Genomic DNA, 70,045 nt, shown 5'->3' on the forward strand with positions numbered 1-70,045 from the left:
AGATAATATGATAGAATTTGACCTATATGTGCACTTTTATTTGAAGAAATATAACCACTCACACCTGTCTGACTGTAAGCAAAATAAATAAATACTTTGAAACAGAACCTGTTGACTGCTTCTCCTGCTTTGTTGATTTCATCAACTCCAGTCCAGTGTAATCGTAGAATACATGTGTGGGAAATTACATTTTAATTTTTAAGTTTACATGATCATTTGAATAAAATCCACAATAATGACTTCTATATAATGGCTTCTATAATTTTGAATACAAAAATTAGAAGTCAAGTCAAAACTAATCAAATGTCCATCTTGAGGAATAAGGATGAATAGTACTCAGTTCTACTATTCATGCACATAGGATAAAACTAAAGAGAAAGAAAATGTGCTTACCCGCACTGCCACTCCATGTGACGATCAGGAAAAAGAGTGAGTGAAAGGGTGTGCAGGGGTTAGGCTCAAAAGCATAGGTTAAAAGAATGAATTGAATGGAACTAGCACAAAGTTGAGACCCTGAATAAATTGAACTGAATTTTTGTTGTTGCTGGTCCGTGTACGTTCAAGCAGTTAGTTTTTTCTGAACATACAGGGACCCAGGATCTGCCAATGAAGGCGACAGAACCACCTGCCCTCTGATTGGACTCTGCTTTGAGATTGGACTGGATACTACTACTAAATTAACTTTTTTTTTTTTTTTTAAGTATATTTTTTTGGGCTTTTATGCCTTTAATGGACAGCACAGTGGAGAGTGACAGGAAACGGGGAGGCAGAGAGAGGGGGAATGACATGCAGCGAAAGGCCGTCCGATGCGGGATTTGAACCGGGGCCCACTGCAACGAGGACTGTAGCCTCTACACATGGGGCGCCTGCTTAAACCACTACGCTACACGACGCGCCTAAATTAACTATTTTAATGAGGTTGTATTTGCCACTAAATAGTGTCAGCTAGGATTAAGCATTGAGTGAAATAGGCTCTCATTTTCATTGGCACCAGTACTTAAACCACAACCAAGTAATGTAAGTGTAACAGACTCTGCTTTGTTTGCTATGTGTTATGCTATTTGACTGCTATGAAGTGTTGGTTGTTGTTGTGTGCCTTTGTTTTATATTGGCACTGACTGATTGGCACAGTGTCCAGTTGAAAACCAGTTTGTATTGCATTTCTGATCAGCTAATTCCTCATTAAGGTGGGAGAATAGTTGATTTACTGATTTAGTTTTTTTACACTGCACTGTTGGTATTTGTGCTGGTTTTGCATTGCACACTGTGGATTTGTCATTTTTTCTCTTAATGGCAAAACGGGGACGTTTCCATTGGGGGGGGGGGGGGGGGGGGGGGGGGGTCTTATAATACATCCATGGGTGTACCAGCCTTTCCTGTGTTTCCTACTATGTGTTGGAAACTGTTTTGGGGTCACACGTGGAGTACAGAACTAAAGATAAGTGTGGAGATAAGATAAGATAAGACGCTCGGTTACATAAGTTTTAACATAGCCTGTTTCGTGCCATCTGGCAAAAAGATCATATATTTTTTGGATCATTAATCCACGATCTTAATCCCTATCTGCATTCTGTTTCCGCTCGGATTTTATTGTGGCCCTGGCCGAAAGTTGTGATTTGTATCTTTCCGCCGCTTACACGCTATTTTCCGATGCTTGTCTGTTCGCCGCCATTTAGGCCTGAAATAGGCCCTTTTCACGCTGTGCGTCACGAAAGCGGAAGTAGTCAAAAGCCGTGGGTGTTTACATCCGGTTACCTTGAGTGACTGCAACCGGTCGGTAAACCTTGCTAAACGATTCAAAATTATTTTCAACAAGTCACTCCACAACTTGCCGAAGACTACAATGGCTGATGTCAACAGAATCGCGGAAATGTTTTCATTAACCTCAAGTGATAAACTTGAGAAAGGCTACAAGTTCTTTGTCGAAAACGACTTATTCGACTATCACGGCCAGTCCCCTGATGCTAGGCTAAGGTTATACAGTTGGCTGCCTGGACTTACTGTAAGCAAGTTAGTATTAGCAGCTAGCTTGCTGATATTGTTAATTGATGAATGAATTTAACAATTTCATCACAGAACTTTCTAAATGCACTGTATGTCTAACTGACATAGGATGAGGTGTAATTCAGAGTTTGTTTTTTCAGCTGCTTTTACACTTCTGTTGTGTGTGTATTACATTCACACACAGATTTCAACATTAACATTTGAAACCTTTCTCTGCGCCAGCGCCGGCCGCCTGATGGAGACCATTTGGAGCCAGCTCTGCCTTCTTCAGCCAGTGGCCACGTCACGACTCACAACTTGGTGGTCCCTCATCCTCAAGGACTACGTGGCCTTTAGAGAGGCAGTGCTGGCCGGCCCGAGGTTGATGGCTCAGACCGACATCCAGCTCTTTGAATTGAATCAAATTGAGGACTCTGTGGTAAGAGTTTGTCATAAAGCTGTGTTGGTGTGTTGTAATCTGTACTGTGATTTATCTTTTTAATGAAAGCTGAAAATCCTAAAACAGTGTGTCTCTGTGTGTTCCAATGTCCTTTGTTTGATATTGTTTATTCTTTTCAAATTATGTTTACCTTCAATGAATCTTAATTTATGAGTTTAATTGACCTGAAAATTGTTAGCAAGGCAAATTGTTGTGATTTAGAACCACAAGTAGTAAAGTTGTATCCTGAATTTAATTATGTTGTTAGTTAACAGGATAAGCAGAATCCTGGTGAATGTTTGAAAATTAAATGATTTGAATCATATGCTGTGGCCTTCAGTCACAAGTTCTCAACCCAGTTTAACAACCACTGAAGCTGTTTTGGCTCAACACCTTACTAATACACTTTATCTTGGTTTTTTCTTTAATTTGTCAACTGTCTGGTTTATTATACATCACTGAAGTGTTTTACTTGTCTACGTTTATTAGGCTGCCATATATTACAAACCCAACACTGTCATTTTGGTTGGGTTAAGCTGTGCAACAACCAGTAAACCGTTAATGTTTCAACCATATATCGAACCGACCCCTTCACCTCTTCCCACCACCTTTTATAAATGAGAATGAACAGTAACCAGGTGTGTGTGTGTGTGTGTGTGTGTGCGTGTGTGTTCATGCGTGTGTGTGTGTGTGTGTGTGTGTGTGAGAGAGAGAGAGAGAGAGAGAGAGTGTGTGAGTGTGAGACATGTACAGCCTTTAAAGTTCACCATAAGTACAATAATTCCAGTGTTCGTTGAAAATTTGTTCCCAATCAGTTGTGGGCTAAAGAAAAACCTTATAAAAGTTATGAATTATGTTCATTATTTACAGTTTGTTTATCTATTTAGCTTAACAGTGACCCTTCACTTTACAGTTACAGACTGGATTGTACATTTAAATAAATTGGACTCTTACACCTGTGCTTTGACTTTTTTTTAGTGGCCACAGTGATTAATTAATAAAACATAGAAGGCAGTCAGACACAGGCTGAATTAAACTACAGACCACACCTTTCTAATCATGTGCATGAATGCTGCAACAAAGAAACAAATCGATCATGGATACATGTTAATTAAATATTGATATATTTTATTACCATACCATTATACACTTCAATAATTAATCCAGATACAAAAAAAAAGCATAAGAAATAATTTGTTGCCTCGAGTTTACAATGTGCAAGTAGCAGTGAGTCTTCAGTTTCTTTGTCTTTCAAGTAAGTTGATAATTCAAGTCTAGTTGCCAGTCCTGTTAAAACAGTACGTTAAATATGTGCCAGAACTCATTCACAGTACACCAGGAGGATGTAACAGTGTGCAAGAAAGTTATCAGTGTGAGGTTAAATACTGTGTTAAAGTCGGTATAGATAACTTAAGAAGGCATTTAAATGCACTGTGAAAAGGAAATGGTACCAATTTGGGTCCCAGACACACAAGGCAGAACCTTTTAATCATCACCGTTGTCCAAATGCTACAGGATAATGCAGATCTTGCACTGATACTGCAGGTTCCCTTTGATCATATAGCCTCATGCAAAATGTCTGTATATTCAGAGCCTTTGTAGTTACTTTGGTAAAAAAGAAAAGAAAAAAGGAACACAAAAGGAAGAATGACAAGTGTTTTAGTTTTATCACAACCAATCAGAATTGGACTCAAACATGGTCTGACTCTATTTGTTACCAAACACTATGGATAGGGCAAAAAAAACACAGTTAGCTGCAGTTAGCTACACTCTGTCCTTCACTGGTTTATGTACAAACAGTAAACTTGATAAACCATGATGATAATAAGGTCAGTGATAAGGTCACATGATGCTACATGACTTGCATCGCAATAGGTGACATCAGGGCAACATCAACACCTGCCTTGTCTAATCACTCTAGTCTTTGACTCCACTCAGAGAGCTCTCCCTTCCTCTCATATACGCCATCTCCTCTTCTGTCACAGTCTCATCTTCACAGCCTCTCCTTGTTATTTTCTTGTGCTTTCAGTTGTCCAGTAGCATATTTGCCAGGGATTGGAGGACATCTCTCTTCTCATAAAGGTACATTTGGGTTTCCCAGAGCATGTCCACCAGGACTGCGTCACTCACCTCATCCAGCATCACCTCTTGTGACAGCTGGGGGCTCAATCTGCACAAAAGACAATAAACACAGTGATTTGTGAAGAGTTTCAAAGTACAGTGGAAACTGTTTATAGTGATTGTGTCTGTCTGGGTCAAATTTCTCAATATAAGCAGTTTCCACTGCACTTTAAAATGAATAGACAATAATAGGGAATTGCAAATGAGACAGTACAGGTAACAGAAACAAAATTAAATGTATGAAAGCCTGGAGAATTGTGTTTGAATAAAAGAGGTTATGGATAGCTGTATACACACTTCTGAGCTCAATGACACAGAGAAGGAAATGACTAATATGAGTTAATGATCTATGATATGATAAAACTGCAGTCGTGTCTTGTGTCATGTCCCTGTTGCAACACGTCTTAATCATTTTAACCACTGCAAAGTGAGCATGAGGCAAAGTGATATGAGCCAAGGAACATGTGGTGTGAAAAAGATGTTTAGTCAGAAAAACGGATGAGGGCAGGCTGAATCAGATAAAGACTTAAAAACAGAGAGCTGAAGCAGTTGTAAAAAGGAAGTGGTTGATGGTTAGCAGACCTGTGATAGATGGTCTCGATCATTTCACACCAGGCTGTGGCCCTGTCCACTGCACAGCCATCAGAGTCTGTGCACTGTTCAGGCATAGAGACACATTTTTATAATTAGAGAGATTACAAAAAAAGAAAGACATCTGTAACTGCATGAACCGATAAAAAATACTGTTGGTGCAGTAGAAAACTGAAGGTTAAGAGGCCAGCAGTCGTGGAAAAACAAATTGAAGCAGGTGCTATAGCTGAACTCACACAGTCCACCAGCATCTTGCCCAGCTCCTTTGCTCCAACAAAGCTCTTGGCCAGCTCCAGAGGATTGGAGGGCCGGAAAACATCCACAGAGCTCACCACCACCTGCGGGGGTTTACCTGGAGACACGCATGAGCACATATATGATATAAGTATACAAACAGAGAGACAGTGATCTCAGGTTAGTTATTCACAATGTTCTGTAAAAGCTTTCCTGTGCAGCTCTGTAGGTAAAGCAAAGTAACATGGTACGAGTCCTTTAGAGCCGTATAGAGCATCTTGGATGAACAGCATCCATCATTTGACACTCATGGATGTTCCATTAGGCATAAAGTACATTTCCAAAGTCTAAAAACTCTTTGCCAGAACATTTTCCCGTAACAACAACTGAGAGCCTCCTTACAGTTTAATACCTGCTGAAACATGAAGATGTGGTGAGACATAACATGGGGGAGGACTTGGAAATTGTAAAGAAGAGAAGAAAAGAACCTGGAAAGGTGTTTTATTTGTTTGAGTTTTATTAATTTACACTAAGTGTCACAGCATGACTTAAAATACCTCAACCTCTTGGAAAACAAACTGAAAAACAAATTTAGTTTTAGGAGGAGCATTTTGCAATGTCATGCAATACTGAAGCAGAGATTCAAGCAAGTGTCACTTCATCTCAAAGCGCTAGTGTAGATGTATCTTTATTTATTTGATAAACTATAAAATACTAATAATGAAATTCCCTGTCCTCTGATATGTTTACACGTTTATTATATTCATTGATGTAATGAAGTTATTTACCTGTACCAAGGGAGACCACTATACCCAACTTCTTGATTTCCTCCCTGTGGCCCTGAGAGACAGGAGGGTTAAGAGGAGTTGAAAATGGAGGGGAGAGATAAATAAATGATCTGATGAAAAACACTTTACAAATCCATTTGGGTTAGCGATTGAATGTGCATTCAATGGAGGACCAACAGAGAAATAACAATAGCATGCAGCTGTCAATTTGCCTACCTCTGCTTTTAAAGCTTTGTTGTATTGATGGATTTCGGACATTGCATCCAGCGTCGGGTTGTTGGCCAGCAGCCCCCCGTCCAGAAAGCGGCCCATTGGTCGGAAGTAGGTCGGAGCGGCACCGCTGGAGCGGGCAGCTCGCCACACAAGTTGTTCTGATATAAAGACAAGGACATGAGACTTGGAGGAGCTGAAACATATTTCTTTGCTGCTGTGCTATTGAAAATCTTTAAAGTATTTATTCTGTATTCGAGCACATTTAAACGTGAAAACATTTTAATTTGTGAGGTATTAAAACTGTGACTGGATTTTGAAAATTCAATTCTTTGTGAAGCTGTTCCTTTCAAGTGCTTTTAGTCTCTCACTCACATACATCCACACACCTTCATCTGTCACCTTCCTACGCTTTCTGGGCGGCTCCTCTGTGTATCCTACTATCAACACATCCTCATCTTCCCATCCTGTAATAACAACATGGCTGGCACTCAAACAACACAGCACAACTGCACTTGTTCATGGATACAGTGACATATAAACTCAGATGTAGGTTTTGCACTCAACCCAGAACTTTTCTTTTCATGTTTCACTTCCTGAATGAACTGAGACCCGGTTTCACTGAGACAACCTGATCATAGAATTTAAAGTAAGTGTAGGACTTGAATACAGATTGCTTTGACGCCATCCAGTGGTAGTATCACCGCACTCCACTATCCCTCCAGTACATCTGAGGACTAGTGCAGCAGGCCAGCAAACACAACTGGCAATTGTGAATTACCTTGTGGGATGGTGAGGGGCTTGAATGTGGCAGTGGTGGCATATGGGGGCTCTCTGTGGACGGAGGGAGGGTTATAGTTCCTGAAGATGTGCAACTCGCCCGGATGTCTGTCTGCCAGAACACTGGTCACCATCACCCTGAGCAGAAACAAATAAGTAAGAGGAAATGTAGTAAAACGTAGACAGTTGCATAAAGAATTTTTTTCTTTTCTTTTCTTCTTCTTCTTTCAGAGCCCTTGCTGACATTTCTAACCAGCAGAGTAATTTCTCCAGAGCATCATTTGACAAAAACAGTTACCTGGGGTATTGGACGTCTGACATCTTGGTGTTCTCTCCAAACTCTTTTTTTAGGAAGTCCTCCAGCGGTGCAGATTCATAGGGTCGTGATCCTTTGAACACCTGTTCCTTCATCCTAAAGTATAAGCAGCGCAGGTACTCCATGGACTTACCTACGTATAAAAGAGCCGTCATTATTGTTTTGATGCTACGTTATAAAAACGATTTGAAATGTAAAAGGAAACACACAAACCGTGTATTATAGCGAGGGCCAGGATACCCCCTGTGCTCGTGCCAGCTACCCAGTCAAAGAGCTCCCTGGTGGGTCGACCGGCCTCTTTCTCAAGAGCGATCAACATCTGGATCAACACGAGACCTTTAATACCTCCACCATCCAGACACAGCAGTCTGTCCATCCTGCAGGAGAGGAGAGAAAAAATCCAGATCACTTTGTGCTTTGTTGTCTCCAAATCTGCAATATTCATGTGAAAATACAAATGATGAAATGATTAAGGTTTCTCAAGGACTGTTTAAAAATGATTCTGCTAAATCTTATATTTAATCTTATACAAAAAAATGTCCCCAGCTTGACAAATATTTTCTCTAAACCCTCCTCTGCAATACCCTCCAATAAATAAAACGAAATAGAAATAAAATAAATATACCAATAATATAAACAAATAAAACCACCCTCATATTTAAATAAATGATTTCATGTATTTATTTTGTTCTATATATCTTCCTTGTCTTTGACCCCACCCCTGATAATATTTGTACAGTTCCTTACTCACTTCTTTTTCTCCATTTTGGGGCCGTCCACTTCAGATTTGCCTCTATTCATCGCACCGATTGCAGCCCCCACAAACATGATGTCCTCAAACCCTGTCAGCCAATCACAACAGCTATTGATATGATACCAGTACTCAGGGGTCAGTATTGATTGGAAAATGAAAGGGGTCACTGGGTTTTCTACAAGCAACATGGGAGTTTAAATATGAACGTCTGTTTGGAGTTAAGTTATGCCAACTGAGTGAAGTTATAAAGAATGTAAAAAATAATAATATCCAGATCATTTCACCACCAGTCTAACTACTCTCCTCCACAGTATGTTGCTTATAAATAGTGTGAGAGCAGGTCAATGCTGCCTCCTAACATACGTTTCATTTATATGACTCAAATCATAATTTAACTTTTTCCTACAGCCCTTCAGCACGTCAAATAAAAAACTCTATACTCTTTGGAATATGAAAGAGCACTAAACTTTATGTGTTTTTTGGTATTTTAGAGATTAAAATTGATTCTAACACAAAAAACAAGTCGCACTGGATGATAAAAATCTGTTTAACTGCCAAACTGTAAAATATGTAGTATGTTTGTCAAATATGTAGTAAATATAAAAGAATTATGTAGAATATTGAAGAGCTCCCCAGTAGAAAAGAAGACATTTGAATTACGTAAAGTCTGAAACAGAGAACAGTGAAGGGCAGGTAAAGGTGAGGCGTGGAGGTGTTACCTATGCCTTGAGGCTTGGCCTTGTAGGAGATGGGGGGAGGACTGCCAGGGGAGGGAGGGAGGCAATTCTGGACCCCTACACTACACAGCATGTCCAGCAGTATCTTTCTATTAGGACCTTTCATGTTAATACAAACACACACACACACACGCAAGCATATGTCAGACATGCACACACCACATAAATTAGAGAAAGAAGAGAGAGAGAGAGTAGATAGAGAGGGAGGAAGAGAGAGAGAGACAGACAGCAAGAACATGAGCAAGCTGTTAGCGATCATCATGCATTTAAAAAATTATAAAAAACACTAAATTCAATTTACATTTTCAAAGTTACTCAGTACATACCAAACAATTTTCATGCAGAGACTTTGCCATCTACAGCAGAACACATGCTTTTAAATAAGACTACCGACATCAGACTAGATCACACAGGCTTGTTAGATGAGGCACAATAAGTTCTAGACACTTATCGCTGTATTTCACCATCCAAAGTCAGAGTTTCTTACTTTTCCTTATTTTAACCCCCGAACATCCTCCTTTCTCATAGTTTAAAGCTCTCTTTCCCACCCCGGCCCCCTGCCTCATTTACCTTTGCTGGTGCGGGCAGCGATGAGTCCAGGAGTTTCTCCCAGGTCATTGTGGATCTTCACATCAGCACCAAACACGATCAGAGCTTTGATCAACTCTATGTGGTCCATCTAATGAGCACAGTGTCACATGCATGATGTAATAAAAAATAAAAAAAATGCTTTTCTTCTTAAAGATACTATCCATCTGTGACGAGTTTTACAACTTTTAATACAAAAAAAAAACAAAGAACAGTTTCCATTCAAGAATGTCAATAAGAATCTAATTTCCAAAGAGCCTAGTATTTTAAAACTCCTGAAATCTTTCTGTGTTTTATTCCCTGTTGCAAATACTGTGTTGTAACCACTTTCTTTGCTGTTTCACAAACATTTTGATTATGAATAAAAAGTTATTGATTTCCCCTGTAAAACAAAACTATGGATACGTCCTGTACACACACCTTCATAGCTAGGTGAAGGGCTGTGTTTCCATCCTGGCCCTTCAGGTTGGCATTCGCTCCGTGGGTGAGCAACACCATGGCCGCCTCAAAGCGACCCCTCTTGGTCAAAATGTGGAGGGCAGTCTCTCCAGTCTTACTGAGGTAATTCACTGCACAGCCATGCTCCAGCAGAATCCGACACATCTGGCACAGATAGATCAAGATCAAGCAAACATTAATTTTAGTCCTCATAAACTCCCCCTGAGACATTTTATAATTCCAAACACTGAAGTCTTGGTTTGGGAGACCAGAGCACCCGGGGGAGGAACACCGAGTACATACATCCAGCCATCACTGGCAGGGAGCTGTGCCATAAATGTGTGCAGGATTAAAGGTTTCTCTGTGTTCTCCGTGTTTGCTCACAGAGGTCATCAACAGTCAGACATCCATTAACATTTCATCAAAGCTTCAACATGTTCACATCTCTGGCCGTACGCCGCTAGAAGGAAAATATGCTCATTCTTGATTTCTGAAGTAATATTTTTCACCTCAGCTGTTTTGGTCCAGTGGAGAGGCGTCCCTCCATACAGAGAGTCTTCAGCCTGGATCTGGCCCGGGTCCGCTTTGAGGATCTCCTCCACGCAGCTGACAGGCAAACATAAATTGAAAAAGGACTATTACTACTACTATAAATTAACTAAAGTACATAATTCAATATCTCATAATTATACTGCACAGTATTTCATTTTAAACTGATCATTTTAGTAACCCCTTTTGAAACAGTATCAATTTTTGTGTCTTTAGCACAAATTCTTCCATGGCCTCTCTACCCAACATTACTACCCAATGTTACTTATATGAGTTACCTAGATGAGAGTTTCTGAAAGTTCCTCTTATAGATTATTTTTATTGTTATATACTGCCCTTATCCTAAAGTCATCAAACCCAGGTCCTGAAGGCATTTTTCAAAAACTCAAAGGAGAGTACAGGCGTCCATCTACAGTTAGAGGTCTATTTATAAAAGAGGCAGCTCAGCAGGGTAACCGGGGAAACTGTTGCTTCAAAATCAAATGTTCTTTAGTGTCTCTCAGGAAAAAAGAAAAACACTTCCAGCTCCGGAGATGCTGTTCTGCAGCTACAAAAAAGCTTAAGTAATTCAATCTGAACAGCGCATGTGGTTTCAGAAACATTCATCTGAAATGGTGCAACACTAAGACTGGCGTGGACTGGTTTAAATCTACAGAGACCATTTAAAAGTTAATCATTAGTTTCACCACAGACAGCAGAACAGAGAAAATAACTCCATGTTGTGAATCATCATCCTCACCCTTTCCCTTACTCACCCCTTCTCGCTGTACTTCATGGCACTGTGGATGGGGTAGCCACTGCCGCCAATGACATCGCACTTGGCCCCACCATCTAACAGAGCTTTGACGGCCTCCACGCGTCCCAAGCGACAGGCCACGTGGAGTGGCGTCTCCCCGTTTTTGTTCAGCTCATTCACCCCCGAGCACAGCCGTGAGCACAGGACCTGGAAGAGGAGACAACATGGTGGAAGAAGGTGGAAGAAGGGAAAATAATTTTATTATGCAGTTAAGAGGACCTGACTGGTTAATAACGTTTTAAATTTTGACGTAAAACAGTAACACTTGTCAATCAGTTGAATTTTAAAAGCAATGAATTAGATTACATTAGATTAGATTACATTAGATTAGATTAACTTTATTTATCCCACAACTGGGAAATTCATTTACCACAGCAGAAAATATGAATGTTGTAACACAGTTACAGTACAACCTTATGCATGAAGCTGACTTCACTTGTGCTCACCTGGATGATTTGAGGAGAATCCTGCTTGGCAGCGCTGTGCATGGGCGTCTCCCCGTTGCGGTCTTTGATGTCCGTGCGAGCCTGGCTTTCCTCCAACAGCTCCTTCACACACACCGAGTCACCACGCTCACACGCTCGATGCAGCGGCGTCTGACCGGCCGCATCCCGAGCATTGATCTGACTGGAGACAGGGCGATGGTGGGTTGATTTCAGGGTGGCATGTATTACTGATTCTTCACCTTTATTTTGTGAGGATTTTAAGTTCCTGATCTTACTGATCCTACAATGTGCAGAGCTACCAGTAAAATACTTTTCCAAAGTATAAAGCAGGTGTTAATAAGTTTCCTTCCTTCCAGCCAGCCATCAGTTTCTAATCATATCAGTACTGCATGAAGAGCTGGCCTGAATCCTTTGTTTTGTTCTTTTGGCAAAGTTATGTTAACATGATGTGGTAATGCAGGTCAGGCAGGGACAGTTTATTTCTTGTTTGTTATGTGAGTAATTCCAACATCCCAGTGTTAACACTTGCCAGCAAAACTCCCAAGCTTTTTAATCCAAGATAAAAATCAGGTCAAATTTTTTTTTGAATTTGCCTTTAATTATGTTCATGTTCAGATTAAATTTCCCAACAACACTATTGAAAATGCAAGGCATTTAAGACTTTTGCAAAAGTTTGACCATAGATATAACAATTAAATGCTTCCACTGAGAAGGGATGTAGCTTTCAAGTAATTATAAACTGATTATCATGCTGCGCTGATGAGAATGAAAACCAACTGCTGCCCAAAAAAAAACAAAAAAATGAACTCAAAAATGACATGATTTGGAAAATGGAAGGAGTAATGTCAAATAATTTGTAGTTGATGGGCTAAAACTTTCAAAATCACTCTAAAGCAATTATACTCAGTCAATAGTATTTGTTCCATTCTTTTCATGTAGCTGGCACTCGCATACAGACTCAGTATTAATGTCTCTGTAGAAAAAGCTTATGTATTACAGGCTAATCCCTTCTTCATTCCCTCATTCCACTGTTTATTGATGCACTTATCCATGAACAAACCTGCCCTCAGCCAGAACTAGTGCTGAGACAATCCATTATTATAATTCACTGGCTGTCCCGTCTCAAATGTGGACAATATGCTGCTTTTCACTGTTTTATATTATTGTAAACTCTTTTTCAAGAGCTATTTTTCTCTTTTTTATGACAAGATGCAGTCCCCTTCAGAATAAAAGTCAACACATCCTGTCTTACCTCTGCACATAGTTATGTTTGAGACACTCCCTCAGGCCTGTCTCCACGGCAATGTGGGCAGAGCTCCAGTCCGGGTGGTTGCGGATGCAGTCCACAATTGGCTGGGTGGTCTCAGCCTTCAGAGGAAGTGTCTCGTAGAAGGGGCGAAGCTTGAGGGCATACTGCGGAAACCAGTTCATGGCGTCCTCCTCTGACCCCACCTGAAACAGCCTGGCTCAGGCAGCACAGAGGTTACATTGTCAAATTGTAAAAGAACTTTAAGAGGACATCTAACTGTTTGCCTGTGAAGTCACAGAGAAAATAAATAAGAATATGATAGACAACTGCAGTTGTAAGCAAGTTTGGCCTCTCCCTGAAAAACAGCATACTTTGTTGATACTTCATACTGGCATTAAAATGTATTTAAATGTTACTGTTACTTATAATTTAAACAAACTTAAAATAGAAAGAAAATAAACCATATGCATATGGGAAAGTTTTCTAAGTCAGTATAAAGTTCTGCGATATTTTCAGGCTGTTGCACACACACAGCATATTTAAGATCTACCCACAGATATTCAAATGATATTCAAGTCAGGGGACTGTGAGAGTCGCTCCAGCTTGTGTTTCTTGAAGTAGTTCATGGTGGATTTAGAGGTTTTTCTTTTGGATCGTTGTCGTGCTGTAGAAGCCAGCTTCTGTTCAGCTTCAGTTCTTTGACTGACTGCAGGACTTTTGCATCCAGAATTTGCAGTATACTTCTGCATATACCACAATAACTGTTAAGTTGTTTTCCTAATTTTTTTAAGTGTGTGCAATAAAAAGTAACAATGCATTAACATGTCTTGCCTTTTGCACACAACTGTTTTTTTCTTCAGAGGGAATGCTAATTCCAAAGATCCCTTTATTATATTACTGTTTGTATTTGCTGTAAGTTCTCAGAAACCTGTCCCTTTATAACAAATTCACATTACTGGGAACCCCCACCCTTACATCACCCTTACAACAGATTTAACTTTTGGTTTCACTTCTGGCAAACTGTAAAACCGGTTCTTTACTTCATTACTAGCTTCATTAACAGCTTCATTACTTAAGTCTACTTTTCAGATCTATGGCTGAATGACTGATGACACTGACTCATTCACGATAAAGGGTTTTGATTGAGCTAAACTGCTTTGTTAGGTAACAGTGTAGGTCAATAGTGGTCTACACTTAAGCAATGAAACCAAATCTGCAGGTGGTCATAAGATCACAGACAACAAACAAATTAATCTTTAAAACACACTTGTGGTCATTTCAGCTAACATCTGTTCATTTAAACTTTGTTCAGTGTCTGTATTACACAACAAATGGCACATGTGACACCACTCCCCCACCCCATGATGTGATCAATATTGACCTCAGAACAACATTCGGCGTCTCAGGGCACATAAGAAGACAGTCCCATGACTGGCACTGATTGTTTCTATACAGGACCATGCGTCCCTCCTCTTTCAGCAAGACTTTGCCTCCTCCACCATAGTCGGACAGTGGCACATCCCGGACCCGGTAGGGGTTGGTGAAGAGGGTTGACACAGAGGAGACTGTGTCCAACAGCCGGCCAAGGAACTGCATTGTTACCTGAGAGAAAACAATAGTGCTTAAGGAGGACTGACACAATATACAGCACAGTGTCTTACGGACTAAAGAAAACAAGGTTTGCTAGTAAATGTAGAAATGTATAGCTCCCTCGCCCTCTGTGGCAGCTGTTTGCTCCATCACCGCCTGTAGGATTGCTGTCAACAGTAATGAATGATTTATTTTATGCTCAGGTCAGGTTGTAACCACAAGAATAGCAACAGGTGTAATATCCCTGATATGACATATCATAGCTGCTGCCGGACTCTCATTTACGGTTAGATACGTGGGTTAACGGACTAAACTATGAGTAGCAATTTCTTGGGAGGTTAAGCTAATTATACTTCCTTCATTAGTAGCTCGTCTAAGACATAAGTTGATAACTCAGGTTAGCTGTCAGCTCTCCACTTCATGTACACTGCAAGACCTTTAAGTAACAACAAAAGCCGACTATGAATGAGGCTGGTTTTCATTTAAAAGATGAACAAGTGGCTTCATTCATGCTGCTCACGAGTTTCGTGTTGTCCAGAATCAATTTGACATGATACCAGCGCTAAAAGCCACAGCCACGCAGTCAGCGAACCATCCCTGTAGTTCATGTTTTTAAATATTAAAATAAACCTCTAAACCATTCTGAGCATCTATACTACAGTTTTCTACCTGTCAAGTGCAGCTAATCGCATTACGTAGCCTAAAGGCAGCCTGCTGATGTCTCCCCATGCTTACCTGCTAGCTGTCCTCTGCGCTGGCTGACTTCTGACAGCTACATCAACAACCGCGATACTGCAAGCAAACTTGCTACAAATCATGATTGACGTGAGCTCGTCCAATCAGAGCTCGAGGACTAGAGGCGGCTGCTAGGCAAAATGGGGGAGGGGACATGTCACATAGAAGCTGCTGGGGTTTTCTCATAGATGTATGTCACATTAGAAAGACCCACCAGCAAAGGGGAGACCTTTCTAGTTCAAAGCATTATGAATTCTGGTTTTTATTATTTCAGTTGTCATTTTTAAAATGTGTACTTATTAACCTGTACCTTTTATCTTATATGCAATACATTTTTATTTCGTTATATTATTATTATGTGCCTGCAATGCAATAGCATGAAGGCATATATAATTATTCTGCATAATTATTCGAAATCGAAATTTCGGCGCGTAACTTGTCCTGCAGCTTTTGAGAAAACCCAGACAATATATGTCAAAACGTACGTCTAGCGATTCGAGTAACTATGGTGACGTTAATAGCGATAAAAAAAATAAAAAAAGCGAAACTTAGAAAAACGGTTGAAACCTTAAACGAGTCACAGGATATGAAACTGTTTGTGATTAAATCAGTATTTTTGACAACTATTACAGTTTTCACAAAATCGCATTTTACGTTTTGTGTCATTTTTAGTTTCGGGTTTTATAATGGGCGTGTACTGAATGTTCAGCGCTAGAGTTGACAACTGCCATCCCTGAAAGTACCTAAAAAAAAATCAACCTCAAATCAAACTCTTTTAAATTCCACAATTTCTAACCTTCAAATTTCACCAGGAATTTTCTAGTTTATTATTGTGTTTTATCATACCACTATACTGTTTTGTCAGCAACCTAATGTATTTGATGTTTCTTGTAAGTTGATTGCAGCTGTGTGTCGCACTGGTGAGCAAGTTAAATTTCCTCTCAGGGATAATGAAGGATATCTTATCTCATTTTATCTCTAACAAACTAAGCAATGACCCTTATCATCGTGGATTTAATGAAGAGTATCTGATCCCAGCAGTGTAACAGTGAGGGGAATTGTGAAACTAAGTACACAGGGCACCAGCATGAGGAAAGAACTTAAAAAGCCTGGAAATAAAACATTTTATTTATCTGTTTCAAAATTATTCAAATTATTTGTATTATTAGTTCACTACTAAAACTATACTCATCACCATCTTCTTCTTCTCATCTTTCTGAGAATGTTGACAAGATGAGTTCATAAATTGACCACTGTAATTTCATTTTTAAAATACTTGTAATGTAACATTTTAAATATGACCAGTTTTTTATAGGCAATGTATTGATCAGCGTCACAATTCTGTTTACAAATATTGCTGGTGGTAATAAACCTTCAGAAGCATCTGAATTGTTTAATTAATTCAAAGCAGGTTATGATATAACAATTCTTTCTATGTTAAGACCAGTCAATCAGTTTGAGAGTGCAGATTCTAATCTTACGTTTGTGGGGGTTTTTTGTATATTTGTGGATTGTGCCTTCAGGTTCGTAAAGTTTGATTCTGCTTCTTCTGTGCCAAAACAAACTGGGCTACACTTGTTAGAAACTAATACACCGTCATTCTGCAAATAAAAATGATTTCAGTGAAGCTGTGTTTGGTTGCCTTTTACATTTCCATTGTTGTAAACAAATAGCCCATAGCTGCATTAGTTCCTCCATCATAAGATGCTGACTGGTCTGAGCCTCTGTGGTTTGGACACAAGCGAATAAGTTGGAGCCTGGCAAGATGGATTCTCGCTTGCGTGAAATCCATTTGCCTCACAAGGAATGAAATGTAAACACTCAGAATTTTCTATGCCAGTGTTTTGTATGGGTTTTTTATTTATTTATTAGTACATTGTAAATAACATATTCTATTAATGATGATCAGTGAAACATTTATCAAAATTTAAAAGTAATAATCAAAAAAAAAAAAATTCAGTTACAGGCCCTTAGAATCGTCCCAACTTCCCACCCCCCATATGGTGCCCCTGACTCATGCCCCCAGTGTTTTTAAAATCATGGCTACTGCCCTGGACAGGTTAAAGATTTGTTTTGTTAGCTGCTGCTAACACTTGTCTAATAGGATATGATTTTATCGTAAGTTTTCATGTGTTTAGGGAGGAGTTATCATGGCGTCGCTTGTCATCACCCAGCGATGAGCGCTAAAAGCAGCACGCGGTTTTTTGCATCCTCGTGAGTGTCTTCATCGTTGCCAGGACGACCAAAGGGGCTGACCCCAGTCACGTGACAGCACGATAGCCGCGCCGCCGCTGCTTTGGTGGTGTGTGTATGTGTGCACGTGTGTGTGTGTGTGTGTGTGTATGTGTGTGTGTGTGTGTGTGTGTGTGAGTGAGTGTGTATGAGTGAGAGAGTGAGTGATAGAGAGTGTGTGTATCTGCCGCCTCTCTCACAGTTTGGCTGTGGTCGGCCCGAGCAGTCAGCAGAGCTTGTCGTCTGGAGAGAGGCAAACAGAGACAGGTAGCTTAGTTGGGGCATGAAAGATGGAGCTCTCGGCGGCGGGGGATCGTATTTTCGCCGCAGAAGCCATACTGAAACGCCGCGTTCGTAAGGTGAGCCACATCGTCGCCGTCCCGCGTCTTTTGACTGCCAGCAGATGTTGGCCGCGGTCAGCACGGCACGGCACTGCTCTACTCCATAGGCTTGGGGCTGCCTTTCTGCGCCTATGCAATGCTATGGAGGCCTTGTGGATGCCTTTACTTTGCTAGTCACAACTAGCTTTAAGCTAACTAGCAGGGCTACCAGTCATGGCTGGTGTATTCAGGCTTTAGCAGGGCAATAAAAACAGCGACACAAAGAAGGGGCTAGCTACAAAAGAACAAGGCAGCCCAGCGGATGGGATGTGGGTTGTGCTATGAAATGGAGGGGCCTGACTTCTCTGCCAGCTAACGGTAGCTAAAGCTATACGGTCACAATCTTCAGTTTACAGCTTGTGGAAGAGGTGCATGTTGCACCCACGTTGAAGACTGATTGAAACTGTTGCTTTCTTCTGCAGGCTGTGAAAGATGGTCCCTAAAACATTAGTTCTTGCACTTATGTGCTGTTTAAGAGAAAGTCCAGCTGATGCAGGACTACTGATGTCAATGTTTTATCAGTCTGCTATAGCTTGTATACTGGAAAAGACCCTATAAATGATGGTAGGATACCATCTTAAAGTGACTGGTATGCATAGTTAACCAGCAGGCCCACCAGGCCTCCAGTTAATAATGAATTGCCTGCTAGAATTTAACAGCTGTCCCCCTTCTTGATGAGATGCATGCAATCCCAGATCTTGCACAAAACAGGCCTACCATATTTAGGTGTAATATAAGCTCTTCATACAAATTTTTAAGAGTGACTCATCCTTTTTCGAAATGCAGATATGTTTACCATGCAATTTAATTTACCTCTGTCTGAAGTGGGGGGAAAAAAAGTTTGTGAAAATGTGTATGGTTTTATTTAGATTGTATGGGATTATAACTTTTGAGAACAAGGATGAGCTCTCATTCAGAAGAGAGCATTGAAGCATCCCCAATCAAATGTGAAGAAATCACCAACTACCACAAGAGCTTTTTCTTTCTGAAAATATAATTAAGTTTAAATATGATGTTTACCAGACGAATATATAACCTGACAACGACTCACCAGGACTAAAACATGGATAAATGAATGACATGGTGTTGTGCTGCAAGAAAAGCATGCAGGATTTTGTCCTGTGTCATGCGTAAAAGATGCAACGAAAACACAACAACTCCCAAATGTAAGAGTAATTTAAGACTTAAGACTGAACAGGGAAAAGGACAATGCTGCAAATGAATTCCAGATTTAAGGGATTTTTTAAATTCTTTATTTCTCCCTGTTGTCATATATGAGCTGTTTTTGCTAATCCACCATCTGTCATTTTCTTTCAGGGAAGAATTGAGTACCTGGTAAAATGGAAAGGATGGGCAATGAAGTAAGTTTTATTCCCGTCGATGAATTTAATGTAACTATCACAACCCACAATATCTTTTAAAGTGATGTTTGTGTTATGCTTTAAAAAATAAATAAAATGATCACATTTGGTGCAGAATAATTCTTTTGTGCTAAAATGTTTCCTTCGTTGTGTGTTTTCTTCACGTTGCTCCATTCTTGTTCAGACACAGCACTTGGGAGCCAGAGGAGAATATTCTGGATGACAGGCTGATACTGGGCTTTGAGCAAAAGTAAGTAAAGCTGGTACACGGTGAGAGAACATACATCATGTGCAAAGTATAACTCTTATTTTGCACATTGTTGTGTGGACTTACAATTTGTCATTGTCTGCTATGCTCGAATTCAAATAGTACGGACCTGTCTATTGTTAATTTCAGTTCTTAGTCTTCTGTTTGGACATTGTTGTATCTCCCTACTTAAGTTAACTCATATATCTTACTGTAAGTAATGGTGCTTGCTCTCTTAGTGTCTTTACATTCCTTCTCATCTTCTCTCTGATTGTAAAACGTCCATCTGAGCTTAAGTCCTTTATATCTGCTGCCAAGCCACTTGTGCTGCTCTGCTGAGACTAGATGTTTACAGTAAACTAAAATGGACAGGAAGCTAAAATGGACACCATAAAAGAGAAAAGAATGACACACCAAGTTGAAACTAAAATTGACGTGAAGACCCAGAAACGAATGCCCTGTGCCTGACTGCTCTACTTTCACACAACCACGACTTTCATCAGTCTTCTCTTTTGATTTGTTTCATATTTGCTCCTGTCGTCTCATTCTTTTTTTAGCTTGTGTTTATCTACTTTATTGGGAGTTTGTAAACTGCCATTTCCTTTTTTTTAGGGAACGGGAAAGGGAATTACATGGGCCGAAGAAGCGAGGACCAAAACCCAAAAACTTTGTCATCAAGGTATGTTTCGATGTCTGTATAACTGCATGGATATGAGCTTCAGATTCTTACTTTTCGATTACAAAATGACAATGTAATTTAAGCTGTGAAACAATTTAACCTAATTGCCCTCAAATAGGTGCTTTTGTTCAGGTAGCAGCACCTTGTGTGGAAAGTTCTGTTTGTGGTTTCTACTGTTAAAGTAAGAATAAGGTCAACCCACCTGCAGCAGTTTTTCTTGCTTGTTTGAAGTTTATTTTAATGCTTGTACTATGCATCACCGTCAACACTGCTGGGAACACGCATTCGTGTTTCTTGTCTCTAAGAAAATTGCTGCAGGGATGTGTTTATGCCGTGCTACTTTTGTTTTTCACACTATCATTTTCATTTTTACAAATCAGCGTTGAGCAGGAACAACACAGTCGGTTAGTGTTTAAAGCCAAGTCTGAAGTCTGAAGTTTAAAAGAGTTTGGCTATCAGTCATGACATGTCATATTTTTGTGATCAGTTGCAATAAGAGCTGTAGTTTGAGCTGCACGGGAGTGTAGAGTAGCATCAACAGTTACAAACAGTGGAAAGTTATGGTGCATTGGTTGTTGTTACTTTAATCACAAATAGTCAAGCAATAGCTGTGTTGCTGCTTATTACTCTCAGTAAGAATTGATTTTCAGACTAAAAGGCCGATTTAAAATGAAGACTGTTAAATTTTGGCTAAATTTGGTTGGAAAGTGTTTTATATTATTATATTACTATTATTTATATATTATTTTATTATTTATATTTTAGCCATTAAAGTGACATAACACTATTGTCCCAACAGCATTTTGAGGCATCTGGACCTGGACATCTCAAAAACAATGACTTTAGGCCAATTTTAACTGAGAAACTATGTCTTTTGTCCTACAAATCACAAAATGTTTCCTGGGCTAATATTGGAAACAAAGTGGGTATTATGCTATCAAATTGTTAAAACTAGCAGTTCCTTGTTCAATAAAAGTAAAGCTCACTCCCTCACAATGTTTTCTAAAATGTATTGTTTGTTTCAGGCACGTTCTCAGAAAAGAGAGCCCAGCCGCCAAGCCACCAGCACCCGTCAGACCACATCGCGCTCCTCTTTGTCCACTTCCAGCCGAGCAGCGCCCTCCTCTTCTGCCTCACCTCATCATTTACCATCTTCGTCCTCCTCTTCCTCAACTGTGGCCCCCTCCCCTAAACTCAACTCCCTCGCAGCCACCCACAAGCTGAAGAAGGACATTCACCGTTGCCACCGGATGTCCAGGCGTCCACTGCCCCGTTCAGACCCCATGGCACCTACTTTCTCCAACCCTGGTGGTTTCCCTTCCCGCATGCATGTCTCCCCCTTCTCCGAGACCGTCCGTATCCTCAACCGTAGAGTCAAACCCCGAGAGGTCAAGAGAGGTCGGATCATCCTCAACCTAAAGGTCATTGATAAGCCAGGTAGAGGTGGCACAGCTGCAGGCAGTAGGAATATTACAACAGGACGCCAAAACATCCCTTCTCGCAATCGCATCATTGGGAAAAAGGGAGAGGCCCCTTATAGACCTTTCCAACCTCCTCTGAAGATGCTGGGGTTCCCGATGTACGGGAAGCCGTTTGGGTTACAGTGTGGAGGCCCTGTGCCTTTCCACCCCCACACAGGGTCATGCTCCAGCACAGGGGCCAGGGACAGCAACACCACCCCCTCTCAGTACCAGTCACCTCCCTCTCCTGCCTCCTCCAGCGGCTCTGAAGGAAAATCTCCCACCGCCCCGGCTGCAAAGTCCAAGCCTGCCACTGGAGCCTCACCTTCCAGCGAGGGTCCCAAGCCCAGTAAACCTCACGCAGAGACCCAGAAGGGCCAGAGCGCCAAGAATCCTACTCCTGCCCAGTCCTCAGATGCAAACCCGGTGGTTTCAGCATCTCCCTTCCTCCCTTCCTCACCGTCTTCTTCCTTGGAAGACGAGGAGGAGGAGGGTGCCGTGGACCGTTCAGTGCCCTCAGAGGGAGGCAGGAAAAATCTTCGCCAACGCAGGGCTAAACGCCAGCCGCCCACCACTCTCCCCTGTGTCGCCCCCGGGGACCAGAGCTCTGCCCCCACCGAACCCCAAAGGGTGCCTGCTGAAGGAGACCCTGACTGGCACCCTGAAATGGCGCCAAGTTGCAAGGATGTGGTGGTCACTGATGTCACCACCAACCTCGGCACCGTCACCATAAAAGAGTTCCCCTCCCCTGCCTCCTGCCCTGCCTCGCCCTCCTCCAGCCCCGAAAATGCCTCTTCCCCTCCCCCCGCCTCCACCTCCGACGACCCCTCCCCAGCCAAGCCATAGGAGATCAGATATTATGAAGTCGATGGCCATTTAATGATAGAAAAATATCATGCCAGTGTTGCCACTTCAACCCCCTCCCACCTTTTCGTTAAAGGTGTGTCCATATTTGTGTAAGGTTAATGAAATGTAATGTAACTTTACACCACCCAGCCATTGAATAGTAAAAACAAAAAGAGCATATTTTTTTTAAAAAAGAAAATGTATAAATTCTAATATGCCCTTGTTGTCACTTAAATTGCCATATTTTGTCCACTTGCACAGCACTGACTCTTTGAAGCAGACTTGGATTGAAACTGTGTTTGTTTTCTTTCACTCCAGACATGCAGAGTTTAGCTTGTTTGGTGTGAGACGGCTAGAAACCCTTGTCCATCTGGTGTGTAGGGTGGGTATTTTTCAAGCACACTTGGTGCATGTGAAAGAAACACACGCTGTTTTAGATACATGCTCTGCTGCGACGGCTGCTTTGGACAGCCTTCAGGTGTAATGCCAATTTTCTTGCCCCCTTAGTCTCATTGGAAGTCCAGCTTGTTAATGATAAATGAGGTGGTGTGTTTTTGCACTTAACACAGTTGGACTCTCATATATTGCATCAATACAGCGAGGTAAATGCAATGCACTTGACTGCATCGAAAAATGACCTATTCTATGTAGTTCATCAATTTTTCAAGGCCTTTTCCTCTTGCTCTCTTGAACGCACATGCATATACATACAGTATGAGTAAGTATTTATATGCACGCACAACCTTAAAAGCTGCAAAATAATATACAAAAACAATAGTTTTTAAGTTATTGCTGTCCTTGCCATCTTTCCCTGCTTGCCTTGTTTTCTCACAACCCCACCACCTTCTTCGACTCTGTGACGTCCACCAAGACTCTAAACTGGCCTGCAGTTGTGAAATTTTCTCTTAATGCCAGATTTATATAACTTCTCAACTTGTCAAGGTCTAGAAGGTCCATGAGCTGAACACAGTTCAGGCTGAAGCCACCAACCAAATGCAGCTAAAGTAGTAGTTTGTTGAACCGGTGATCTACTTGGTAGGTGTTTGAGGTCTGTGGAACATGTATCCAGGTGGTTTTTGCTTGGAAAAACCAGTAGAGACTGGCAAGTTTGTCTGTTTACCTTCCAAACTGGCAGGTAGAGCAAATAGTTTTCCACCTTGCTTTGTTCCTTTGGATGCTGTGCTAACAGTGCTTTATTTGTATGTTCTCAAGTGCTAGTTTCAATAGAAATGGTTCATGTAGCATGGTTCACAGTGTCCTGCGACTTACAGGGCTGGAGAAGCTGAACCAGGCCGAGACTTTGCCAGTAATTTGAGGACAAAGGTTGTTGTCCTTTTTTTTCTGTCAGCTAATTCAATAACTGTCAGGCGAGGTGCTGGAAATGGGTTACTGTGCCCGTTGATTTTTTGATATATCATAAACACACAAATGCATTTGAGAATTTTGTATTGGTGAAACTAAGTTCAAATTTAGGGAAACATTTTGATAAAAATCTGTCGTCATCCATCTAAAAACTTCCGTGAACGGTAACATTTTCCAAACAAATTAACAAAGGACCTAACACCACTTATATTCAAGAATGTCTGCTCTTTTCTCTAGTTACACTCGAGTACTTTCCACATCAAAAGTATCCAAGGTTTGGTCATGCTTATGTTGCACAGTTGGTGGTTGATGTTTGCCGAAGTTCCCCCGCTGCTCCTGATTTGGTTGATTTTTTTTGTATGAACTCGTGTTGCATGAAGGATGAGAGTAGCAAGACCGTCCCTGAACCAGACAACCTTGTTATGGGCTCCTGTTTTTGTAGCATCTTTTCTGCTGAAGTCTTGAGCACATGTAGTGGAATGATGAGGAATTAAACCTAAGGATGCACTAACATGCATCATCCAACATCCTCTCTTCCTGCTGGTTTCTCTATTAGGAAATTGCCTCAAGACAAATTGTCTTTTTGTCTGTGGCTGATAAATTTATCTTTCATGTATTTTTCCAGCCACTAAACCAGGTTACAATTGATCAGACACGTCATTTATACTTTCCTAGTTATAATTATTTTGTTTCCTGCCTTGCTGCGCTTACTTTTTTACCAAGGCAAGGATCTACTTACGACTTGGGGCCTGAAGTTTTCTGCCCCGAGAAGAAGCAAAGTCGGCACAGTTGTTCACTCCAAATACATCAGGTGTGCTCTCTTTCAGTGGCATCATGTAACAGTCAAAGCGTGTCAGACAGCCTGGTGGTTAGGATAAAAGCTTAATCTCCGAAGGTTTAATCCATCGCCCATGTGTTCTTGACCACGACCCTCTGCTCAGCTCATTCATTGCAGGCTGCTTCAAGCTAAAAGCCTGAAATCATGAAAGCAATCAGAAATTTTGACCATCGAGAGATCTGACGTACTTCGAAAGAAACGTAGCCCTCTATACACAGGCTACAAACTCTCCTCTGGTGCTGCCCACCTTTTCCAGACCTTCCCAGACCTTGGCTCTTACTCTGGTGTAACTGTGTGTTGCAATATTCAAAAAAAATCTTCCGCATGTGTTGCCTTATATCTGCTCCATCCAACCCCAGATACACTCCAGGCGACGTTTACCTCGTCTTACCCGGCTCCTGTTACAGAGAGCATGATAATAATAATAATAATAACTTAAAAAAAACAAAAAAAAAAACAACTTACTTAAACCATGACTTTAGCATGGTTACTTTATCACAACCTGTAATAACAGTTCCTGTTGTCGTCTTTCTCCATGTCTCTGTTACACACTGACGAGGAAGATGTCGCCTCCTCTCCTGTCATGTACTGGATGGTTCTAGTTGTTGTCAGTACTCTTTCAATACTCTCATAGGTTACATGTGGAAAGATTTATTCCAAAATGACACATCCAGTATAGAGAAGAAAAAGTGTCAAACACTATCATGAAATGGATTATAGCTCAAATTTAAATTAGGTTAAAAGGACAGTACTTAACTTAAATCCTGATTTGACAAAGTGTGAATGGACCGAGTCCTCTATATTTTCCAGAAACATGCCGAAATAAAGGATTATTTTCTTCTCCAAATGGATATATCGTGATTTGGAATAGATTTTTTCATCTACTATATCTTTAATATCTTTAAGTGGTGGATAGAAGTGACTCTAGCAGTTGGTAGATGTGTAAGGTATTAGGCTGCTAGGTGACGTTTCCAACTGTTGATAGCAATGTTTTCCTTCTTTTTCTTTCTCATATGGGGTAGCACAACTCAACTTAGTGGCCTATCTTTCAACCAAATAGGGCTCTTGATTTTATTATTTGATTTTTTTTAAAGCTTTTTTTCCCCTTTTGAATTGTTTTACATTTATATGTGATGTTATTTGAAGTGCTAGATTTATTTGGCACTAATTGGATAAAAGGAAGGATCCTTGTTTAAATGTATGGATAAAGATACTTAATGAATTGAGAATTGTGCTTTTTAAGCTTTTTTTTCCTTTGTACTGTACTTTAATAGTTTTTTTAAAATATGCATTATAATGTTAATGTGATGCTGTTTATTTGAATGCCATTTTTAATAGTTCAATATGGGTTTGATCAGAAGGCAAACAGATTTTAATGTATCAATACTGCAGTTTTGTCTGGTTTTATGCTAATATGAATTATGTACATTGTATTGATGGTTATGACGAGGAGCTGGAGGTTAATGATGACATTGTAATGTATCTGATCTTCTGAAGCATGTTTTGCAAACCCTTATTGTACAGATTATGTATTCAGTGTCATGTTAACTGTTACTGTTGTTGCTTTCTGTGTGTTTCTTGTACAAGGCTTTTAATTAAAAGCTCTTTAAAAAGCAGTTTGCTTTCTTTTGCTTTTTCAGCTGGTGTCTCGTGTTATTTAAAAGAGCTATTTGTAAATTTTGCTAATGCTACATAGCTAATGTTAGCATTAACAGCTGTTTACATACCAGTGTAGAACAGCTGCAACCAGTGTTGGAAGGTTACAACAGTGTTAACTCTTGGCTTGATCACATCTTTTCTTCTACTGAAGTTAGCACGCTAACCAGCTAGCCTGTCTCAAGACTTTCCAATAGTGACTCACTGTAGCCTCCAATCTGCCCTGAAGATGTAGCGCTGCTCAGAGGACGTATTATAACCTCTTGCCTTGTAAACACAACAATGGCTGAAGCTCTAGTCAAGTGACAATCACCGCCACCTGTTATAGAGGCAGGATACTGAAAATCTATGAGTTACACTGTTTCTGTTTGGATTTGGAAAAATGGAGGGGACAAGTGTTATACAGCTTCAAAGCTGCAGGAAGCAACCTCATCTTCTGAAAGTGTGAAAAATTTGAATGCAAGGTACAACAATCCCTTCTTTTTATTTCTGCCAAAAACAGGCTCACACAACCGATATACACACGCAATGCATGATTCTCATAAAAGGTGTCTAAATTTGACATGTTTTTTTTCTTGGTAAGCCGCTCCCTCCATGTAAAAATATATTTAAAAAGTAAATGTAGTCCAAAAAGGAAGAACTTAACTGAAAACTGTATAACAACAGGCCCTCCTCTTATATTTCTCCAGCTATTAACTGTAATATTCTTGCTGTAGTTTCCAGATGTCCCACAGTGAGGTGCTGTTGAGCCGCTTTAACGACAGCATCACAGAGCTGAGCTCTGTGTTCACAGAGGAATTGTGAGGGCTGGGGTGATATTAAGGTCATCACGCCTGGGTATTCATCTCTGAGTGTTTTGCTGTTGTGATGAATACACATATAGTTCAAACAGCTTTATCCGTTTCCATAGGCAGTGTTTTATTTTACTTGGCTACTGTTTATAATGGATGTAAAATGGAGAGGGACTGAAAGTGAGAGGTGGTACAAAGGTCTCTTCTCTCTTCCCTGTGCTCCCTCTGTTTGTGTGTCTTCTCTATTCCCTCCCTGGCATGAAACCACTGGGCTTACGAGCCAGATGGAACTAAAATAGTCATAGTGGTTTTTTACTAGTGACCCACATCTGTGTGTGTGTGTGTGTGTGTGTGTGTATATTTACGTGCAACATCAGCCACCTCTTGAAATTAATCCAAAATCGGGGCTAATGTTCACTGCAGGGGGCCTGACTGGAGTCGTGTTTCAGCCTCTGATAATGTTGGAGATGTGCGATGTGTTCACTAATTTTTGACATGGGAATGGAAAACACACCTTTTGTTGATTCTTTAATTGTAGTGATTCAAACGTTTTTTTTATGTTTACACTCACATTTTAGTGCTATCTGTTTAAGTAGAGTTCACCGATGACGCATAACTTTCTAATTTCCTAAAGTTTTGTGACCACTGCTTCTATGGTGGCAAGTTTACATATGTAAGTAGACTAACCACATGATGAAATGTTGAACTGCCTTTATGAATAGTTCATAAAATCATCATAATTAATTTACAATAAAAAAAATGTTACACAAACATAAACAAATGATATGTAAATAAAAGCTTCAAATAAGTTTGACTTTATTTTATTAGTATTATTTTGTAATTTAATGCAAGTAAAAATATGGATTTATTTACGAAATGTAATTATATAATAATTGAAAAAACCGGACAAACAACAAACTGAACATAAAGGACCTAACAAATAATCCAGAGGGAGGTTTATATACACAAAGACTAGTCCACACAGACACAATTAACTATACATCACAAATTAACCTTAATATTAACAGACATTTAAATAAATAAACTAATGACAAACTAACTAACTGTCAAACCTACCCAAAAAGACAAAATGTACCATCCCAAATAATTTAATTTAAATGGATCCCGAAAGGCAGACCCCCCCCCCCCCCCCCCCCCCCCCCGGCTCTTCCACTTCCTGTCTGCCACGGTATAAGACGCCATTTTACCTGCGTAGCAACTTTTAATTAACCAGGGGAGGTATGGCAGGATCTGTGCAAAAATAAGGTAAAACATAATTAAAGAAAGTGAAAATAAAGTGAAGGACAGAATGTGTGACACCGCGCTCAATTTGGCAAACTGTCAAAAAAACGATTAAGTGCGTGCTGTATGAAAACAAAAGGCTTTGTCGACTGTTATTGCTTGAAATGTTTGTAGCCGTGTCAACAATGTTGTAAGGAAAAAACACTGAGTGTCCTCATATGACAAATTTCAACCCAGTCCAGTGAAAAATAAGCGACTGGTGAGGCTTACAAAGAATTTCAAAGACTATTAAATTCAGCTCCCACAGCCAAACTACAAAAATTGATCACCTAATAGCATTTGAAGTAGAGCTATAAAGGTTTTACAAGCTCCCTCGAATTTAATAGAAGCGTCCATATTATTTATTTTTCAAATCATGATATTAACTGGGAGATACTAGATGGGTTTTTGTTTGTTTTCCCCTCTGAAACCCGAATTTGATATTTATGAGCTGAGGTCCTGTATTAGACATTAGAATTAGAAAATAAACCCGGTACACAAACGCAATTGCCTGTTGTAGGAAGTCTGTTACCTGTTTGAATGGCTCACTTCAGGGTGTGGATGTTGACAGAGACTGTGTGTCAAGTAAATGTGGACGAGTCGGTTCATGCCTCATGTCCTGTAGGAAGAACAGAATATGGAAGTTCCTAGTACACATGGAAGTACACATACCGTATACACAGAGTGCATGGAAATCCTCAAAGTGAATCATCTAGATGCTGATCTTCACGGTTTGGCATCTGAAGTTAATCAACTTCCAAGCACACCATGCATCTTTGTGCAGACAGAAAATTTACCATGTGACTATCGGAAAAAAGAAATAACTGAAGAATCTGCAAGAATTTAAGTGCAATTTTGAAAAGTTCATTAAGTGTATTTTTAACAAAATTGAGTGGAAAATTAAGTTAAGGTAAAACTTGAATATGAGTTTTCTTGTCGTGCCAAATAATGGTGAAATATTTTTTTTCCCAGTAGTTCCTCGTTGTGGTTTTTGACAGTCGTGATGTTTTTTTTACTGTAAATGTGTTTACCGTAGGCAGTCCTCCCCCGACAGCTGGGACTCTTCATGGTTCCAGTGGACCAGACCATCGTGAATGGCAGTGTTCCCAATTTTGGCGATGTCCTTGTACTGATGTTTGCAACATGCCACTGCCTCAACATCAGTTATCCACCAGGACTGGGAGCAACTCTGGAACTCATGCAGAGCAGGGACTTGAAGTGTAAATACTCACAGTCGTTCTTTCGATCTATTCGTAAACATTGAGTAGGCACGAGTCCAATCACATTTTACCCACTGAAATTTGGGCATAGTTATTTCTATATTGCTGTAAACCTGCTCAAATCAAAGCTGAGATTTGGCACTTAAATTCATTATTTTATTTCAAACTGATCAGGAACAAAAAATGTCTAACAGTCCAAATACTTCCAGTCTTGACTGTATTTTTTCCACCAATGCTTGTAATGTGCAGATATGATCATAACAGTTGGTGAAAAATCAATTTCATACAAATCAGTATTTCCTTTGACTTCAAACTGCATTTGAAGTGTAAAGTCAATGAATGACTGAATCATCCACATGTGGAGTGATCATCGAAGTGATTGTTTGTCTGTCTTCTGTCTTTACAGGAGCGTGTTCAAGACACATCGAGACGAGGGGACCAGAGTGGAGAAGAAAGAATCTAAAAACAGCAGCGCATCAATACCAAGGCTCTTTCATTGATCACAAACAGTACAGACTAGAAAGCATCACACACACACACACACACACACACATACAAGTCACTCTCTTGCAGTTCACGAGTATATGAAGTCCAGCAAACCATTTCCACCTGAATTAGTTAATTTGGATATTTTTTGCAGTTGCAGCTGTAGGTAAAGTCCTGCTTGTTCCAAACTTCTTTCATTGAAGAACCGTGGCGGTCACCGTGCTCCTGGGAACCTTTAATGCTGCAGAAATTTGATTTGTAACCTTCCTCTGATATGAGCCTCGACACAATCCTGTTCCCGAGCTCTTCGGGCCGCTCCTTCCGTCTCAGGGTTTTTGCTCTGCTATGCATCGTCAGCTGTGAGACCTGATATAGAGAGGCGTGTGCCTTTTTTCTAAATCATGTCCAATCAGCTGAATTGACCACTGATGGACTCCAATCACGGTGTAGAAACATCTCAAAGAAGATCAAGAGAAATGGGAGGAACCTGAACCAAATTCTAAATGTCTGAATACTGTGATATTTCAGTTTTTCCTTTTTAAAATTTGCGAAACAATTTATAAAATTCTGTTTTTGCTTTGTCGGTGACTTTAGATTGATATGACTCCGCACCTAGTCTGAGTGGCGTCGGGCAGACAACTGCGAGATGTTAATTCTAGTTTAAGCATGAGGCTGCAACATAACCAAATGTGAACATCTGTATACTCTCTGAATACACTGCTGCATGCTAATATTAGCATTTAGCTCAGAGCATCGCTGTGCCTAAATACAGCATCAGAGATCTGCTAGCTCAGCAGTAGACTCTTGTTTTGTTTTGTTTTGTTTTGTTTTGTTCAGCCCGAACGGCTTCTGGATTATTGTTGTCGCTCAGTTGTTGTTGCCAGGTATTTTGGAAAATGTACAAAGTGAAGTATGGGCGGGTCAAAGGAAAGTGTGTTCACGAACAAACAAAGTTAATTTTGGCATTTCATCACAAAGCAACTGCTGGAACAAATGAAGAATCACAGACTTGTATCTAAGGTCGTGTGTCCGAGGTTCAGTTTTTCCTTTCATGTTGTGCTAATTGGCAGATTCGCTTCCCTGACTGGCAGTAGATCATTTCCCATAGGTACCACAAACCAGAGAATTTGATTTAATCTGGACTAATGTCAAGAGCAAACCGTCTAAAAATGGTTTATCCAGCATGGGAAGAAAAACTTTTGAGAGCGAATGTTTGTTTGTTGTGTCAGGGTCAGATCATATCTGTTGGCAGCAGTGTTGGAAATTTTAGTTAGCACTGCCTCTTGGGGGAAAAACACATTCTTGATCTCCTCCTACTCAGTCCACAAACCTTAGTGTTTAAGACCCTGGATCTTTCTGTTCTCTTCTTCTGCCTCGGTTCTACAGGCTCCTGTTTTCTTTCCTCTCTGTAAATTGGCAGTGAACTTTTCTTTTTTTTTTTTTTTAAACATCAAACGTGTTATTGTCACCTCTGTGAATACATGCAGACTTAACATATTGTATGATTGACACTTTCAGAGCACTTTCAGTACCAAGTAGTTGTGTTGTTGCAGATGTGTGTGTGTATTGCGCATGTAAAGGTGTATGAGTGAAATGAGTGAGGGTGTGCACTGTGGGAGTTGGTGGCCCGTTTCTTCTTAATTTGAGTTTTTTATATTCATTTTAAGTCTATTTATTTACTTGTGAGTGGATGTTTTGTGATAGATTTAATCAAGACTGAAAAAACTGAAAGTGAAAGTGTCAAAACAACTTTATTATCCCTCCACGCAGCGACAGCCAGAGCCAGGGACATGTTTTGGCCGTGGACGTGACCCTCGAGGGAATTTCTTCAAATTCAGATATTGTGACCATATTTCCTGTTGGCAGAGATGTACAACCACGAGGAGACAATTTAAAGACAATTTAAGAATCAAGTCAAATCACATGTAGAAACTGCTTCCTTACTTTTACTTCTCAGTGACCTTCTCTGTTCTTTTTTAGTCTTTTACACACACACACACACACACACACACACACACACACACACACTGATCCATCAGCCTCGGTTGCTCACACTGCTGCTGGAGGCTCACCTCTGCTCTGACTGACGCATGCCTACAGCCTCGCTCCTCCTCTCCCGCGGTCCCCATGGTAACGCACGGAGAAGAGCAGCTTAGCAACACGGAGACGGAGAGGCAGCATCTCTGGTCCAGACAGCGAGGTGCCACCGATATTACGCGCAGAGGGCGGTAAGGGGGAAAACAGCAGCGCCTCTGGGAAACATCTCCTCTATGTAAGTGCCCCCATTCTTTTACAGGTAACCGCTGTGTTGTTAACCGGAGATGTCAGACTACTTTAGTTAATCGAATTAAAGGTCGCGGTTATGTTGGTGTGATGCAGGCTGCTGTGCGGGTGCTGCTCTCGGTAGCCTCTTTCAGGATCGGAAACAGAGCTGCGTGCATGTCAGCCTTTTCTCTGAAGCCTAATCTTCTGCGTCGCTCCCCACAGTCATAATGAAGTTCGTGGTGGTGCTTGTGGGAGCGGGCACTCTGGCCTTCCTCGGCGCGGTCATCTGCATCATCGCCAGTGTTTATCCCCGGAAACGCGCCGCGCCTCTCAGCGACAACGGCACCCTGACATCGGAGACGCTGCTCCAGCCCCTGGAGCACGGGTCGGTGGCACACGCCGGGCCGCTGGGTGCCCTCCACGGCGCCGAGTCCTACGATGGAGGAAACGGGCTGGGAGGCATCGGACTGGAAGTTCCCACTCTGAACGAACTCAACCTCGGGGAGGAGACTGGAGGGGGGTCCGCGAAACAGTTCAGCTTCAGCCGGCTGATCTGCACACCTGTACCGGTCGGAGAATGCAAGACGAAAGATCTGAGGCAACGGCGGCAGCAGCAGCAGCAGCAGGCGGATGAGCCGCTGTACGGAACCGGTGATGAGGACTGGACTTATCTCCGGACCACCGCGGAGGAGCTCCGGCAGATGGTCCTGCAGCAGAACGACCAGATCCTCATGGACCAGAGGACCATCCGGGAGCTGACGGGGAAGCTGAGCGAGTGTGAGAGTGGCCTGGAGGACGAGAGGAGCGTCCCGGAGCGGAGCATCGGGGTCTGGAGCGGCAACCGCCGCGTCATGGCCGGGGATGATGTCAGCTCTTCTGCCGCGGCGCAGCTGCAGACGGCGAGGGCTGTGGAGGAGCTGGCCAGGGCCATCATGGACCTGAAGGACCGCATTGAGAAACTCGAGGTAAGTGGAAAGACACTGAGCGCAGGCTACGCAAACTTTGGCAAAACCTGTTGTTCTTGCTGTTTGCCTCCTGTTGGAGTTTTGTTTGGCAGCAGGAGATTTGAACTGATACCAAAATGATGAATTAGCCACTGTCGTTCAGTGACTGAATGAGACCTGTGTCAGTTCCATTAAACAGCCTGTTGTCCCACTGTTTATTCACTGAAGTGCAGTTTAAGACCTCTTTGGTAAAAGTGGAGAAATAATCCTCTCAGAATTTGTTATTTACCTAAATGGAAAGATCCCACAGCCACACTGGCTGCGTGCAGAAATAATGGCAGTGAGAAGCTTTAAAGGCGTTTGTTGTGGCGTCTAATGTTCATCATCTTATGTGGCCTGATCTTTCTCCATCACCCTCCCTCCCCCTCTTTAACCTTCTCTCCCTCTTTTATCTTCATCTCTGACAAGTCACTCATGACACAAACACTCTTCATGACTTGCGCACGCTCCCCACGGACCCAAGGGAAATCTTTCCACCTGCTGGCCTTCTCATCCCTCTGCACCCCCCCACTCCCTCCCCCACTCCCTCCCCCTCCCCATGTGTGAGCCGCCTCTCTCTCTGGCTCCTATACCTCCGCATCCAACAGCAGGATAGAGAGATAAATAAAAGATGAGGCTGGCTGGACAGGAAAGAGGGTGGTGGTGTTGGTGGTGGGGGAGTCAGGTTCTCAGCCTGTGTGTGTGTGCTGAGATTGAGACATAGAGAGGCTTATAACCGCACACACACACACACACACACGGACACTGCTGCATCACTGCCAGGCCTCTTCAAGAACAGCCAGTTACAAGGTTGTCTCCGTCAGTGTGAATTTATATCCCGGACGTCCAGATCCAGTCCTGCCTCAGCAACTCTCTTGATATTATATATCGCCCTCGCAACAGCAGCATCTCTCTCTCTCTCTCTCTCTCTCTCTCTCTCTCTCTCTCTCTTTCTTTCTTCTGCTGCTTCACCAACACCTTCTTTTTTTCAGCTTCTGCTATGAATACTAATACCGCCACTGCTGGGCTACTACTATCATCAACACAACACCTCTCGCTGTGCTGCTGCTTCATCATGTTACTCCTCTTCCTTCAGCTTCATTTCAGTTTATAACAAACGCCACAGCTGTCATGAATAGTTTAATGCGTCTATTTATGCCACGACAACGAAGACAGGAAATAGGCTCTGCTTGTTCCCTGGAATCACAAACAAGTGGGATGAGCACTCGCAAACACTCTGCCTTCAAAGTACAGTATCCGGACCAGATGTCCACTTTCAAAGATTATATTGACCCCTCACAATCTGTCCAACAGGCATAATTACACAAATTTATCAATATAATTATTGATATTGGACACACTGACGAAAGCAAAGATGTCCAAATGGACTGTGTGTGACTCATTTCAGTTTGAGAAAGGAAGGCTCTGCAGTGTTTGAGTGCAGCGTGAGGATTTAATTGAAAAGCCAAGTGTTTTGATCTTTAGACTTTCAGAAGGACAAAATTATAAAAGGGAATCTCAGAGCTTATTATGACGTTAGAAGAGCAAACATGCTTTTTCATACACATGCACGGGGAAAATTGAATTTTCAAAATCTAATTCATAAGGCGCTTCAAATATCCTGAGGGGGACATGAACATGTCTGCTGAATATCATGGTCATCCATCCAACTGTTAGTGAGACATTTTTTATTAATTGACATTTAAATACCTACTTTACTTTATTTTCATGTGTCTGTCTTGCAGGCGGAGATAGGCCCAGCTGCCTTGAACCTCACCGACACGTCTGTGGGCACAAGTGGCAGCAGCAGCAGCAGCGGCGGCGGCGGCAGCGGCGGCGGCAGCAGCAGTAGCCCGCCTGGTAACACCGGCAGGGCTCCCGCTCCACCCACGGGCAGTGCTTCCTCCCCACCTGCAGCTGCCACCCCAGGGGGTCGCCGTCCCGCCTCCCCTGCTTCCCCTGCGCCCAAACCCCCAACCAAGGGTTCCCCCGGGCGTGGAAAGGGCACCTGGAGGGTAGAGGACCTGGAGGGGGAGCTGGAGAGGAAGATAAAGATGCTGGAGAAGGAGCGTCAGGCCATGAGGAAAGAGACTCAGGGCCAACACGAGAAGATCAACCAGGGCATCGACACCGTCAGCCACCGCGTCACTGAGCTGGAACACAGTGAGTCCAGGGGGAGAGAGCAAAGACGTGGGGGTGGTGGATAAATAAATGAAGGAAGGGACATATGGATGAGCACAAGCAGGAGGTAAACAACAGCATCACCAAGCTGACCTCCATGAGAGAACTGCAAGAGAAGGCTAAAATGAAACTTTAATGAGCACTGTGGGCAAACTGCTTCATCACAGCGGTAGAGAATAAGCTGTAGATTAAAATCAAGTGATTAATGAGGTCTGAAGGTTGTGAAATGTCAAATAGGTCTAGGAGGTGAAAATAAAAATGACACAGCAAAGAATAAGTGAAATGGAAATAAAATGACGTGAAGTCATTTGCTGCCCTCAGTTGCAACTTGTAAATCTTTATAATTATAGGAGTTTATTTTAAGGTTCCTTAATTTTGAGTCATCAGTAATGTAGTTTGGAAACGTCACATTGGTTTTGGAGTCGTTTCATTGGTTGTATGTTCGTGAAATTCTTCTACCATAGATAATCAAGGTAACTGCAGGTGGACCACTGAAAAAAACAGAGAGCTGGCAATAGGTGAAGTGGAAGCAGTAGGGGAGAGATGGGAGTTCGTGATGTGTTAAGAGGAAGGTTAAAAGGAAAGAAAAAGCACTTCTCTATTCTCTCTTTAGCTCTGTCATTCTTCCAACCTCTCCCACTGTCTCCACTTGCATCTGTGCTTTAAGAACCTTGACTTATAGAGGCGGATCATTAACTGTAACACTTGAGCTCTTGCCAGGCGCTGTGCGTGCACTGTGTGCACAAACCGGTAGGGACAAGAAGAGAAATACCAGTGTCCTTGTATAAATTGGCCATTAAAGCATTGTTGGTCCCTGTTTTCTCTCTCTCTGCCGTCTGACTTTTTCTTTTTATCTCCTTCATCTGTGTCTTCGAAGCGCTGACAGAGCCGTCGTTCCCCGATGGCTTCGTCCTCTCCTTCCCCATGCGGACTAACTACATGTACGGCCTGGTGAGAAAAGAGATAACTGAGATGTATGCCTTCACAGCCTGTGTATGGTTGAAGGCCAAAGAAGGGGGCATCGGGACCCCCTTCTCTTACTCAGTGCCGGGGCAGCCTAACGAGCTGGTGCTGCTACAGGGAGTCCACAACCCTGTGGAGCTGCTCATCAATGACAAGGTACGGGAGTTTGGATTGTACCTCAAGTGGTTAAAAGATAAAAAAATAGAAGATAAGTGAAGCTGTAAGACAGAAAAAAGTAATTGTGACATTGTATATTATGCATGGAAATTAATGGCTTCTGGTAAAAAACTACAGAAAAAGAAGAAAAAAAGAGAACATTTTGTACCCCGCAGGTTTCCTTATAATTAGTCAAGCAAAAGCCTGCAATGGAAATCATTATTAGCTTGTTATGCTGTTCCACAGGACGGTGCGAGCTAGTTTGTGGCTCGTTGTAATTCACTGATTCAAATGAGCACTGAAAACATGTTCATACTTGTGACAGACGTCTCCAGAGTGACGAACAGAACAAACTGTGCAACTGAAAATATCACCAATTGTTTCAGTGGGTACGATGTTGTTTACAGTTTATTTTAGGTAGGTTCTCCAGATGCACTATAGCCTCAGGTGTGCACGTGTGTCGATCCCCGTCTAAGCTTTACCATCCATTTAATGCATCACTGGTTTAAAAAAAAAACAAAAAAAACCTATATTCTGCTGCTACAGAAAAAGTAGTAAAACAGATGGACCTTTTGAACAACACATTAAAATTTTAAAACTACAAAAAAGAAAAAAAAAAACCCAAAACACTTAGAAACTAAATGTCAAGGGCAGTGATTTGCCCCAGAATAAACACACCAACAAATGGGAATATGACTTTAATATATAATGTTTTTCATCCGAAATAAAAGCCTTGAATAAAAATGGTGCAACAGTCCGACACAAACCCGTGTCTTCGGTTGTTTTGTCGTGTTTGTGATGGGCCAACAGCACACGTACAGAGGCAGTCTTTCTGCAGCTGTTGTTTTATGTCCTGCAATAATGCTTACCTGTTTTATAGTGCTTTCGCCTCTAGTTTCCATTGCAGAGGAGTGGGGGGTTTGCTACTGTGGTGGAAGGAAGGCTGGGACTGTCTTCGGGGCACAGTTGTGCTGACATAAACCACCAGTGTGTCCATATTCTGTCCTGATTACTGCCAACACTCGTCCAATATCCAGCCGCAATCGCTTGATGTGTTGTAGCTCAGTGAACTTGGAATCACTCACTCACCTTGTAATGAAAGATCTAACCACGGCCAACTGTATTTTTCTGACCTGTAGGTGGCGCAGCTGCCTCTGTCCCTACCGCAGGACGAGTGGCAGCACATCTGTGTCAGCTGGACCCTGAGGGACGGAGTGTGGAAGGCCTACCAGGGGGGGAAGATGAAGGGGAGGGGAGAGGGTCTGGCTGCCTGGCATCCCATCAAACCAGGAGGGGTCCTCATACTAGGACAGGAACAGGTGAGATGGATGGACGGATGGATACACGGAGGAATGGATACAGTAGACGGACAGCTGAATCGATCATATCGATCAACAGTTTGATGGATCAAAAGAGTGATTGACAGATAGAAGGATGGATGGATGGATGGATTGGTGGGTAGACTGATGAATGGAAAGATTCAGGTATGGATAGTTGAACAAAATGATGGATGGATGGACAAATGGATGGGTGGATGGATGAGCAAACTAATGAATGGATGGATGATTGATGGATTGATGTATATTGGGCCAGGAAAAGATTGGATGGATGGATGGACGGATGGACGGATGGACAGATGGACGGACGCCTTACACAACTGGGTGGAGAAAGAGCTAATTTAAGGGAGCACCAATAGCTTTTCACACATGAACAGACTGAAACCTAATGGTGTTTGTCGCCACACTGGGCTGCGTCTCTCCTTCATTAGCGAGACACCCACATTACATAACCATTATGAAATGTGACATTACCCCCCCCCCCCCCCCCCCGGTGTCAAAAGAACAACCCAAAGCTCATCGTCCTTGCATAAAGGATAAAAAGCAGACAGCTGAGTCCAGTTCTGCAAGATGCTGCAATGATGCAACAAGACTTGATTTAATGGATATTTTTTAGAGCGAGAGAGCGAGGGAGAGAGAGCGAGTGCTTTATTAATCTGTGTTGTGGATGAATGATGAATTGCTGCTGGGTGGATGTGTTGAGCAGATTTCATGTTCGAAAATCCCAGGACATCCCCCTCACAAGGGCTCTCTGACGGGAGGATAAACACTTTTTTAAATCTTATTTAGGGGGAAATCATCAAAGCACAATATTTCTGTGTATGGATAAAAATTTCATCTGCATTTTCATTTTAATTTTAGTATAAATCCAAAAAACGTGTCGTGTTCTCGCCGGTCATTCAAATGTTTTGTTACACTGATGGAGGGTAAACTACAAAGCTGACATATATATATATATGTATATTATTATATACGTACTTACAAGTTCTTTTCATACTCTGGTTTCCTGTTCATTTGTTCCCACCACAAACGTGATAAATTGTTTTTTCCCCATCTCTTCCTACCCAAGGATACGTTGGGGGGGCGATTTGATGCCTCCCAGGCCCTGGTCGGGGAGCTCTCCCAGTTCAACCTGTGGGATCGGGTGCTGAAGCCTGCAGAGGTGGCCGCCCTGGCCGAGTGCAGCTCCTCGGCGCTCGGCAACATCGCCCCCTGGACCGACCACGACGTAGATGTCTATGGCGGCGCCACCAAGGAGTCCCTGGACCCCTGCCACGCCGCCCAGAGATCCAATCCCTCCAGCCCCAAACAGTGAGGGGGGTGACTGGGAGAAGCCGGCCATGGGTGGTCGTGTTTGATAGGTCGATTTAGGAGTCGATTCAGGAGTTTAAAGGCATATCATATTGGAGTATATTTGTTTGTGTGGGGGATGGGAGCTTCTCTGCTGGACTGAAAGGTGGAGCTGTTAAGTCGTTAAGAGTGGTGTATCTGTTTTGATTTTTGTGTTGGTGTCCACGCTCATGTGTTTACTTCTGCAGTGAGATACAGTGAGTTTAGTCACGGAATCACTTTAGTGAAGGCTGCATGGGTGGTTTAACTTTACGGGACTGTTATGGAAGAGCTCCATAATAGATTAGTGACGGGCTCGGGTGAGATGTACCACCCTCTGCTGTGGGGCATCATCTGTTGGGCCGGTTAACTCTACTGCCCTTCAGGCAGGAGGCTTTGATGGGTTTGAATGCAGTAATGAAGGAGCCTTTAATGGCGCCGTATATAAGGGTTACTTATTTTACAACAAAGTGACACAAAGTTCTGTCTTTCTTTATCTTGTGTCCAGCTGGTTGTGTTTAACGCTAAAACTGATTTATGAGACGCTATCATGCTAACACTGATTTCAACACTCAATGGGGAACAAAATGAGTTTTCTTCATTTTTAACTTATACGATCCTGTTGAGTGATGTCCGTGTACTTTTACGTTTTTCTATATTGCATACCATGTTTTGGTAAAACAGTGGTCTTATAAATGTATATTGTGTAATGTATCTCTGCTAATGTCGCTCTGTGCCAGTCTGCTCCTCCTGCTGTAGCCTCTCACACACCTCACAGTCCTGCACGGTTAAGTTGCAGCGCTTTCGATTCCAACCTAAACAAAGCGGCACTCTCGATTGACCTCTGAAATAAACACTTGATGTCGAACCAAAGCACCGATCAGACACTGAAATTGTGACAAAAACCTGAGTGAGTTTGATAAAACTGTGTTGTATCCTTGAATGTAAAGCAGAATGTCTAAGTATATTTGCATGACCAAGGTCACATTTACTGTCACTGAAGAAACTAACTAAAAATGTGTATATTGCAAAGTTGATGTCCCCCAAACTGCTCCACACTCTTGAGCACACAGATGTCTTTGTGGTAAATCAGATCCTCACACAGCAGAAAGCAAAGTGTAAGAAGTGGATTCTTTCTATGATGACCGTTTTGTACTTGACATAGAGAAACGTCTAGAGACCAACTCACACTTTCTGGTGTTTCTTTACTTGGAAGCTATCATTAGGCAGCCATTAATCCAAGCTACTTCTTCTCTTAGCAAATTAAAGAACAACAAAATAAATAAATAAATATAAAAAAAAAAAAACATTTAACGAACTAGGGTTATAGACAATATTTATTGATCTTCAGTCATTACTTCTAGCACAGCCAATTTGGACCTTTAGAATAAATTGAAATCTCTAGACTTGAGTGTTAATGTAAACTATGTTTAATAATAATCATTCTGTCCCCCCTGTGACTGTATGAATGTAAACCTGATCAGAATCAAAACCGACCTCTATTTCCATCATATTGGAGAAAAAGAAAACGCGGACGTGGGAATCCATCTGACATTTCCACCCTAAACATCACCAGATGGTAACTCTGCCACACTGCCTGATGGAGACCAACGGGTGGATGGTATAATCAAGTTAGTAAGCACTCTTTTGGACAACAACCGTAGCAAATGATTGAGTTTTAGCTGAAGCCGGCACACCAGGACTTACGCCTGCGAAATACATAACCTTGAGCCGTGACGCTACATACTCCCATCTCTGAGGCTGTCTCTGGTTTTCAGTGGGTTCTGTCAAATGATCGTCATTCTCGAAATGTTTAGCATTTGATTTGCGTCTTTGTTAGCGACAACAAGACAGGTGGGGTGTGCTTAATTTCTTGAGCTCACTGCAAGTTCAAAATGGTACATCATAGAAATAGTTTAGAGAAAGTAGAACAAGCCGCCCAGTGTGAGGAGAGAGGGATTGAACCCTGTGCAGTGACGTGAACTGTGGTTAAAATGCAGCTCGTGCTTCTGTTACCTCAAGACATCAGCCCCACGTACGATTTGACACCCAGCTGTAAAGTGCCTGCCTGGGCTCTCATGCCCAAAAAAAAAGACAAAAAAAACCCCAAAAAATGTCAAATGTTTTAATGTTTTCTTCTTCGTCTCCTCTTTCTTCTTCTCTGTCACTTTCTCTCTCTCTTGCTTTTGATTGTTGAAGGCTGTGACGGTGTTGCACTTGTCCTTATTTGCATCTTCATGGATCTTCTATGATATTGTGAAATCGGTGGATAAAAACAATAAAATGGTTATGACAACACCTCCAGAGTCGTGGTTCAAAAATAACATCAAAGTGTGTGTGTGTGTGTGTGTGTGTGTGTGTGTGTGTACGTGTGTGTGTGTGTGTGTGTGTGTGTGCGTGTGTGTGTGCTGGTTGTGAGCAGACAGATCTCTTTACACCTCTCAGCTCATCTGGATTACACCTCAACTAAGCAACTCTGTGTGTGTGTGTCATGAGGGTTAACAATGGATAGTGTTAACCCTCATGACACACACACACACACACACACACACACACACATAGGTACGCAGCCTAATCTCATCTAGCTGTAAGACTAGATGAGCTGTGTTTTTGCTGTCAGGTGAATTTGCCTATGACATGTGTGCGTGTGTGTGTGTGTGTGTGCGTGTGTGTGTGTGTGTGTGTTAATATGGAGACACTGAGGCGATTATTCAGCAGAGAACCAGATCATTTAGGTAGACATAATATATTACTCATAGATTTGCTTCGTGACGACTGATCTGCCCACACGCAGCGTTTCTTGGCGTTCGGCTCAGCTGAACTGTGATCTGATGTGTAACCTCCCACTGATAACATATCAAAGTTTTATTTGTCTCCTTTTAGCTTCCCTCTCTTTTTCCTTAGTCTTATGACCAAAGAAATGTGATTATGATTCAAGTCTTAGTATTGTTTATTTATTTATTTTTTTTATCACTAAAGCTACTCATAAAAATAAAATCACCATTACTACTCTTGTCCTTTATAAGTGATACTAAAACCAGATTTGTGGAGATAGGTGACTCACTACACTTTGAATTGATGCAATTTGATTTTTACACTCATCACTTAATTTGAGGTTTTATTTAATTAATAAAAATGTTGTCAGTCACTTGCTTCACTCCTGGTCGAAAGCAGATCTTTGCCATGGCTGGGCAACGCTCCCATCTGTTCAGTGTGGGAGTGTTTTCTGATGGAGTGCTTTAACAGATTGCTTGTGGAGTATAAAGTCATGGACAGATGATTCTGACTGGGAAGTTAGTCACATTTTAAAGGATATTCTCAAACTATTGGGAGAATCTCTGCTCATCAAAGGATCCAGCCTGTTTTTCAATATTTAGTTGCCTTCTTCTCTCTTGTGTCATGTCCTCGTTTATCTGAATCAGGGCCCCGTGGCAATAAAAAATTTGGGTCCCAATTGAAATCACCACCATAAGCTGCCTTCTAGGAGTTTATTCATCGTCCAAGGGCTACAGAAATTAAGGCTCTGCCAATAAACTGCTTGAATAGCAAGATTTCTTTTTCTCTTGGTCTATACTGAAATATTTAAACAACAACTGCAGGGATTGCCATGAACTTATGTACAGACATTCATGGTCCTCAGAGGATGGATCCTACTGACTTTGATGATTCGCTGACTTTACTCTTGTGCCATCATGAATTTTCCTGTTTATTAGTGAAATATCTCAACAATTATTAAATGTTTTATCATGAAATTTGCTGCACATATTCATGCCCCCCTCGGGATGACCTTCAGTAACTCTGGTGATACTTCAAAGGTCCCACATTGTATAAAGGTAGATTTCCATGTCTTTTTTTATATTATAAAGCAGGTCTAGGTTCTATATTAATACTGTGAAAGTATCAAAGCCTCAGTCCACAGAGAAATGCACACAGCCTGTATTCAGACACTGAGACTTAAAACCAGCCGTCGGGACTTCCTGTAACTTTGTGATGTCACAACAAAGCAGTCACCACTCTCAGCCATGCCCCAAGCCCCGCCCACCTGACCCCACCATCCAACCTTGCAGGATTTGGTTTTACCTGAAATCTGTTATATTTTTGTTCAATCACTCAGAAAACAGTCAGCCAATCAGAGGAGAGGCTCAGAGCCTCCTCTCTTATGATTGGCTCACCAACATGTACACTGAGATGATTTTTGGTTCTTAAAACTACAAATACTTGCTTATGGATCAACACTGGGAAAAGTGTAAAATCCCAAGGAACCCTCAAGAACTATTTTGAACCCAGATGAATGAATGAATACAGCAACATCATTCGAGAAATAATTAATTGCTAATTAAAATAGATACATGAATGCATAAAATGCCTAATATATGCCATGAAAATGATTAATTCACTCCGCACAACTCTAACTAACCCAACACGATCGACTGCCTCTTACCAACGATCAATTACAAAATCAAACAATCAATCAGTGAGTGCGTGCGTTAGTGAGTCAGTCAATCAGTTGGTTAATCAGTCAGCCAACCTCACAGTCGGTCAGTGACTATTTTCCTTCACAGTTTTTTTTTGGGTGATGATTCCCTGCTCCATCTCTCTGTTGATGTCGCCTCTGTCACAGCTTGTTAGCAGAGTCACATGGGGTCTTCCTCTCCCCTCCCCAGCAATCTGCTTCCTCTGCTGCTGAATTATACATACACCTTAATTACCTCTCTCTCTCTGAGGCATGAAAGCAGATATTATGGAAATCCTTGTGTGACCCACCACCACTGCACTCTCCGTCGCACGCACACCAACTCAAATATTAATTTTTTGAAGCAAATCTTCATCCCTCTCATAATCCTTCTCTTTTTTCTTTCTCATTTCTTTTCTCGTCCCCTCCTGCGAAGACGCTCGCAGCGTGTCAGCCTTCCTCGCCGTCATGATCTGCCCCTCTCAGTGACTCTTTGCTTGGACTCCTTGTTTTATTTTGAAATTATCTTCCCTGTGTGTCCATCATGGGTTTTTGCTCCTGTCTTTGTTTGTTCCCCACCTGTGTGATTGCTTCCCACAGCCTTTTTAGTTTCACCTGTGTCCTATTGTCTTCCCCTGACTAGTGTATTTAAGTCTCTGTATTTCCATCACTCCTCCTCAGTTTATCTGTTCAGTTTCCTCAGAGTTAGTTCTGCTTTAGTTCCTGTTCGAGTTCTGGTTCTGTGATGTTTTCCTCGTGATGCTGCTTTGAGCGTGTGTTTTTTCATCTACCAGTTTTCCTGCCAGTTATCTTTGTCATCTCATCTACATGTAATCCTGCTTTTGTTATTAAATTATCTTCATTGTACCTGCCTCTTTGATTCTGCATTTGAGTCCAACCCGCCTGAGTCATTACACTTGTGAATACAGACGCAGATTTCAAATGAATTTTATTCTCGCTGCACTGCATCGTGTCATCGCTGCTAGCTCTCCAGTCAAGCAATTCTTCATCACCCTCCACATGTACACTGTCATTTCACTGTTGATCAGTCCTTCACCTTGAACTGCTTCGCTCTCTAACGCTGTCGTCAATTATACAAACTGTTTTCCTTAACTTTCTTCACCATCAAGTAAAGCAGCATTTTTCTCTGTGTTCAGGACTCTGCTTCATCTCATATTTACCACAAAATGTTTATACACTATTTTCTCCTCATGATGAATACTTTCCTCAAGGTCTTTATGCCAGCACCACCATCACCTCTTCCTCCTCCCCCTCTTACATCCCTTTCTCCTCCCCTGTTGACAATTTTTTTCACTACACCTTGTGTCAAAAAACACCTCCATCTTCTTCTCTCTTTTTGTTTTGACATTCTTATTTCAGCTCACCTTCCAGCCCTCCGGCACTCCTCTTTGTGAGCTTCTCACCTGGGTATTTAATGCTCCCTCTCTTTCTCTCTCGCAGTATATTTTATGTTTCACACTTGATCCAAGAATGCACACAACATGCATAAGCTGTTTATCAGTATGATGCTATGCTAACATGCTATTTTTTTAATCAATACAGCACCAAATATATATATATATATATATATAAATATAAAAACAGACGATTGTTGAGAGTAAAGCAATAACATTTCTTTTTGCTTTTTGCTCTCTGACCAAAATGCATATTTTAAACTCTACAGTACAATACAGTTCATTAACCTTTAACTTTCAGTTAATCAACAAACAGCTATCAATTGACCTGAACAGTTAATCAATTTTCAAAATAAATGTTGATTTTTTGCAATAGATTAGTTTATGACTGCTAGTTTTAGCTCTAATGATATCACTTTGTCTAAAATCTGATAAGCATGAAAGTTGATTGTTATCATTGGAGACGAGATAAGAGCAATTCAAGTTCCATGATGAAGAAGCTGACATGATATGGTTAAACATTTCCAGAAAAAGCTAGTAAGAAGACCTTGAGTATCTTAACTCTATGCCCAAAAGGATGAAAAGTCCTGAGGTTGAAATCATACAGCTTTTCAGCCCCCATTAAAACACACTCATCACCATGACAACTGAGCAAATTCCACCCACTGATGAAGAATGTGTGATATGATTGAAAGCTCTGGGAGTATTAACAGGACCCTGAGTTGGGATTGTTCAGTCAGAATGTATTTATTTGGCTCTCTAACCGATGTTGTCGCCAAACTGGGTCGACTGGTCCGATCAAAGCCCCTGCAAAAGCATTTCATAACATAATCTGTCGCTGTGCAATTAGTTAATGGCTCATACTGTTTATCAAAAGGAGGCAGTAGAGATGAGGTGAGGGGCTAGGTTTAAACTTATGATCTACAAATTGTAGAATCTTCCTGGGTGCAGAAAGACGAGTAGAGACGAGGAAAAAAAGACAAATAGAAGAGGAGAAAGATTATCACGTGATCTGCTTGTCTGCCTCTCTGGGGATTGATTGATAATCCTCTCTAATCCAGAGCAGACTCATTGTTTCAGAAAGCAAAGTAATCCAGATGCTTGTTGTGGAATTTCAGACTGGGTTACTTCATCGGGCGTGTGACACTAAATGCACAACGCAGGCTAACAGACAGAGAATCTGGGCCTATCTCACTTTCAAAGCTTTGTGGATTTCTGTGTGTGTGAGTTTGGGTTTGTGGCATCTGTGTGTGTGTGTGTGTGTGTGTGTGTGTGTGTGTGTGTGTGTGTGTGTGTGTGTAGCATACTGACAATTCTGGGCCACAGCTCTCCACCTGGGGATTCCACCCAGATGTTTCCAGCTGAATGTGGGTCAGAGTCAGTGAGAGGGCTGATTAGGACGGATTGAAACGGGTTTCACTTGCACACAGTCTGTTAGACAGTGGTGTAATTTTAGAACAGGCAGACAGACACATAGTTAGACAGTGGTGGAAAGTCTGTACATTTATGCAACATTCATACCACTTCTTCATTAGATGAATGAACCAGCAGTCTGTCTTCATATATTGGACTCCTTTTATCACAGTGCATTAATTCAAAAATGAAAATGAAATTTTAAAAAAGGAATTGCACATACTAAATTACTTTTATTTCACTTGACGGTTCCATTTTATGCTACGTGTACTGCACTACATTTATGAAGGAAGTATAGTACGTTTTACTCCACTGCATTTATTTAAGAGTACAGCTGTCAAATAAATACAGTACTTTTTAGATTAAGAGTTTACACAAAAATATAAATAGTTACAGTTAAGATAATTGTCTTTTTTTTTTTTATTACCCTTTAAAGCTGTTGAAATTAGCTCCACCCCAAACAACTACAACATTAAAGTATACTACAAAACAACATTCATCAAATATTCTGATTCAGTAATATAACACTGACCATTCTGCATAATAAATAGTAGTCATTTTGTTGCTAATACTTCTTTACTTTTATTTGAGTAACATTTCATCACTTACTTTTAGTGTTACTGCACTGGTGCATTGTCACAGATTAAAAGAACCAGTACATAAAGCAGTTAAATTAGCTCCACCTTAATTGACAACAACATTTAAGTACTGTTTATGTTAATGCATCAAATGTAATCTGGTGATATAATAATTCAGCACTGACAGGGATTAATCGGCATAATGAACAGGGGTACTTTTGGTAATACTATCAAGTAAAATTGTGAATAGAGTGATTTTACTGCAGTGGTCCTGCACTATTACATTGTTACAGATATAACGCAGTCAAAATTAGCTCCAAGTTTTGAGCGCAGGACTTTTATTTGTAATGTTGTATGTTTAGAGTCTGGTTTTACTATTTTTTACTTATTAATAAATCATCTGAATAATTGACTTGATATCAAAGCTTGCAAACTATTTTAGTAGCCAGTCCTTTTTTTTTTTTTTACTTGATTTAGGAATTTTCACCCACTTTTCCTGTAGATCACTTCAAGTTTTGAGATGTTTTTAGGCTGTCTTGGGAGTGTTACAGTTAAAATTTCCCCGTGTCTGTTAGCTGCAGGGAATATTTTTAGTTTTCTTTACTTCAAAAATCTACAAAATATGTAGTTTGCACAGCGGTGCCCACAATTTTGCATACCAGTGCAGCTAGATGGGAAAGTAGTAGGTGTCTTTGCACAATTATTATAGTGATGCGCTGTTGAATACATTCTCATACATTCATTTTCAATCGAAAACAAACAAATAAGTAGTTTTGGTGAAAAGGGGCGGTTTACAACGGCGTTCTCTTTCAGTTGATTGACAGCCTCTGAACCAATAGGAACGGCGTTTGGCTGTGGTGGGCGGGACTACTCTCTACGGACGTCTGTTGTTTAAAATGTCTCCTTAACGACCGAGCTGGGAGTAAAATAGGAGAAGTTTTCGCTGGACAAACGCCTCGTAAGTAACCCGCCTCCGTGTCACTTTGCATTTATAAACTATCGACAACACACCGTCACCGGTAATCACACGACAGTGCATTATAATAAGTCAAATTTTGGATAGAAAACATCAACCGGTAGCATCAGCTGTTTGCCATCGAACTAGCTAGGCTAATTAGCTAGCTAGTAGAAACCTATCAAGCTATTTAAGGTTACAAACATGATAAAGCCTGATCAAGTTCACGAAACCAGTCGTAATGTGCGACATATGTATACTGCCCAAAAGTGAAATAGTCTATTCTGATGTTAACTACGATACGATACTTGTTGTATCTAGCTAGTAACGGCTAAGTGATGTTAGCTAACCACGTCCCCAGCCGGTTCTTGTTGAGAGTAGTTAGCTACAGATTCTTCTGTGTGATACTGGACTGTACACACGAAACACACATTTAGCAGAGCTTCTAAGTATTGATATAATTTTTTTGTTAACATGTAGTAAATGTCCTTTTGCAGGAGTCGGAATGGCTGGGACTGGCGAGGGAAAAAAAGAAGAGGCCGACTACAAGAGACTTCACAGCTTCCCTCTCATCAGGGTAGGAGAGAAGTGGGACAGTGCCAGTGGTTACAGGACAAAAACATCCTAACTGCGGCTGGGAGCAGCCCATTCTGCAATGACAGCGTCAACTTTACATTGTCATTGCATAAATTTGCTGTGTAGGCCGCAAATCTTAGGCTAACAAGTTTTAGTGCTGCAAATGCAATTGTTACTAAGTTCATAAAATGTGACTGCTAAAATCTGTATGAGCTTTTTGTAACTGCTTTTGGGGAATGTAAGAAACTGCTACCATGTCCTGACTGAACTGCAGCTGAGAGAATGTGTACTTTACAGACTCAAATATTTAACAGTTATCCATCATAGGGCATGAGTTTTTATTAAAGAAAGGCACACACAAGATTCCTTCAAGGCATTACCTTACATTATAAGATTCAGACAGAATTTCATCACACCCCATGTGGTATTTATATGTGCATATTATGCAATCAACAGATAACTCAAAATATATAAACAGAAAGTGGTGGAGAAAAATATCTTTGCTCAGATTGATGTAACATTATTTCTTATATAAACAAAGATGAACAAATCGTAGCACATAGGCTACACAGCAGTGCTGCACTGTTTTTTGTATCTGCAAAATATCTGATTGCCAACATATTTGTCACCTTTTGTCCTGTGGTGTTTGTAGTCGCACATTTGGTCAGCCACTCATGACATTCTTGAAGTTGCACTGGGTTGTTGACATTTACATTTCACATTTGTGATTGCAGCATACAGCAAACTGTCTTGCTTTTGCTCTGTTGTATAGTTTTGTATAAAGTTCTTAAATTGTTTTAGATATCTAAAGTGAGAAAGTTTTTAGAGTTTAATTCCTGTTGGTCCACATCTCTCTCATAATACCGGTATGTAATAGACCGGACAGGAAAATGTAGACCTTACAATTTGTGTTGTTCTCAGCACACGGACATGCCAGAGGAAATGAGGGTTGAGACCATGGAGCTCTGTGTTACAGCCTGTGAAAAGTTTGCAACCAACAATGAGGTAAGTGTATATTGTTCTGTCAGCTTTTAATATTTATCTGGTGTTATTATAAATTATTATCATTATTATTAACAATAGGCTTTAATCCATATAACACGTTAATATTTTTATTAATTATATTTGTCCTCACTGTCTTTCCCAGAGTGCAGCGAAGATGATCAAGGAGTCTATGGACAAGAAATTTGGGAGCTCGTGGCACGTAGTGATTGGTGAAGGCTTCGGCTTTGAGGTCACGCACGAGGTGAAGAACCTGCTCTACATGTTCTTTGGAGGGAGCCTGGCCGTATGTGTTTGGAAGTGCTCGTAGCACCTCCTCGCTGCCCCTCCTCCCCTCTGACATGGTCACTGGGCTGGGAATGAGCACCAGCTACCAGCCAGACGCTGGTTACATTTGTGTTGCGGCAGGTCAGTTTGTCCACACAACCAGCCACTGTGGCAGATAGCAAACCATCACTTGGAGATCTCGTCCAGTTAAAAACGCAGTTGGCAGGGAAGATACTTGAAAGGGAATTTTGAGAGCGGCAGTCACTTTGGCATAAAAATAGCTTCCTGCCTTGTTTGTCACTTTTCTCTGGTTTTTTTTCTCTGAAGCTGTATCCACGGTCCTAAACATTTGTGAGTGTGCATGTGCAAGTAAGTTTAACTTTTACAAACAATACAGCCAGCCAGGGTCTCCAAAGTCCTTTATCCTCATTCCTCTTCAGGGAGCGTGTGTGTGAGTGAGTTTATATGTTTGTGTGTGCTGGACACACACAGTTTTTTGAAATAACATTTCATTGTCACCACCCTCAGCAGTTTGTGCAACAGTAAACTGTCCACGCTGTCTGTAACGTTACACACGTGTCTTTTCTCTCTCTCTCAAGCCGCACTAGTCTTTTAATAAAATTTGTAATATTTTTTATGTGTACATATTTTGATGCGACTTGAAAAACTTCTTTTTAAAGACCAGTGTCATCTTCTTACAACTAAAGGCTCAGCGTCTCCTGAGCCAAGCAACACTAAACCCGATCCACCTTTTCTCCCTGTAAAGGTGTTTGTAATAATCCCTAATAATATCACCCAACTGAGTGATATTAGCAATGTGATTGTTTTCATGGTGATGCCAGTTTTAATGATCCAGTGCAATGGACCATTATGTGTGAACTGACCTGATTGTACAATAAACACTGAAATGTGATGAAATAGGAACATAGACTGTCGCCTGTGTTCTTCACAATTGTTCGTGGCTGCAGGTTTAAACTTCCACTCATTAAGTTTCAGGCATTTAAGGTCAAATTAAGTCAATCATAAGCAAACGCAACTTTGCAACAATAGCTGCTGAGGAAAAAGGCATTTCTGGTAAGTTGAGAGCGAACTGTAACGGGTAGAAGTGGTGTTTTTTAGAAAATAGAATCATTAGTGACTGCACCCGCATCGCCAGGAGTCAAATGACACATTTGTCTCAAGTATCAATAGATTTTGAGTTTCGGTTAAAAATGTTGGTAAAGAGTATGTGCTATAAAAGTAGTATGTGCTTCACACAGAGGAAAAACATGCCACCAACTGTTTTTCCAAGGCTTTTTATACACAAGAAGTACACAGAGGAGGGGACTAACAAAGATGCTTCCAAAAATACCCCAACAAAGTTTTATGTTCATAAGGAAAAAAAGAGAAGTGACGGAGTGTTAGGGACTTGTCAGATTGGCTGAGGCAGGTTTTCCCTGAGAGACTGGAAAAAGTTGTTTTGAAAAGATGCTGTGTTACAGTTTAAATGTTATTTCCCTCTTAAGGCAAATTGAATTATTTTGCGGGAAAAAGTTGCTAAAACTGCCAATTTTTCTGAAGTGTTCTTCGTCGAGTTCCTTATTGACACCAAGAGGCACATTTCCACTCAGCTTGCTCTGCTCTGTGGTTTCAGTGAGAGATGCTCCAGTTCATGTAATCTATTTCAAATGCATCAGTGCACCAATTCAAATCAGTGTTAGTGAAAAGTACTCTTGGTGGTACACGTGTGTGTATATAGACGTGCGTTATGCAGGATGTGCAAATATAAATGTGTTTAATTAGTCAACTATATACAGAATATGATGTAAAATGAGCTTTATTTGCAGTTTCAATTATCAGGTAACGAAAAGATAAATCTGACATTAACTTGACTATTTATACATTTGTGAACTGAAATAAACAAGAATCATGACGTTAAATATCTGTTAACACAGTATCTTATTCATTTGAATAGACACATTATTGTCAGTCGACAAGCATCAACAGTCGACTAACCAAACGACTGCTTTACCTCATGTTTACAATATTAATATGTGGCCTCCTATTAGCGCCATGTTGTAGACTGATAGACATGAACTGGTAGAAAGAGGTGATCTGCAACACATAAATAATTCAAGTACATTCAGTTTTATATTACACGTGAATGTTGAGAAAGATTTGTTAACAGAATATTACACTGCATAGTTTTTGATATCAGTACTACAGACTTATTAAAAAAAAAGATGTGTCTGCTTCAGAGAAAGAACTATGATGTTGTGTAATTGAAGTGGCCCTTTTGCACCATGACAGTGCAGAGGGCATTTTGACCCAGAAATGGAGGGAGGCCACTGTTATTGACAGAATAGCAAAATCTGGCAACTTCAACCTGAACATTTCAGTACCCAAACACCATGACCCCAAAATCAGGTCAGCCTGCACTCTTGCCCTCACGCCTCACCGTCACCACTTCCCTTCTGTTCACACTTGTTGCCAACATGTCTGATTTTTGCAGGAAATAGTCAAGTCACGGTGATCTGTCTGTTTCACCCGATGGTCAAGTGACAATTGAAACTTTCTGAATTAGAAATGAAAGTAGTTTTACATGCTACAGTTTTACAACCGTATCTGTGAAGAGCAGAGAGCAAGCCTGGGTCCAGAGCTGTTGATCAATACATGTTCTTGTCTGTTATGTTGTCGTGATGTTGCCCAACATGAACATCATTTCAGGGTGTCAGGGTTCAGGTGCTATTCTCAAATCTGAAGAATTCAAACAACCACGATGGTTTTGAAAGGTATTTGTTCTATGACTTAACCAGTGAGAATCTACCCTCAAATCATTTAGAGATTGTTCCTGATTGATTATATCATAGATTGATCTTGGTCCAAAATGTCTTTCTCTGAAATAATTTGCCTGCGTAGTTATTTAACAATTCTAAGTAATTTCCCATTGAAAGCCTCCAACAAATCAATTTTTAAGTCGACTGATGTTGAGATTATTATACAGTTAAAATCTGAAAGTTAGAATGACCTGCAAACACGTGCAATGTCTGCATCACTGACTGTCGTCATCTCCGACCTTGTGTTGTTACCAGACGGCTCTCAAAAGGAGTTCCAAAATCCATTCATGGTATTTTTGATTTTGCATTTTTGATATTACAGCATTTCTCCTGTAAAAAATCTCCCTTTAATGACCGCAATGGATTTGACATAGATACATCCAGATTTGCTTGGATTCCTGCCAGTGTAATACACTGATAGCTTTCACCCTGAGTCACCTGGTCGGCTTATTTCATGCGAGGGAAGCCTGCACATTCTGCGGCCATTGTAACAGCCCTCTGATTAACGCAGTGGCTCTTGTGTCAGTAAACATAGTTCCACCCTGTGATGCATCTCATTCATTATTCACCTCAAACACTCTTTATATATCTCCTCCCTCTCACTGTGTCTCCTCAGTGTTGTTAAAAATTCATACAAAGAGCCACAGAGTCACAGTAAAGACTCTGCCAGTTTGCTCACTCCCAACACCGAAATGCTCTCCCCAGTGTGCAGGAAGGAGGCTCATTATCCCGCTGTTAAGTGGGGCTCCTGAACTATTGAACCCGAGTGCAGACACAGACGAGGGGTGGGCAAGGTGCTGGATAAGGGATAATTTATTGAAGATGGTGATGGAGATGATGGTGCTGTGGATGAGGGTGGAGACCAGAGGAGCAGCCTCGGGAGAGTAGAGGCTTTAGAAACACAAGGACGATGAGGAGAGCCAGGTCAGGGGTCAGAGACAGAGCAGTCGAACCGAAGCAGAGGCTACGATCTGGCAGGGTGGTAGTGAAGAAGAACGACATATTGAATTTCTTGTTAATGATCAGTCAATCAATCGAACTTTATTTGTGTAGCGCTTTTCATACAGGTTAGTGCAGTTCAAAGTGCCTCAGATGAGAGAAAGCTGACAGTGAGATACAATAGTATAATTTAAATAGCTATAATAACATTAGCGAACCAACAAACAAAATAATTAAATACTATAAACATAAATGTTTCACTAAATCCCCTCCCATTGTGTTAAAATGTATAAAAAGGTAAAAAAAAAGGAGTATTTATCGTCCATGTGTTATAAGTAAAGTCTGTGGTGTCTAGTGTAAGTGCAGCCAGATTTTCTGTCTTTCCCTAAATCCTTATGAATTCTCCTTCACATCTTCCCTTGACCTCATGATGTTTTCCACCGAGGTCAAGGAAAAAGTGAGGAGAGGAGATTATTTGGTCTTTTTCGACCGCAGCCCAGATTAGGGAGACGCAGAATGAGACGTGGAGGGAGTGTCAGGCGAGGTTGCTGAGGCGGATGTGGCTCCTTGCAAGAGGCTCTGTGGAGCACGCAGTGAATTACCACATTACCACATGAGGCAAATGTTAAATGTCATGCACACTTCTCTCTAACACCAACTGGGATCTGTGTGTCTTTGGTTTTTACACCTGGTGTTGAGAGGTTAAGATATATGTTTTTTTTTTTTCTGTGGAATTTGGGATCTAAAGTGCATTTTACATTTTAAAATTTAAAGTTAGTTTATTAATGCTAATACATTTCCAAGGGCAGATACCAAATGCTATTAAAATTCACTATTTTCAATCCTGCAAAAAATGTGTGAATGAATGAATAGAATAATTCAACACCAAACTTTAATTTAGTGGAGGAAAGCTCTTATAATCCATCTCTCCTTTTAGTACTATGTAGGAAAAAAAAGTTTTTTAAATAAATAAAAATAGAGAAATTATAATAGAATAGTTGATGTTTACTAGGCGACTAGTGGCACAGCAATTGTCAAAGCCTTCACATATCATGGCACAGCAGCAGGCAGTAGGAAAAAAAACATTTTTTTGTTTACACAGATTAGTACCGTAACTGTTGATGTTGAAGTTCAAACACAGTGTCGTGCTCTCACACTGTGTTCTCATTCGAAGGATCTGTCTGTGTTGGAAAAGCTCGGTGCTGTATCTTAGCAACTTCCTCACCACCTGCAGTGACAGGTGGAAGGTTTGAGCGACCCTGGGTGTGTGTGCATGAGAGTGTGTGCGTGGATGCGTGTTAGCGGTAGATATACAGGAGGTGAAGGAGGGAAAGAATCTGCAGCTGGGTGAAAACGTAGTGACTGACAACTCGCAGAATCCGATTGCTGGTAGAGAAAAAGGAGACTTCGTGTCAAAGAGAAAGTGGGTTTTTGAGAGTTTAGAGACTGAAGAGTCTCAGATTTCACGAGTCGCTCGAGGGTACAGAGAGTAAGAGAGGAGCAGAGCGAGGGAAGGGCAGCCAGCAGTTAGAAACGGAGGGCGACAGAGGACTGCAGGAGAGAGGGATGAATTTTTCATCTGAACATTGCTAGTGGGCTTTTTTTTTTATTGAGAAATGAGAAACACAATCCAATATTAATATGAGTGTGTATGTGTGTGTGTGTGAGGCAGCTCCCATTTTGACCATCAGTTGCTGTGACTGTGTGTTTCATTAGCTCATCTCCAGACTGAAATAAAAAGGGTACCATAAGTTTTGGGGGAAACGGAGGAGGGTGGTGAAATGAAGCGAGAGGGGATGAAAGACGAGCGTTGTGTGTGGATCAAACCCGAGACAGCTTGTTTATAATACATCAGTGAGGGGCAGAGACAGAAAGAGTGCATTAGACAAAAAGTAAGACACTTAGCAAAACGTAAAAAGCCCAGAAGGCTTGTAGCTGAGCTGAAGTAAGAAAAACAAATCAGATGACTGGAGGGAAAGATATGGAGACGACAGTTATTGCTGTTTGCACTTGTATGATTATTTCCCCTCATCACCTTTCTGGAGGCTGAGGATATCCTTTGTCAACCGACGTAAAAAAAAAAAAAAGTGAATAAAACACAAATGACACTTAAATAACAGCTCTCTAATTCTATACAATGCCGACAACCTTAAAAACCATGTGAAATGTAAAGCAGTTCTCACAAGCTGCAAAGCTGCTTCCTCGCTTAAATAAACAAAACAGCTCAGGCACATAATAATTTTAATTTAAACAAGTCACATCTCCATGTCAGCACAATGCAAATCATAACAGTGGTTAGTATTTTGCTGCATCAAGAAAACAACATTGCCTGGGGGTGGGTGGAAGCAGGAAATGAACAGCTGTCTCCCTTATTAAACTCCAGTGTTCTGTTGACCCGTCCATCCACCCGTCCTCCTCCCTACATGGACCTTGTCCCTCTATAACAATGTCTCCTCAATTAATCCTGCGCTCCCATCATAATTACTTCACCCCCTAAAGGGCTTTGTCACTTGGGCGTAAACATAATTATGCGACAGCCAGGTTCGTCCGTACATCCATCCGTCTGTCCGTCCGTCTGAACACGATGCCTCAGCAACGCCGTGAGGCGTTTTCTTCTTCTCTTTCTTTCTCCAACATGTTAAAATACTTAAATGATAATGTTAAGATGCTTCTTATTAACAGTTATAATGTTTTCTCCACATTCACCATATTAGTTTATGGTGTTAGCATTCTAACATTTGCTAATTAGAAATACACACAAATTACAATGACACAGTTATCTGGAAATCCATGCTATAGTGGTTGAGACTTTTCCCTCAAAACGACAAATGCTCACCTCATGGTGTTGCTAGACTAAATGTAAATGTAATGTAAATGTAATTTATTTATACAGCCCTTTACAACAATCCTTTCGGCGTACCAAAGTGCTTTACAACAGGTAATAAATAAAGAGAAAAATAAGTGAAAACAATTAAAAAAAATAATAAAAGAACAATGAGAGCAATAAAATACAACAAAATCAATTAAGATAAAATAAGATAAAAGTGTTATCATACTACTGGGTATTAAAGGCCATCCTAAATAGGTAAGTTTTTAGCCTTGAGTTGAAAAGGCCCAGGTCAGAAATAAGATGCATCTCGGCAGGGAGCTTATTCCAGAGCCTGGGGGCAGCAACAGAAAGTCACCCCAGTGTTTGTATTTTGAGCTGGGCACTTCCAGCAAAAGTTGATTTGTTGACCTCAGAGGTCTACCAGGATTTCAGACAGTTAAAAGCTCAGATAAATACTATGGGGCAAGGCCGTTAAGATAAAGGACAGGATGCCAATGAAGAGAGTTAAGAACAGGAGTGATGTGCACCCGTCTGTTAGTGTTGGTTAAAAGACGGGCAGCAGCGTTTTGCACAAGTTGAAGGCGACCGAGAAAAGACTGGGAGACGCCGACATAAAGTGCATTGCAGTAATCTAACCTTGAATTTATTAGGGCATGGACGGCTTTCTCAAGGTCGGGACTAAGTCAGGGGATCATCCTCTGGGCACCCTGGATGTCTGTACCAAATTTAATGGCAATCCATCCAATAGTCAAGATATTTAACTACAAACCAAAATGGTCAGTCTCAATGTCAGTCCCTTCAATAGGTTTAGATATATCAGCCTGGACCCAAAGTTAGAACAGCTAAAAATGCATAAACCAGTTCACCCTCTGTTGATCTCTGTTAGTCAACAAGTGTCACATTCCTGGTCGCCCTTCAAACATAACATCCCTGTTGGAAAACCAGCATCTGTGTCCTTATCTGTGTATGCTTTCCACAGAGACCCAGCGAGGCACCGTGCCAGCTAAAATAAACCCCAGCCCTTCCACACTTGTTTGTTCTCTCTAGTCACAGAAGTTTGTGGACTAATAGTCACTCATCAAGACAGACTAATCTTTACAGATAATAAACGAAACACGCTCATGCAAAAAATATAATCCAGCTACCCCTGTCTCCAACAACTTGCACTTCCCACTGTGGTTTTCCTGATGTTCATGAAAATCAAATTTCTTTTGCTTCATTTGCATGTTGTTCGTGCTGTTATCCAAAACATCCATGTTTGATGAGCGCTGATTAACAATTAATGAATACGACCACCTGCATGAATACGGGAGAAAAGCTTTCTCTAAATCCCTTCAATCCGCTCTGTTCAGCTGAGAGAGATGAGTCAGACTGTCATGTTTAAAGAAAGGTGATCCTTCTCCATGAACAGTCAGTGCACCGTGCAAACAGTCACACGGGAGTGACACACGCATTTTTGTTAAACTCTCTCTATCTCTCTCTTTGTCCTGGATGCACATATACAACATGTAGACACACACACACACACACACACACGCGCACACACACACACACACACATGCACACAGACTTTAAAGAGGCATACTTCACAGACGCAGTGGATCCTGTGGGACTCTCCAGGAGGTCTGAAGTTCCTGAATCAAAGTCTCAGTGCAAACATACACTCAGAATATGAAACATGTGTCTCTCCAGCTGCCTGGTTATGAAGCCTGCTTCGTCGAGACCTCTACCAGACTGCAGATAATTAACTGCTCGTGGTTTGGGTTCTATATTCAATCTGACAAGAGATGATGTGATCACTGATGTTGTACAGTACTTTATACGAGCTGCAGACCGAATGCCAATAAAGAATTATTTAATGAGGACATAAAGAGTCTGCCTCTGTCTCATGAATTCAGTCAGTTCTGACAGGTGAGATGAGGGAACAGTAGGAGTGAGTGCTGGTGGATGTGTGTGTGCTAATGTTGCTCCTATCTGTACAGATTAAAACAGCTCAGGCTGTCATTCAAATGACCTGGCAGATCGTGATTCTCTCGCTGTTCAACATCAAATACACATTTACATTTAAGAGGTTTTTTTTTTTTCTTCTTCTTCACTGAAGCGGCTTCTAGAGATTTCCCCAAAATTATAAATCCAAAAAAAGTTGTCCAATTTTGTCAAACTGATGGATTCAGACATGACAAACAAACCGGCAGGAAGAGACCAACTTTTCAAAGAGATGAGAAAACACATTGATCCGGCCCCAGATCACTTTGACCTGGCACCTCTCCCGACCCGAGCCTGGTAGCAGAAGGTGTAGAAAAGTTCAAACACCTGGGTAAAGGCTGACTGGATACTGGATAGAGTCCTGTCTGAGTCCACTGGGAAGCAGCAACAGCCGAGGAGTGACGGAAAGCATTTTAATAGGTAGGAAGCTGTGTTGTAAGTTGCCTTTTTCTCATGTTTTCTCAGTGAATCGATTGCAGAGTTGGGAGCAGGAGTAGACTGACATAGACTTTTAAATAAAAGTGTTAAAAGCTTTCTTAATGCCTTTATCAATGCCATGTTCTTCATTAAGTCAGGTTTGCTTGATGCCATTACTGTAATTTGTTTTTCATCACCTTTACCCACATGGCTTTCTCTCACATTCTCCCCCCTTTTTTTTTTCTTTAAATCTTTTTTACGCCACATTTTTCTTTCTCTCTTCTTCCCTTCAGTTGTCCACCTCTCCTGACCCTCTCTCACACTCTCCTCTCAGTAGGATGATGTGGTATTTGCGCCGTCGCTCCAGGACAATCTGTCTGTCCTTGGCCTTCATCAGCATTTTCCTCCACCTCTTCCTGGCACTTGTCTCTCTTTCCATTTACCACCAGCCCTGTGACCACCCACTGCCACCCAAGACATACATCCTGAGAGACCTGGCACACACCAACTACACCTCTGTGGGGATCAGTGATGTAGCGGAGCCACCGACCGATACTGCACAAAGAGCTTCTTCCAATGGAGACGCCAATAAGGATGCCAAAGCTCATCCTGCTTTAATCAACACGGCAGCAAGGGTGGGACGTTATGGCGCCGACGGAGCAGAACCTATGGAGTCTGCGTTGTCAAAACTGGAGGCGCTGTTTGACCATCCTCTGTACAACATGCTCAGCCCTCCTATCCCTGAAGAAGACTGGCTGCTGAGAGTGAAACCAAAGGTCAAGGCTAGCGAGAAGAGCTCTCAGATGTGGTCAGTCTTATACAGCTACTGTGCAAAACGACAGCATTTGCATAAGATTTCTCCTTTGACATCAACTCTCATCATTCTCACAATCAAACTTTCCTTAACCAAACATACTTGTATTCGCTTTATTTGAATTATTTCAGCATCTCTTCAGTTGCCATACTCAATCCAATTTTCCATCCTGCAAGGGGCCGCTATACACAGCTCACCGCTAACCGAGCACATGCAAGGTTTTCACCAGATGGGTCAGACTGCAGGAAGCAGATTTGAGCTCCTGTTGTCGAGGCTGGTTTATACTTGTTACGATGCTGCTGCTATAGATTTCTGTGGTGTCTCTTGCAGGTGTGTACAGAGCTGCTGTATATTGTTGGTTGCACGTAGAGCACGTCTTCAAAGAGTCTTAACACAATGGGAACAATATGATACGCAGGCTTTGTAGACACCACCAGTGTTTCTGTTCTGGACGCAACTAACCATCCTCGTCACCACTGATTATTTGTCAATAATTTCTTCATTTAATTAATTATCATTTAGTCTGTAAAATGTCATAAAATTGTGGAAAATTCCCATCACATCTGTCAAGTGCCTGATATGGCTTCTGCAAATGACCAATAGTCCAAAACCCAAAGAGATTCAGTTTTGACACACTCTCCTCCGTCTCTTTCCCCTCCTTAACCCCCCCCCCCCCCCCCCCCATCACTCTCCAGGGTGAGTGCCAGCCAGGACGGCTATGAGGACATCCAGTGGAACAGCAGCAGCAACAGTCACCCTCCCTGGCTCCGCTTCCATCTGGGCATCTCCCGCTGGCAGCTCTACCCCCATCGTGACCCCAACATGGAGGCTCTGACCCAGCAGCTCGCCACGAGCCGCATCGTGAGCACAGGTCTGACACCGCAGCTTCTGAGCTTGTATTTTCATTACTATCTGTATTTGTGTGTAACAGTTAGCACAGTATGGTCAGAGCAGAGCACAGAGCCTGACACTGTCGCACCAATAACACACATTGATCATGCATGACAGCGGAGGTGTCAGACGAACAAAGGCGAGATGGTTTTCAAGCAGATGACAGGAGGATCAGAGTCAGTCGAGAGGATGACTCAGAGAACCTCTTGAATAAATCAGTATATTAAAGACTCCTCTCGGACTGCAATCTGCACAAAAATTATACCACCACTTGAAAAGAAGAAGATCTAACAGAACCAAAACTAATTTTCCCCCAAGAACCAAACCTGTGGGAGTAAAGGTGGGTGGGTTTCAGGTAGGGTGAAGGCAGGATGAAGGGGAGAGTTGTTGTGATTGTGTGACATATCAGGTTTAGGGTTAGACTTTCAAATGCAGATTTACTTTGAAGTTCTCCTGACATGAAAGCTACTGTGGAGCTTTGAGGAGCCTTGGAGGCTCAGCAGAGGATGGACGGGAATACATGAGCCACTGCTGGGCATGTAGTAAACATCTCAGTACCACTCAGTCATGCATGTTTCTTCACAGTTTAACTTTTTCACTGTGTACTCTGTTTAGTTAAACTTCTGAAGACAGGTCCTGAGGACATTTTGGTATGGGAAGACCTTTTGGTTGGGCTTAGTAAAATAAAAGAGAATTCAAAGGTCCCATTTTTTACACGTTTTCAGTGTTTTATTTGAAGTTGTGAGACCATAAGAAGACGTAGCCTACATCTCCTCCCTCAGGCTTCTCCCTGGAGCTCTAGTAACAACAGGTTGGTGAGCCAATCAGAAGAGAGGAGGCTCTGATCCTCTTCTGAAACCAAATCCTGCAAGGTTTGATGGTGGGCCCAGGTGGGCGGGGCTTGGGACATGGGTGAGGGCATTGGCTGCTTTGTTATGACATCACAAAATTACAGCAAGTCCTGACGGCTGGTTTTAAGGCTCATTTTCTGAATGCAGGCTGTGTGCATTTCTCTGTGGACTGAGGCTTTGACACTTTCACAGTATTAATATAGAACCTAGACCTGATCTATAATCAGACAACACATGGAAATCTCACTTTATACAATATGGGACCTTTAAGGTTTAGTGATTAGAATAAGGGCTTGTGTTAAGATTATTACGTTTATTTGAAAATGAAACCTTTCATGCTTGTAAATGGTAAAAACAGTGTAAAGGTTTCACAAGGAGAGGGGAGTTTTAAAGTCGCTAAAACTTGTTCATTGATGTCAGTTATACAGAAACATCAGTTCAATCATGTTGTCTGTCCATGTCGTCTTGCAAAGCTAATTTGGAACAATGTGTTATTTCATCTTTCAAAAGTGACATAGCCTCGAGTTTTTTTTGTTTTTGTTGTTTCTGTGTTTGGGATGAATCGTCACTCAACCTTGACAAACTATAAATAATTTTAAAGCTCAAGGCCTCACATCTTATTTGTGTAATTTACTTTGAGATCACTGTGACAGCAGTTGCTTATTTTAATAACAGCAGTGGGTACATAACAGGTCAATAAAATAAAAAAAGGAATTAAAAATATTATAGATGATAAAAATCTTCCATTTTTTCCATGATTTTGTCTCTGTAAATTTGGTTGAGTAACACTTAAAATTAACTCTGACTTTTTCGGATTAAATTTTAAAGAGTTAACTTCAGGGTCATGACTAATCATGTGGTTTTTAAGAACAATTTGCATTTTATTTTTGGAATAGTGCACAAAAAGGTGTGCTTGTTAAGACGTTGTGTCTCCTGAGAAATAGAGGAAGGTCAAACAAAAACAAAAAGAAAATAAGAACATTTTCAGGTAAAAAATAACAATGAAAACATATTGAAATCTGTGGCAAAGAAGATATAAATCGATATAATATACAAAAACTAACATCAGGGATACATCTCTCTAGGTTATGCTTCTGATAATACACTGTATCATGTTTGATCATGAGGCTGGGTAACGCTCACAGGAATGAATGCAATGTAATACAGCGTCCAGACAAATAGAGCAGAGATAAACACGGTGGTGTGTATCCACAAACTGAACCGACTGAACTGTGTTGTGTCTCGCTGATGACGCACATACTTTCTCTTTATAGTTTGCTTTATGCATGAGCGTGCACGTGTGTGTCCCCCATTTAACGGTCAGTGTGCTCAGCCACAGCGCTGCCTGTTGTGTGTTTGTGCGTCTGTGCACTGTGTGCTTTGTTGCTATGGTAACGCTCTCCGTGCTGTTTTTCAGTGCAGAAGTCTGGGGGGACGCAACTGAAGCTGGTGATGTCATTTCCCAACTATGGACAAGCTATGTTCAAGCCCATGAAGTGAGTCGCAAGGGGCAAATCCAACACACTGTTAATATTACAGAGCGTGTGTATCATTGAATCTTTTAAATCCTGTTGAAATTAATCCAATAAATTGTGATGGGAAACTGCAGATGAAACAGAGAGAGAGAGATTTCCAAGCCTTCAAACAACTCAGTAATGCATTGTTCAAGTAAATATTAGGGAAGGAAAGTGTGTAATAATTCATGAACTGAAATGTCTGTGAGAAGATTAGTCACATTTTACAGTGAATGGAAACTTCTTACAGCCATGTGCATATTTAATGCAACTGAGTTGGTAAAAGAGGCTTCACTTGGTGAAAATATGTAATTAACGCATGTATTGTGTACTGTAGTTTGACCTTGCCTCTCCCCGGCAGGCAGGAGAGAGATGACGAAACCAACTACAACCTCTACTACTTCTCAGACTTTGAGAGACACAATGCAGAAATTGCAGCTTTTCACCTGGACAGGTGCCAAATCTACTTTTTTCTATCCACGAAACTACAGCATAACACAGCTACAGTGAGCACAGTGTGTGAAATGGTGGCCGAAATAGCCACATAGTGAATACATGTTATGTAACTCCATATTGAATTTTCTCTCTCCTCCCTTCCCTCTCTGGTTTTCTCTTTCTGTCTTTCCCCACTTGTCTTTGTCCTCAACTCATACGTCCTTTCACTCTCTCTCTCTCTCTTGCTGCAGGATTTTGGGCTACAGGAGAGTCCCTCCTGTGGTTGGGAGGCTGGTGGACGTGGTCAAAGAGATCAAAGACGTCACTACCGATCGCAAGCTGGCCCGAACATTTTTTACCTCCCCTGGTACTGCTACCACACTCCTCCTTTATTCATTTACCCTGCTCAAAATATCAACTAATTATGAATCTCTTTGAATATACTTTCTTTCTTCTAATTCTCACTAGTAACAACCACCCACAACCTCTTTTATCCCAATTTTTCCTTTGACATTTTTTCTCCTATGCTTTTCCTCTTTACTCCCTCTCTATGCTCCTCTGGCTCCCCCTAGTGGGAAATGTGTGTTTCTATGGCCAGTGCTCCTACTACTGTTCAACAGAGCACGCTGTATGTGGAAGTCCCAGGGACCTGGAGTCCTCCTTGGCTGTCATGCTCCCAGACCTCTCCCTGGCCACGCGGAGGTCTGGAGATCACCCTGGAGACGCTCCTACAGCCGCAGCAAGCTGGCAAAGTCAGTGGGTATAAGATCTTTAGTCACAGAGGAACCAACGTGCAGTATGATATGAAGTGATTCAACATATCCCCTCAGCTCCATGAGAGACCATAATAATCAAGCGATCTCTAAACCTTATTTGGTTTTTCACCGGATGTTACAACTACAGTTGTGTTGCATCTGAATTGGCAGCCTCCAACTGGCACCACATTGCTGGACTGCTTTTGTGCACTATGCACTGTTCAGCATGCACAAAACTAAAGCTTTGTGGAGTGAGTTGAAGGTGTATGTCTATTGTTTTTCAGAAAAATTAAACAGAAAACACTTTCCAATCATAATACAAAACTATAACAAAAGCAAATCTGTGTAAACTGAAAAGAATAGCATTAATAATTGAGCAATTTGAGCGCATGCCATTTCTTTTTCATGAGTAAAAGGTCTTTTTTGTGCAAGAAAGCGATGGAAATGCATGTCTGTTTCAGGTGGGAGACAGAGTCAGACTACTGTTCGACGGTGAAAAAGACACCACCGTACAACAAAGGCACGAGACTGGTGGACTTCATAGATTTGGTCATTCTGGATTTCTTGATGGGTAGGTTTCTACTGTGTACATTGTGTTATGGAGGCTATAATCGAGGAGTTGGTGTGGTCGCTGTGGGTCATTCGCACTCACAGCAGAGGTAGTTGTCGCTTCTTACAGAAACCTTTTGGATGTTTCAGTAGGCCTTCATTTTGACGTAGCAGGAAAACCACAGGTGTATTTAATCACATTAACGATGGCTTCATTCCACTTGGGAGATGTCTTGCTAATGCGCCTGCTGTCTCTGTGGAACAGCTCACTGGGACATTTAACAAAACTCAGCCATCCTTAAGTTTTTAGTTTCACCGGGTGCTTTTTCCTGCTCTCAGACAAGTCAAAAATATATATAATTATTTCAGCAGACATTTTAAGCAGGAAAATTTAGTTACTAATTAAATTGTTTTATATAAATGAATTTCCCAGTTGTGGGATTAATAAAGTTAATCTAATCTAATCTAATCTAATCTAATCTAATCTATATGTAGGCTAATTCCACCATGTTTAGGCTTATTACTTAGACCTGATTATTCAAAAGGACTGTAAAGCTGTACAAACGTAAAACGCTCAGATTTTATTGCACATAATCTGCAACCAAATATGCTCCCAAAGGATGATGTGTTCTAAAAACACCTTAACTTAAAGGTTAAAAACCATTAACATATCGCGATATTTCACTATTTCAACCGCAGTGAAGTACAAAGTTGTACAAAGGCAGCGGGGGAAACTCTTTTGTAAGAGGAATATAAACTGTTTCTGGCTTTTTTTGTTTAGCCAGTACAGTTTTGTGTTACATGCTGTAGTCTCGACAAGCTACAGCATGTCGGATAAAATAAAGCTGCGGGGTTAAAGGTTATGAGCAGTTTAAAGTCGACATACTTGACCTTCACCAGCAGACCAACTGAAGTTACTGTGGCGTTACCGTGGCAACGAGCCGTCGCCGTGGTTGCGCAGACAACTTCACCACAGCCAGGTAAGAAAGTCACACACAGTTAGTTTTGTTTCTTTCGCCGTTAGTTAGCTGTTTTAAACTACTTATTCAACTATAAAACAACAGCCTCTGTTTTTTAATTCTCCCGCTATCTGAACTTCGGCAGTGTTAAGAACAGGTGCTTAACTGCGTCGAGTGTAACGTCTTTGATTTACTGTTTACGGAGTTTACTTCTAGAGTACATTAACTTACTAGCTTACTCGCAAACGGTGCTTTCTCGTCCCAGGGTTTGCAAGTACATGTCATGTTGTTTTTGTAATGGGGGATAAATCACGTAAAGTATAATGCATTTTATAAAGAAATGGAAGATAAATTACTCTATTACTATTTTTCTGGCTTTTCGTGAAAATGTATTGTATTGTATTGTAACCCTAACCCTAAATAGTTTTCATTTGTCATAAGATATCGCGATGACCAGTGTTAATATGCCATATATTTAGATAAAAATGATTGATAAAACAATTTTTGTTTCCACACAGCTTTGATCAAAAACACTGTTACATACTTATGCCAGTAACTTGATCATTTCTGTGTCCAGAGAGCAGTATGAGTATTAACCATTTCATCACCTTCTAAAATGGTGTTAATTGCCTACAATTAGTATCATGAACTATATTGGGACCTTGCTAATTTTAGTACATATCTATCTAATGTGGTAAAACTGGATTTTGTCTTTGTTATGAAGCTAATTGACAACGGTGGATGTGCTAAATTAACCAATTTGTTTTTTCCTTACAGAATTTCCAAAATAAAGATTAGATTGGCAAGATAACGTCTGTGGTATGTAAACCTACTGATGGTATCCTTTGAGAGACTAGCAGCATGTTCGCTGCCACTTTGGATGAAAAATCCCGTAAAGTAACTTCTCAGACCTGTGGTAAAGACATTACTAGGTCTGGACCCAAGGTTAAGAAAAAGACCCACTCTCCTGAAGTAACTTTACCACTTCTTTGCCAAAGGCCACCTTCTCTCTCAGCAGCCTTTGAGGCCAGGTCCCTGTTCAGCCGTACCACCGTCCTTCAAAATGTCCCCCCTGACAGACCTTTATCAGTGCTGGAACTTCCTCATCTTGTAGCCCAAGTATTACCTGGGAGAGCCATAGGTAACACAAAATGGACAGAGGGACCTCGACTAATGGCCTTGGCATTAGGGACAGACATCCCTGTAAGAACTGCTACTGAGGTGACAGCACAAAGGTACATGGAATGATTGGGGTTGGGGGAGTCTATGACATAAATGCAATCCTTTTGTCACACTAATAACCTAAAAAAATGAGCATGATGAAATATGTAATGTTGATGATGGTATGTAATAGGCCTTGTCGTGTCTTGTTAAGGCTTTTGACACAATGTTGGCTTGAAATATATGTTTTCCAGATATACTTTTACCCCTGTATATAATAGCAACTCACACAATGATTTTTTTTTCCACTTACAAGTGACACAAAGAGCTGACAAATTGAGCAGCCAAGATTTACTCCCCAAGCTATTGTAGGCCAGAATGAATTTCTCTGTTGTTTACTCTCAGTTTTTAATGTTTCAGTCTTACAGAGAAAGATGAATCAATAAAAGTCACAACACGTGAGGATAAAAAGATAAGAACGATAAAAGATGGGAAAGCGACCAAACCAAAAAACATTCCTCTCACTGGCACAGAAGTCGTTCAGATTTTTGCCCAGAAAGGACACCTGGCAGAATTGGAGCTTTATTACCTGAAACAAGTGGATGGGGACTCTTGCAGGTACGACTGAATAAGTATATTTATCAAAGCTAAATTTCAAACATCTGTAAGTCTTCTCATGTAGTAATTTCATTTTATGGATTGCATACAATTAAACTATGAATGCACAATCTTTGTTTTTAGACCCTATGATCTTCAAGTGGTCCAATCTAGTGAAGCTGGTTCTGAGCACTACATCTTCTCCTCTAATTCTGTACTACATGTGACAGAGAGGGGTTATGGTGCACTTGTCAGTCTGGCAGAGTGGTACAGGGAGTCTGTGTTGTGGACAGCTTTGCAGAAAATCCAATTTTTCAGGGACTTCAGACTGCGAAAAGCTTTCAATTGGTAAGTACATATAAGATGTGATTTATGTCTCTCTCACTACTTACTTTTAATTTGTGTTTTGATTTTTTTATGTGCCAGGTGGCATAGAAATGTGCGCAAGATCATTTTTCAGCGCAGGAGTAAGAATCTGCAGGACATGCTGCTTATAGCTGTACCTCAGTTCAGAGGTGCACTTCATCTGTTCAGCAGGTAAGTTAGAACAAACCCCAGCCTTTTATCACAGTTACAACACTAGTGACATCAGGGCACTGGTTCTCAGCATATATGTAATATTCTATGAATCGTTGCTTTTGATGTAATTCTAATAAAACTAACTAATAAAACTAATAAGACTTTTAACCAGTGCTTATGAATTGCTCTAGCTGTTGGATTTGACCTTTTAACTTTGAGATAAAATGTAGGACTAATGTTTAGCTTTAACATTAGATGTTCAGATTTCCCACTAATAATACTCTATCTTTTACAGACTCATTGAAGACATGAAGGAGACACACCAGCTGCCCCAGGAGGACTGTCAAACCTACACATTGCTGGAATTCAAGAACATATTGATTACCAAGAATCAAGAGTGTCAGCAGAATCTGGAGAAATTATCACAGTATCGCGCTGTCATCCTAAATGCGGTACTTCATCATTTTTTCCAAACATAATACAAAACTATAACAAAAGCAAACCTGTGTAAACTGAAAAGAATAGCATTAATAATTGAGCAAAAATATTGGAGCATTAGATAGAACTCTTATAGTTTTATGTAAGAAAGAAGCCTGTCCATTTCTGGAATCGTCTCTAATAATGCACTTTTGTCCCCAGGTGAAAGAGAACAGCTATAAGGCACACCACGAGCTGCTGTTGCACATGGAATATGCTAGAAAGCCAAATAAACGCTTTGAACCCCTTCACCTCCACCTGGCTCACCAGCAGGAGCTGAAGAAAGAGTTGGCTCAGTCTGAAAGCATCTTGCAGAAATTGGGAAACCTTGCTTCTCTCATCAATCAAATGATTGTACAGAGTCTCATTACAATCATCAGACAAGATGTCAATTCTTTTCTCAGCAATGTTCTGAAGGTGACGAGCATTTGTTAACTCCATGTTATGTTGCAGTGTGCCACCATAAGAACACACCCTTCTCTGAAAAAATTAATGTTGATTAAAAACATAATAGCCTTGTCATTTTTGTCTAACTCACAGTATTTACACATAGCAGACTGTTGCAACCTGCTCTTGAGTTATAACCAGGAGAGACATGGATACAAAACTAACTACTAACTAACTTACTTTTATTAAGCATCACTGTTATTATATGTTAAAATGATGGAGGAAGGATCAGATAAAGCAAATTCACAAAGAAATTCATTAATATTTAATTAAATGAATGCCATTGATGGTTTTTTGTTTGTTAGAGAGAGAGATCTCAGCAGTGCAGCCTCTTCCACACTGAGCTGTGTTTCAGTGCTAGTAGTCAGCTGACTGTGGACCCACCAGTACATCTGTTCCAAGAGGCAGTGGGTGAAGCACTTCTGACTGTTGGTGACTCCATTATTCAGGTAATTTACAAATTTCCACTGTTGCAATTGCAGCTATACCTACGTTATATTTTTCAGTTGTGGGTGCTGTGAAGTTTTAAGGCTACTGGAAATGTGCATCATGTTTTTGAAAGTTGGTCCCTATTAACAGAAAAAGGTTTTGCATTAGTAGAATGAATTACTATAACAAATTGAAATGGACAAATATTAAGTTTTCATTTCTCCAAAAGGTTAGCAGCATAAGTTTACATTTCAGTAAATCAACAATTGTGTACAATTATGTATTTTTAATGTGTTATATTTATTACATCTGTACATTTTAACTGTTAAAATGACAATGTCTCATAAAACCTTTCTTTTCTGTTAGATGTGTGACACTTGTGGATTCTTCCTGGAGATCAGCAACAATGTCTTAAACTCTGATTTTGCTCAGGATTTAACTTCTGGCCTCAGTTGTATTGAACATCCTACTATTACAGGTATGGCAAGTATTGGCAGTATTCATGTGAAACCTGATGAATAAATATGGTCTAAAAATAGAAATGGTTCCAAAATCAGATAAATAATTTTTTTGTCATTTGTTTTATAAATAATTGGAAGACAG

At 41.1% G+C, this 70,045-nt stretch overlaps 6 protein-coding genes across 7 annotated transcripts in view; 5 read left to right on the top strand and 1 right to left on the bottom strand.

The window, feature by feature from the left end:
* The window catches only part of LOC130166951 (uncharacterized), an 8,421-nt gene extending 8,289 nt beyond the window's left edge, over positions 1 to 132 (top strand). The window contains exon 10 of the mRNA XM_056372816.1: positions 1 to 132. This exon is cut by the window's left edge and continues 1,782 nt beyond it. The gene's annotated coding sequence lies outside the window, so the exon portion shown is untranslated.
* Positions 133 to 3,529: 3,397 nt separating this feature from the next.
* Positions 3,530 to 15,397, bottom strand: pla2g6 (phospholipase A2, group VI (cytosolic, calcium-independent)). Of its 2 annotated transcripts, XM_056372516.1 has the most exons (18): positions 15,345 to 15,397; positions 14,401 to 14,621; positions 13,023 to 13,232; positions 11,771 to 11,951; positions 11,284 to 11,471; positions 10,489 to 10,585; positions 9,962 to 10,144; positions 9,524 to 9,632; positions 8,936 to 9,052; positions 8,214 to 8,304; positions 7,676 to 7,839; positions 7,445 to 7,595; positions 7,148 to 7,284; positions 6,373 to 6,527; positions 6,157 to 6,208; positions 5,371 to 5,486; positions 5,126 to 5,199; positions 3,530 to 4,592 (listed from the first exon to the last, which is right to left on the bottom strand). In XM_056372516.1, the coding sequence occupies exons 2-18, from the start codon at positions 14,613 to 14,615 to the stop codon at positions 4,448 to 4,450; spliced, it is 2,385 nt and encodes a 794-aa protein (XP_056228491.1). In that variant the 5' UTR covers positions 14,616 to 14,621; positions 15,345 to 15,397; the 3' UTR covers positions 3,530 to 4,447. The 2 variants fall into 2 exon arrangements, with proteins under 2 accessions (XP_056228491.1, XP_056228492.1); XM_056372517.1 differs by lacking the exon at positions 8,936 to 9,052.
* A 2,239-nt stretch (positions 15,398 to 17,636) lies between these two features.
* Positions 17,637 to 41,695, top strand: cbx6a (chromobox homolog 6a). Its single transcript, XM_056367857.1, has 12 exons — positions 17,637 to 17,935; positions 19,274 to 19,317; positions 19,502 to 19,567; positions 20,177 to 20,243; positions 21,269 to 22,546; positions 29,514 to 29,697; positions 32,480 to 32,586; positions 32,652 to 33,413; positions 35,177 to 35,594; positions 36,490 to 36,731; positions 37,871 to 38,050; positions 39,138 to 41,695. Exons 1-12 carry the CDS (start codon positions 17,867 to 17,869, stop codon positions 39,381 to 39,383), a joined length of 3,663 nt encoding a protein of 1,220 aa, XP_056223832.1. The 5' UTR covers positions 17,637 to 17,866; the 3' UTR covers positions 39,384 to 41,695.
* A 6,427-nt stretch (positions 41,696 to 48,122) lies between these two features.
* Positions 48,123 to 50,980, top strand: LOC130163345 (dynein axonemal light chain 4). The gene is made up of 4 exons (XM_056367490.1): positions 48,123 to 48,214; positions 48,709 to 48,788; positions 49,709 to 49,792; positions 49,935 to 50,980. The coding sequence occupies exons 2-4, from the start codon at positions 48,717 to 48,719 to the stop codon at positions 50,097 to 50,099; spliced, it is 321 nt and encodes a 106-aa protein (XP_056223465.1). The 5' UTR covers positions 48,123 to 48,214; positions 48,709 to 48,716; the 3' UTR covers positions 50,100 to 50,980.
* Positions 50,981 to 62,847: 11,867 nt separating this feature from the next.
* LOC130167047 (extracellular serine/threonine protein kinase FAM20C-like) lies at positions 62,848 to 64,035 on the top strand. The gene is made up of 3 exons (XM_056373005.1): positions 62,848 to 63,096; positions 63,476 to 63,568; positions 63,801 to 64,035. The coding sequence occupies exons 1-3, from the start codon at positions 63,053 to 63,055 to the stop codon at positions 63,985 to 63,987; spliced, it is 324 nt and encodes a 107-aa protein (XP_056228980.1). The 5' UTR covers positions 62,848 to 63,052; the 3' UTR covers positions 63,988 to 64,035.
* Positions 64,036 to 66,594: 2,559 nt separating this feature from the next.
* LOC130163588 (dynein heavy chain domain-containing protein 1) overlaps positions 66,595 to 70,045 on the top strand; it is a 23,240-nt gene continuing 19,789 nt past the window's right edge. Inside the window, exons 1-8 of the mRNA XM_056367880.1 lie at positions 66,595 to 67,047; positions 67,394 to 67,591; positions 67,715 to 67,918; positions 67,997 to 68,107; positions 68,385 to 68,541; positions 68,729 to 68,983; positions 69,319 to 69,462; positions 69,809 to 69,920. Coding sequence (XP_056223855.1) covers positions 66,674 to 67,047; positions 67,394 to 67,591; positions 67,715 to 67,918; positions 67,997 to 68,107; positions 68,385 to 68,541; positions 68,729 to 68,983; positions 69,319 to 69,462; positions 69,809 to 69,920 — 1,555 coding nt within the window. The 5' untranslated portion in view covers positions 66,595 to 66,673. The remainder of the gene's footprint in view (positions 67,048 to 67,393; positions 67,592 to 67,714; positions 67,919 to 67,996; positions 68,108 to 68,384; positions 68,542 to 68,728; positions 68,984 to 69,318; positions 69,463 to 69,808; positions 69,921 to 70,045) is intronic.

This window comes from Seriola aureovittata, chromosome 3 (genome assembly GCF_021018895.1).
Source record: "Seriola aureovittata isolate HTS-2021-v1 ecotype China chromosome 3, ASM2101889v1, whole genome shotgun sequence".
NCBI classification, from domain to species: domain Eukaryota; kingdom Metazoa; phylum Chordata; class Actinopteri; order Carangiformes; family Carangidae; genus Seriola; species Seriola aureovittata.

What these genes read in the sequence shown, in the direction of transcription:
- cbx6a (XM_056367857.1), top strand. Translation starts at nt 17,867, where the DNA reads ATGGAGCTCTCGGCGGCGGGGGATCGTATTTTCGCCGCAGAAGCCATA. An exon ending in TGAAACGCCGCGTTCGTAAG is followed by an intron (nt 17,936 to 19,273) that starts GTGAGCCACATC and finishes ATTTTCTTTCAG; the next exon opens with GGAAGAATTGAGTACCTGGT. An exon ending in TCATACTAGGACAGGAACAG is followed by an intron (nt 38,051 to 39,137) that starts GTGAGATGGATG and finishes TTCCTACCCAAG; the next exon opens with GATACGTTGGGGGGGCGATT.
- LOC130167047 (XM_056373005.1), top strand. Translation starts at nt 63,053, where the DNA reads ATGTCATTTCCCAACTATGGACAAGCTATGTTCAAGCCCATGAA. An exon ending in GCTATGTTCAAGCCCATGAA is followed by an intron (nt 63,097 to 63,475) that starts GTGAGTCGCAAG and finishes TCTCCCCGGCAG; the next exon opens with GCAGGAGAGAGATGACGAAA. An exon ending in GCAGCTTTTCACCTGGACAG is followed by an intron (nt 63,569 to 63,800) that starts GTGCCAAATCTA and finishes CTCTTGCTGCAG; the next exon opens with GATTTTGGGCTACAGGAGAG.
- pla2g6 (XM_056372516.1), bottom strand. Translation starts at nt 14,615, where the DNA reads ATGCAGTTCCTTGGCCGGCTGTTGGACACAGTCTCCTCTGTGTCAACC. An exon ending in ATGAAGTACAGCGAGAAGGG is followed by an intron (nt 10,586 to 11,283) that starts GTGAGTAAGGGA and finishes TTTGCCTGTCAG; the next exon opens with CTGCGTGGAGGAGATCCTCA. An exon ending in ATCGAGACCATCTATCACAG is followed by an intron (nt 4,593 to 5,125) that starts GTCTGCTAACCA and finishes TCTTTTGTGCAG; the next exon opens with ATTGAGCCCCCAGCTGTCAC.
- LOC130163345 (XM_056367490.1), top strand. Translation starts at nt 48,717, where the DNA reads ATGGCTGGGACTGGCGAGGGAAAAAAAGAAGAGGCCGACTACAAGAGA. An exon ending in ACAGCTTCCCTCTCATCAGG is followed by an intron (nt 48,789 to 49,708) that starts GTAGGAGAGAAG and finishes TGTTGTTCTCAG; the next exon opens with CACACGGACATGCCAGAGGA. An exon ending in AGTTTGCAACCAACAATGAG is followed by an intron (nt 49,793 to 49,934) that starts GTAAGTGTATAT and finishes TGTCTTTCCCAG; the next exon opens with AGTGCAGCGAAGATGATCAA.